Raw genomic sequence first — 72,089 nt, 5'->3', positions numbered from 1 at the left:
ATTTAAGGAAATGAGTTTATTCTTGTGATCTTTGTTCTCATCTCTGAGGGACCACAAGCACTCTTTTCTGTCCTAGAACTTTGAGTAGGTTCTCTGCTCCCTTGTGGCACAAAGCTCTGGTGCTATACTTCTCTTCCTGTTCTTTGGCCCAGGACTGTGACTGGATTCTGAAAATGGGCAAAACAATTGAGTCCTACAAAGTTTTTCCAAATAGCAAAAAAGAGCCTGGTAATCTCCTTCAGACCTTCCTGACTGTGGGTTGAGAGCTCTCAGAACAACCACTGATGATATTTTGTTACTCCCAAGGCCTATTTCTGGTTTGTTGGAATAGGGGCTAAATGGATTTACCTGAGCTTTACTGGGCTTCCCTCTTCCCCAGAAGAGACAGACATTTCCTGCTTATGTTCTAAGTTGTCTTTAGTGAGAATGGGCTGAGAAATCTGGACAATGCCATTGTTGACAATTTCAGATGCCCCTGCTGCTTGTTCCTGTTGGATTGGTCTTGTCTGAGCTGTATTGTGCTCCTCTCACACACTGTTGCAATAGAATAGACCCTTTGTGCTGACATTCTGAATTCCCTTAGGCTGAAAAAAGAATTTTACTTCCTCTTTTTGTGCATTGTTACTCCAAAATTTATTTAGTGATTATTTAAAGATATTTGTAGGGATTTAGGGGAATTGCTTGGGTGAGTCCTTGTTTTTCCTCTGTCTTCCCTCTGTCATCTTGGCTCTGCCCACTACGAAAACAATGCTGAAGCTTTTCTTTAAAAAAAAAATAAGGGACGGCTAGGTGGCACAGTGGATAGAGCACCGGCCCTGGAGTCAGGAGTACCTGGGTTCAAATCCAGTCTCAGACACTTAATAATTACCTAGCTGTGTGGCGTTGGGCAAGCCATTTAACCCCATTTGCCTTGCAAAAACCCCCCTAAAAAATAAGAAATATACCTTTAAATTTCAGAACCTGATATTTCATAGAAATTAATGGGTCCGATCATATCATTCATAAAAGAAAAATATCATGTGACATAAATTGGAAAGACTTTTATCTATTAAAAATTATAATTGCACTAAAATATTTTTCCTTGTTTTGCCCCTCCTTCCCTTGTGTCTACTCTGCCTCCTAGCAAATATGCTTTGCAGTATACTGCCAGGGTTCATTTTCCTCCATTAAGCATATTCTCTGGTTTTCTAGAACTAAATTCATTTCCCAAGAAGTAGGTGAGGATGGAAGGGAGATACCAAAAGAATAGTTCATATAGGCTATGAGATTGAGAAAAACAAAATTAAATTAAAAATATTTTGTTTCTGACTATGAGGTAAGAATTACCTGTGAGAATTTGAGAAGAGGAAAACTGGAGAAATAAACTCATTAATTTTCAATTAATATTCCATCTTCTTCAAGAATAAATTATTAAAAAGGGACAATTTGAAACAAAAACATGTACCGTCTTGGTACTTACCTGGGGTTAAGTGGCTTGCCCAAGGTCACACAGGTTGGTAATTATTAAGTGTCTGAGCCTGGATTTGAACTCAGGTACTCCTAACTCCAGGGCTGGTGCTCTATCCACTGTGCCACCTAGCTGCCCAAAGTTTTTTCTTGCATACCATAACTGTGATGGTGACTTTTATAATTAAATGCTTTATGCTTGCTATGTTGTTTATTTCTGCTTTTGAATTTTTCAAGATTCTGAATAAGGTATGACAGTGACTGAAAGCAACAATATAGTCTGACTTGATTTGTTCTGACGAATGCCAAATGAATTTCCTGTTCATATACAACTGTTGCTCACAACCAGATTTTAAAAGTTCTTAACATTTATTTTTGTTTCGTTGTGATAGAATAATGGAAGGAAAATTGGGATGAAGATCAAGCAACTTGTGTTTTAATTTGTCTTTTGTTATTAACTAGCTTTGTGAATTGGTACAACCCAAATGAAGTTTCAGAGACCTTGTTTTACTTTACTTATGAGATGGAAGCCTGATTGGATTATATTAAGAAGAAAATTATGCTCCGAGTGTTTAAGAGAATTATCTAAGTTCATTCAAGCTAATATTTTTTCCTCATCAAGACATTTCTTACTGAGGTGGAATTTTATTATTTATTTACAGAAAGTCAGTTTACTTCATTAAATATGTCCAACTTACATTTTAAATGATATTTTATTTTTCCAGATACATATTATGAAAGTTTTTCAACATTCATATATATGATATGCATATTTTTAAGTTGCAACATTTTCTTTTACCTTCCCTTCTCACCCACCCCCAGGAGTGAACAATCAGGTGATTATTGCACATATGAATTTGTGTTAAATGTTTACAATTTAGTCATTACCTCCCAAGATGATGGAGAGAAACCATGCAGTGTTTTAAATTCTCCTGGCTTTCACTAAGAATTAATATGAACAAGTCTCTTAACAGATTTTGAATCCACAGAACTTGAAGAAGAACATAAGAGAACATCACCGAGCAAGATCTGTGACAAGGAAATGTGGGCAAGCTGGGAGGTTGGAGGGTTGGGTCTCACCTGAAAACAGTGATGGAAGACTTTGTTTTATATGTGGCAACTGGGAGAGCTCCAGTGATGCAGCCTAAACATCTATTTGATCAGCTCAGCTAATCTGGAAGACCTGGGCTCCAGGCACCATGTTTTTATCTGATTACCATTGTTTCCAGCTGTACTCCCCCACCCCCAATTCTGGTAGAATTTTCTCCAGAACAAACACAGAAACAGACACCAGGTGTTTACATCTTACCCCAAGGCTCAGGTGTGGGCTACAGATCTTCCCCAGTTCTGATTGCAGATTAAGTTGATTACCTATCTAGCCCAGGGTCCAGTCCACATTTTCCAAAGACAGCCCAGATCTTGGTCTCCCTACCTCATCCCCCAGGCCTAGGAGAGTGCTTCACTGACCAATATCACAGACAGTCCAGAGAAAAGTTCTGGCATTCATTATGGGACTACTCACTGTGTAATCTCCTCTAGTAGACAAGACCTCTACAGACTCTCAACACCCAAGCACCTTCTCAAGACAATACCCGAGGAAAGCAGCCCAAAATGAAGAAAGAGAAGTATAAAGCAGGAACCACTTAATGTTACCTTGAGGCAAGGTTCCTAAATCAAAGAGGACTAGTTTCAGAGGAAAATATAAATTGCTCTCCAGTTCAGAAAGACTTCTTAGAAGAGATCAGAAAGGAGTTTAAAAATCAAATGGAAAAATTGGGGAAAGAAATGCATAAGAAAATTGACTCCTTAAAGCAAGAAAACAAATCTTTTGAAAATAAAATTGGAGAAGTGTAAAAAGAAAATAATTATCTCAAAAACACAGCTGAAAAATAGAAAAATACAATTCCCTCAAAAATAAATTGCCCAATTGGAAAAGGAGGTGTAAAAAAGTAAATGAAGAAAACCCTTCCCATAAAAAAAGATTATAATCTGTGACTTCATGACACAACAAGAATCTGTTAAACAAAAGTTTTTGTAAAAATGAAAAATTAGAAGAAAATGTTAAATATATCAGTAACAAAACAACAGACCCATAAAATAGATCCAGGGAAGACATTTTAAGAATCACAGGGCTTCCTGAACAACTTGAAAGGAAAAAAAGAAAGAAATCCATACTTCACAATATAATAATGGAGAATTGTCCTGATATCTTGGAAACAAAATATTTGTTGAAATAATACATCAAGGGGCTGTTAGGTGGTGCAGTGGAAATAGCACTGACCCTGGAGTCAGGAGTACCTGGGTTCAAATCTGGTCTCAGACACTAAATAATTACCTAGCTGTGTGGCCCTGGGCAAGCCACTTAATCCCATTTGCCCTCCAAAAACCTAAAAAAAAAAGAACACATAGAGCTCCTCATGAAAGGGATCCTAAAATATAAACACCAAAGAATATTGGGGCCAAACTCTAAAACTATGAGATCAATGAGAAAATCCTGAAATCAGCCAAAAACAAACAAGTCAAATACCAAGGAACCACAATCAGGATTACATAAGACATGACTGCATCAACAAGGATCAAAGGTCCTGGAATAGGATATTACACAGAACAAAGGAACTTAGAATTCCCTATCCAGAAAAACTGAGCCTTCTCATCCACAGGAAAAGATGGACATTAAAAAAAATAGGAAACTTTGAACTTGGCCTGATGAAAAGACCAGAGTTAAACAGAAAATTCAGACTTCAAACAGGAGACTCAAGACTTACATAAAAAGGTAAAAAGTGGGAAAGAAAATAAACTCTTATCCAATGAGATGAAACTGGCTACATCCCCAAATGGAAGAAATATTCTCATAACTCATGAGAATTGTAACTAGTAGAGGGAATATACTTAGCCATAAGTGATGGACACTCATGATTTGTCTGTGATTCTGATGGAATGATTTAAAAATAAAATATCTTTAAAAAGGGGGAATAATAAAAAAGAAGGGATGAAGAATGAGATTAAATGAGTGAAATTGCATCATGTGAAGAAGTACAAAGCAATTATGGAAATAGAGGGGGTAAAAGGGAGGATGTGAGAACTGCATGAAATTTACTGGTTCAAAAGATTACTGATTCACACTTGGTTCAAAGAGGGATTAAAACAAACATACTCAGTTGAATTTAGAAACTTATCTTACCTTTCAGGTATTAAGAGGAAAGGGGGAAGGGTAGATGAAAAAAGGAAGTTGCAGAAAGAAGAAGCAGCAAAGGGAAAGGGGAAAGAATGAGGTGGGGGATTTGATAGAAGGAGATAAACAAGGAAGGTGATGGTATTTAGAAGTAAAATACTGCTGAATGGGGATATGATGAAAACAAGATGAAATATACAAACATAGGAAAGATAGCAAGGAAGTAACAGAATTCTCACTCTTTGCAGATGACATGATGGTATACCTAGAGAATCCTCCCAAAATCATTTAAACAACTGCTGGAAACAATTAGCAATTTTTCAAAGTTACAGGACATAAAATTAAATCACATAAATCTTCAACATTTTATATATTGTTAAAAAGATACAAGAGTAAGAGTCAGAAAGAGAAATGCCATTTTAAATAACTTCAGATAGCACAAAATATCTGGGAGTCCACCTGCCAAGGCAGACTCAGATATTCTTTAAAAACAGCCATAAAACTTTTTTCACATAAATAAAATCAGATCTTAAGAACTGGGAATATATCAATTGTTCATGGATAGACCAAGTTAAAATAATAAAAATTATGATACTCCCTACATTAAACTGCTTATTTAGTGTCATACCAATCAAATATCAAAAAAATTACTTTAGTGACCTAGAAAAAATTGTAACTAAATTCATATAGAAAAAACAAAAAGTCAAGAATATGAAGTTATATAATGAAAAAACATAAAAGAAAGCAACTTAGTCATGCCAGTTCTAAAATTATATTATCAAACATCAATCATGGTGCTTGATCCTGACTTTGAATGAACAAAGAAATAAAGTTGTGGATCAGTGGAATAGATTAGGTGTCAAAGAGACAGCAGGAAATTATTATAGTAATCTGCTTTTTTTTTAACCCAAAGAGTCCATCTTCTGTGATAAGAGCTCACTCTTTGATAAGAAAACAAAATACTGCTTGGAAAACTGGAAGATAACAGCAGAAACTAGGATCAGATCAACATCTCACACTCCATAGGGATGCAGGATTTAGACATAAAATGTATAGTACAAGGAAACTAGGAGAAGAAGAAATACTTTGCCTGTAAAAGATGGCAGGAGTTTATGATCAAAGAAGAGATATAGAACATTATAAAAAAAATCAGGTAATTTTTATTACATTACTTTAAAAAGTTTTTGCAGAAACAAAGCCATTCTCCCCAAGATCAGAAGAAATGCAGTAAATTGGGAAATAATTTTTACTACTAGCATTTCTGACAAAAGACTAATTTCTAAAGTATACAGAGTACTGAATCAATTTTACGTAATGAAACATGTAATTTCCCCAATTGACAAAGGATCCAAAGATATACAAAGATAATTTTCAGCTGAAGAAATTAAATCAATATCTAATCATATGAAAAATTGCTCAAAAATCATTATTGTTTACAGTAATGCAAATTAAAACCACCTCACACTTCTCAGACCAATATGAACAGAATGGATGCTGATTACTGTTGGAAGGTATGTGGGAAATCTGGGTAACTAATGCAATGTTGGTGGACCTGTGAAAGGATCCACTTTTCCTAGAGAGCAATTTGTAATAGTGCCCAAAGGGCAATAAAAATGTGTAAACACTCTGAACCAACAATACCATTACTGGGTCTATATCTGAAAGAAATGATGAAAAAGGTTAAAAGACCCACATTTGCAAAAATATTCATAGCAGTTCTGTTTGTAGTCACAATGAATTGGAAATGGAGGAGGTTTCCATCAGTTGACTGAACAAATTATGGAATATGTATGTGAAAGAACACTATTCAGTTAGAAATCAGATAGGATAGTTTTTCAGAAAAGCTTCCATGGATTGATGCTGAGTAAGATAAGCAGAACTAGAGCAACATGGTACCAAAATGGGGTGATGATCAACCTTGATAGTCATGCTCCCCCCATCAGTGCAATGGTCAGGGACAATTTTAGGGTATTTTTGACAGTGAGTGCCTTCTGTATCCAGAGAAGTAACCATGAAGCTTGAATGAAGACCAAAGATTTTTATGTTCAACTTTTAAAAAGTTGTCTTATGTACTACATAATTTTAATCAATACATATACAAATAAATGTAAAGGCTATATCAAATTGCCTTCTGTTTGGGGGAGGGGAGGGGGGAAGGAAAAAAGTAATTTCAAAATCTTGAAAAGATGATTGATAGAAACTACTATTTTATATAATTGGAAAAGAAACAAAATAATTACATATTTAATAAAATTTAGTCATTTTGGCATGAGAAATTAGTATAAAGGGAAAAGAAAGAAAAACCATGGGATAGGAAAGATATGTATAAAAGAATTTTTTTAAGTTAATATAATGTTCATCAAATTCTGAAGGGTTTTTTAAATTTTGTTGTATTTTGTTCTGTTTTGTTGTTTCCTCTGGACTGAGATAGCATTGTTCATAGACTGCATAAGAGGATTTTCTTAGTTCTCTGAACTGCTGAGAGGATCTGCTTTCATCAAGGTTGTTCATCTCATAATTTTGTTGTTGATGTATACATTGTTTTCATGGTTCTACTCCCTACATTCAGCATCAGATCCTGTGTGTTATTCCATGCTTCTCTAGATTCCCACCATTTATGGTTTCTTATAGAACAATAGCATTCCATAGTATTCGTGTACCACAACTTGTTTAGCCCTTCTCCAATTGAAGGCCATTCTCTAAATTTTCTATTCTTTTCCACTACTGAAAGAACTGCTATGGATAATTTGGAATATGTGGGACTTTTCACACATGTGGACATGTGTGATATTTTCTGGATATAGGCCTTGTGTTGATATTGCTGGCCAAATTGTGGGATAAGTTTTATTGCTCTTTGGACATAGTTCCATATTGGTCTTCAAAATGTTTGGATCAGGTCACTACTCTACAAGCAATGCTTCCAACTCCCCCCCAACATCTCCAGCACTGATCCTTTTCCCTTTTTATCATCTTGGCCAATCTGATAGGTGTGGGTGATAATATTTTGGTTTTTTTAAGATTTATTTATTTACTTTCATCCATTTGAACATGCTTATTTGAAAGTCACAGTTTCCCTCCACCCTAGGGTTGATATATCTTACCTCCCTCTCCTCAGCAGGGAACAGTCAACTCAGCATTTTACATACATATTTTGTTAAACATATTTACTAATTAGTAATTTTTGGCATGAGGAATTAAGATTGCGCTCAAGAGATAATTTTTATAAAGAGTTCATCAGATTGGGAATGGTTGTTTCTTTTTTTCTGTGTTTTTTTATTATGTTTTTCTTCCTCTGGTTGGGGAAAATATTGTCCATACCCAGTCAAATACAGTTGTCCTAGCTCTCTGGACTGTCGAGAGAAGCTGCTTTCATCAAGGTTGTTCATCTCATAATGTTGTTCATATGTATATTGTTCTCTTGGTTTTATTCCTTTTGGTCAGCATTAGCTCATAGTTATTTTTATTTGAATGTCTCTTATCAGTAATGTTTTGGAGCATATTTTCCATGATTTTATATATATAGCTTTATTTTCTTCATTTGAAAAATCTTTGGTCATTTATTAATTGGGAAGTGACTTACTTCCTTACAAATTCGATGTGATTGTGTATAAATTTTAGAAATGAAACTTTTATCACATTCCCTAGTTGAGAAAATTATTTCCTTCTTTCTATTTTCCTTCTAATTTTGATAGAATTAATTTTATTTGTGCAAAAACTTTTTTATTTCATATAGTAAAATTAATTCATTTTAAATTTATAATGTACTCTATTTAATAATTGGTGATAAATTTCTCTTCTTTCCATAGATCTTACTGTTAAGTGATCTATGATGTTATACTTTATTTCTAAATCCAGGATCCATTTTGATCTTATTTTGTTATAGAGTGCGAGATGTTGGTCTATACCTAGTTTTCACCATACTATTTTCCAGTTTTCCCCAAATTATTGTCAAATAGTTAGTTCTTTCCCTAGAAGCTCATGTCTTTTGGTTTGTCAAACAGCAGATTACTATAATGATTTACTACTGTTCCTTTTGAACTTATAGTGATCTACTTATTCATTACTTTATTTTTAACCAGTACCAGGCAGTTTTGATGACTGCCATTTCATAGCATATTGGTAGATCTGATAGAGTCAGTAGAACATCCTTTAAATTTTTTTCATCAGTTCCCTTGCTATTCTTGCCCTTTTGTTTCTCTAGATAAATTTTATTGCTAAGTTTTCTGGCTCATTAAAATAATTCTTTGGTACTTTGATTGTTATGGCACTGAATAAACAATTAAATGTGTGTATATTTTTCATTTTTATTATATTAATTCTGCCTAACCCTGAGCAACTGACATTTTCTAATTGTTTATATCTGATTTTATTTGTGTAAGAACTGCTTTGTTTTTTTGTTGCTACAGTATCTAGGTTTTCCTTGGGAGGCAGATTCATAAGAATTTTATTTTGTCTGTAGTTACTTTACATAGAGTTTCACTTTCCATCTCTTGGGCTTTGTTTTTCACAAATAGAAATTCTGCTGATTAATGTGAGTTTATTTTACATCCAGTTATTTGACTGAATTTGGTAATTTATTCAAGACAATTTCAATACTAAATATGTGTACACCAAGAGGTATAGCATACAAATTCATAAAGGAGAAACCAAATGAGATAGAGAAAGATATAGAAAGTAAAACTCTACTGGTAGGAGACCTAAACTTCCCTCTCTCAGAACTTGATAAATCTAACCATAAAATAAACAGGATGAAAATCAAAGAGGAGAATAGAATGTTAGAAAATCTAGATATGATAGAAACTGGAGAGAATTGAATATGGTTTTTTCTACTGAAAATGAAAACTACAGAAAAATTGACCATGTATTAGGGCACAAAAAACTCATAATCAAATGCATAAAGACAAATATTGAGTGCATTCATTTCAGACCATAATGCCATGAAATTCACATGCAATGAGTCATAGACATATAGACCAAAAATAATCGGAAATCAAATAACTTCATTATAAAGTATAAGGGGCTCAAACAACAATTCAAAAAAGGATTAATGATTTCATCCAAGATGCTGATAATATCAAGAAAACATAACATATATATAAATATATATATATATATATATATATGTTGTATATATATATATACATATATATATATATATGTATATATATATATATATATACATAACAAATACAATGTGATATAACCAAAGGAATTCTTAGGGTGTATATTATGCCTCTAAACACTTCCATGAATAAAACTGAGCATATACCTTAAAAGGTTAGAGAAAGAACAAATTAAAAATCCATAATTACATATCAAAATAGAAATTCTCAAAACAATGAAAAATTAATAAAATTAAAAGAAAAACCTATTAAAGTAATGAATAAAACCAAAATTTTGTTTTTATAAAAAAGTATTAAAATAGTTATTTTGGTTAATTTGAATAAAAAAGAGGGAAGAATAAAACCAAATTATGAAAATTAAAAAAGCTGAAATCACTGTCAATGAGGATGAAATTGAAATAATAACCTGGAAATATTTTGCCTAACTGTATGCCAATAAATTCAATAATTTAAATGAAGTGAATTAATATTTGCAAAACATATAAATTTCCAAAGTTCAATGGAGAGATAATTTTTAGGTCTCTTTTTTATATTTATTAAATTTATATATTTATTTTTATCCATATGCACATGTATATTTTTGAGTTACAAAATTTCCTTCCACCCTCCTGTCTTCCCATCCCCTCAGTGGTAAACAGTCAGTTTAGCATTGTATGAATATATTTTGATAAACATGCTTACAGATTAATAATTTTCAGTATGAGCAATTAGGATTAAGGGTAAGAGATAATTTTTATAGTTTTCATGATGTTTTGTTGGATTGTTTTCTGTGTGTGTGTGTGTGTGTGTGTGTGTGTGTGTTCTATTTTATTTTTTCCTTCCTCTGGATGGGGATCATATAGTCCATAGCCAGTCTAATACAATTGTCCTAGCTCTCTGGACTGCTGAGAGGAGCTGCTTCCATCAAGGTTCTTCATCTCACAGTGTTGTTATGGATGTGTACATTGTTTTCTTGGTTCTGCTGCCTTTACTCATCATTTCATCATTAGCTCCTGTATGTTATTCCATGAAATGCTAGATTCCCACCATTTATAGTTTCTTATACAACAATAGAATTCCATAATATTCATATACTGTAACTTGTTTAACCATTCCCCACTTGAAAGACATTCCCTCAATTTCCAATTTTTCCCACAACAAAAACAGAGCTCCTCTGAATATTTTGGAGCATGTAGAACATTTCCCCTTTTTTATAATTTCTTCAGGGTATAGACCTAAAATTGGAATTGCTGGGTCAAAGGCTATGAATAGCTTTATTGCTTTTCAGGCATAGTTCCATATTCCTCTTCAGAAAACTTGAATCCATTAACAACTCCACTAGCTATACATCAATGTCCCTATTCTCCCATATTCTCACCAACAATGATCATTTTCACTTTTTCTCATCCTGGACAAACCAAAAGATGTGAGATGATAACTAATTGTTGTTTTAATTTGCATTTCTTCAATCAATAATAATGTGGATCATTTTTTCATATGATTATATAGAATTTAATTTCTTCTTTTGAAAACAGTCTTCACATCCTTTGTTCATTTATCAATTGGTGAATTACATGTAATCTTATAAAGTTGATGCAGTGCTCTATATATTTTAGAAATGAAACCTATATTAGCACTGCTAGTTCTGAATATTATTTCCCAGCTTGTGGCGTTCCTTCTAATTTTGGCAGTTTTGATTTAATTAATGCAAAAACTTCTTAATTTAATAGAGCAAAAATCATCCATTTTGCAATTTATAATGTTTTTATTTCTTGTTTGGTCATTAATTTATCACCTTTCTATAGATCTGATAAATAGAATATTCCTTGGTCTATTAAATTTATTCATGGTATCATTCTTTATGTCTATCCTTTACCCATTTTGACCTTATTTTGGTATAAGATCTAAGATGTGGTGTAAGATGTGGTTCTATGCCTAGTTTTTGCCATACTAATTTCCAGTTTTCATAGTAATTTTTGTCAAATAGTGAGTTCTTATCACCAAAATTGCTACCTTTGGGTTTGTCAAATAGTAGATTACTGTAGTCTTTTAATACAATTTCTTTTGAACCCGTCCTAATGCACTGATCAATGTAACAAGTAACAGGCAGCTTTGATGACTGCCACTTTATATTATACTTTTAGATATTGAAAATTAGGCAACCTCCTTTTATATTTTTTCATCACTTCCCTTGCTATTCTTGCACTTTTGTTACTCCAGATGAATTTTGTTAAAATGTATTCTAGTTCAGTAAAGTAGTAATTTGGTAGTTTGATTGGTATGGCACCAAATAAGTAATTTAATTTCAATAGAATCGACATTTTTATTATATTAGTTTGATCTAACCATTATCATTGGACATTTTCCCAATTATTTAGATTTTATATTTTTGGGTGAGAAGTGTTTTAGAATTATGTTCATACAGTTTCTGGGTTTCTCATGGGAAGTAGATTCTGAAGTATTTAATGCTGTCTTTAGTTATTTTAAATGGAATTTCTCTATCTCTAGCTTATGGGTTTGTTTATATATAGAAATGTTGATAATTCATGTGAGTTTATTATATATCCTGCAACTTTGCTGAATTTTTTAATTGTTTCAAGGACTTTTTAAAATGATTTTCTTGGGGTTCTCTAGCTATACCATTTCATCATCTGCAAAGAATGAAAGTTTTGATTCTTTTTTACCAATTTTGATTCCTTCAATTTCTTTTTCTTCTCTTATAGCTACTGCTTGTATTTCAAATAATATATTGAATAGTAATGGTGACAATGGGCATCCTTAGTTCACCCCTGAGTTTATTGGAAGTACTCTGAGTTTATCACCCTTACATATAATATTTGTTGATGGTTTTAGACAGATACTATACATTATTTTAAGGAAAAGTTCATTTATTCCTAAACTTTGTAGTATTTTTAAAAGGAATGAATGTCTTATTCTTTCAAAGGCTTTTTTCAGCATCCAATGAGATAATCATATGATTTCTGTTTGTTTTGCCATTAATATGTTTAACTATGTTGAGTGTTTTCCTAATGTTGAACCATCCCTGTCTACCTGGTATATATCCTAATAGTTCATGGTGTATTATCCTAGTAATAACTTGCTGTAGTCCCATTGTTAATATTTTATTTAAGATTTTTGCATCAATATTCATCATGGAGATTGGTATATAATTTACTTTGTCTGTTTTGGTTCTTCCTGATTAAGGAATCAGCACCATGCTGATGTCAGAAAAAGAGTTTGGCAGAGGGCCTTCCTTTCCTATTTCCTAAGATAGTTTATATAGAATAACAATGAATTATTCCTAAAATGTTTGGAAGAAATTGCTTGTATATCCATCTGGACCTGTATATTTTTTCCTTAGAGAATTTATTAGCAGTTTCTTCAATTTTTTTTCATGAAATAAGTTTATTGATGTAATCAATTTCCTCTTCTGCTAATTGGGGTGGTTTGTATATTTGTAAATATTCAACTATTTCACTTGGGTTTTTAAATATACTGGCATACAGTTTGGCAAAGTAGCTCTGAATGACCTCTTTAATTTCCTTCTCATTGATGGTTAATTCATCCATTTCATTTTTAAAACTGGTAATTTGGATATCTTTTTTCTTTTTCTTAATCATATTTTCCAAAGGTGTATCTATTTTATTGACTTTTCCTTTAAAAATTCAGTTTTATATATGAGATCAATGATTTTCTTGCTTTCAATTTTTTAATGTCTTCCTTGATTTTCTTTTATTTTTAAAAGAAGGATTTTATTTATTTTGAGTTTTACAATTTTCTCCCATTCTTGCTTCCTCCCCCCCCCCCCTCCTAAGCCTACAGAAGGCATTCTCTTAGTCTGCACATTGGTTCCATGTTATACATTAATCTTACTTGAATGTGATGACAGAGAAATAATATTCACAAGGAAGAAAAAAGTATGAAATAGTAAAATTACATAATAATACAATGCTTTGTTTTTTCTAATTGGGTGGTAATAGTCTTTGGTCTTTGTTTGAAGTCCATAAGTTTTTCTCTGTATACAGATGGTACTGTCCATTGGAGATAGCCCAAAATTGTCCCTGGTTGTTGCACTGAAGGAATGAGCAATTCCATCAAGGTTGATCATAACCCCCATATTGCTGTTACAGTGTGCAATGTTTTTCTGGTTCTGCTCATCTCACTCAGCATCACTTCATGCAAATCATTCCAGGTGTCCCTGAATTCCCATCCATACTGGTTTCTAATAGAAAAATAGTATTCCATGACATACATATTCCCCAGTTTGTTAAGCCATTCTCCAATTGAAGAACATTCACTTAATTTCCAATTTTTTGCCACCACAAACATGATTGCTATAAATATTTTTGGACAAGTGATGTTTTTACCCTTTTTCATCAGCTCTTCAGGGTATAGACCCACTAGTGGTATTGCTTGATCAAATGGTATGCACATTTTTGTTGCCTTTTGGGCATATTTCCTAATTGCTCTCCAGAAAGCCTGGATGAGTTCACAGTTCCACCAACAATGTATCATTGTCTCAGATTTTCCAAATTCTTTCCAATAGTGATCATTATCCTTTGTGATTATATTGGTCAGTCTGAAAGGTGTGAGGTGGTATCTCAGAGATGCTTTAATTTGCATTTCTCTAATATGTAATGATTTGGAGCAATCTTTCATATGACTATGGATTACTTTGATTTCCTCAGCTGTAAATGGCCTTTACATATCCTTTGACCATTTGTGAATTGGTGAATTGCTTGCTGTTTTTTTAAAATTTGACTCCGTTAACTTACATTTTAGAAATGAGTCCCTTGTCAGAAACACTAGGTGCAAAAATTGTTTCCCAATTTACTACATTTCTTATGATCTTGGTTACAGTGATTTTGTCTTTGCAAAAGTTTTTTAATTTAATGTAATCAAAAATACACAGTTTGTTTTGAATGATATTATATATCTCTTCCTTGCATATTATAAACTGTTTCCATTTCCATAGATCTGACAGGTAAACTATTCCTTGATCTTTGAGTTTGCTTTTAATATTGCTTTTTACGTCTAAATCCTGTATCTATTTGCATCTCATCTTGGTATAGGATTTGAAGTATTGGTCTAATCTAAGTTTCTTCAATACTAGCTTCTAATTTTCCCAACAGTTTTGATGGAAGAGAGAGTTTTTTAACCCAATAGATGGAAATATTGGGTTTATCAAAGAAGAGGTTACTATAATCATTTCCTGCTGTTACACCTAGTCTAGTCCACTGATCCAACACTCTATGTCTTAGCCAATGCCAGACAATTTTGATGACTGATGCTTTATAATATAATTTTGGATCTGATAAAGATAAGCCACCTTCTTTTGCACTTTTTCTCATTGAATTCCTGGAAATTCTTCTTTATCTTTTTTTTAGGTTTCTTTTTTTTGCAAGACAAATGAGGTTAAGTGGCTTGCCCAAGGCCACACAGCTAGGTAATTATTAAGTGTCTGAGGCTGGATTTGAACTCATGTTTTTCTGACTCCAGGGCCAGTGCTTTGGAAATTCTTGACTTTTAATTTCTCCATATAAATTTACTTACAACTTTTTCTATGTCATTAAAGTAATTTTTTGGTATTTTGATAGGGAGGGCACTAAACAAGTAGTTTAGTTATGGATGAATTGTCACTTTTATTATATTAGCTCAAGCTATCCATGAAAAGTTGATGTTTACCCAGGTATTTAAATCTGATTTTATTTGCATGAGAAGAGTTTTGTAATTTTTTTCAAAAAGTTTTTGAGTATGCCTTGGCACGTAGACTCCCAGGTATTTTATATAGTTTGAGGTTACTTTGAATGGGATTTCTTTTTCTTGCTCTTTCTGCTGTACCTTGCTAGACATATATAGAAATTTTGAGGATTCATGAGGGTTTATTTTATATCCTGTTACTTTGCAAAAGTTGCTAATTATTTCTAGTAATTTTTAGATGACTTTTTTGCATTCTTTAGGTATAATATCATGTCTTCTACAAAAAGTGAGAGTTTTATCACCTTCTTCCCTATTCAAGTACCTTCAATTCCTTTTTCTTCTCTTATTGCTCAGGCTAACATTTCTAATACGATATTGAATATTAGTGGTGATAATGGGCATCCTTGATCCACCTCTGATTTAATTGGCAATGCCTCAAACCTCATATAATGCATATAATGCTTCTCGATGGTATCAGATAGATACTGCTTATTATCCTAAGAAATGAACCATTTATTGCTATACTCTCTGGTGTTTTTAGTAGGAATGGGTGCTGTATTTTGTCAAAAGCTCATTCAGCATCTATTGATATTATCATATGATTTCTGATAGTTATGTTATTGATATAATTAATTATACTAACAGTTTTCCTAATATTGAACCAAGCCTGAATTCTTGGTTAAATCCTAACTGATCATAATCTATTATCCTAGTGACAACTTTGTGTAATCATTTTGCTAAGATTTTATTAAATATTTTTTCATCTTTATTCATCAGGGAAATAGGTCTCTAAATTTCTTTCTCTGTTTAAACTCTTCCTGGCTTAGGTATCAGCATCATATTGATGTCATAGAAAGAGCTAGGCAGAGTTCCATCTTCACCTATTTTTCAAAAGAGTTTTTATAGAATTGGAACCAATTGTTCCTTAAATGTTTGGTAGTATTCATGTGGTCCTGGAACTTTTTCCTTAGGAAGTTCAATAACGGCTTGTTGAATTTCTTTTTCTGAAATTGGACTATTTAGGATTTTAATTTCCTCTTCATTTAATATGGGCAACTAATATTTTTTGTAAATATTGGTCCATTTCACTTAGATTGTCACATTTATTGGCATTGAGTTGGGCAAAATAATTCTAAATTATTTCTTTAATTTCCTCCTCACTGGTGGTGAGTTCACCTTTTTCATTTATGATACTAGCAATTTGATTTTCTTTCTTTTTATAATCAAATGGACCAGAGGTTTCTTAATTTTTTTTTCTAAAACCAACTCTTGGTCTTATTCATTACCTCAATAGATTTCTTGTTTTCAATTTTATTAATTTCTCCTTTTATTTTTTAGAGTTTCTAATTTGGTATTTAATTGGGGGTTTTTAATTTGTTCCTTATTTAATATTTTAGTTGCATTAGTTCATTGCTTTCTTCTTTCTCTAATTTATTAAGCATTTAAAGATATAACATATCCCCTGACAGCCACCTTGAGTGTACCCAACAGTTTTTGGTATGTTGTATCATTATTGTCATTATCTAGTATGAAATAATTGCTTTTTTCCATAATTTGTTGCTTGATACACTCATTCTTTAAAATGGGATTATTTAGATTCCAATTAGTTTTGGGTCTATATCTCCCTAGTCCAATAATGTAAATGATTTTTATTGCACTATGATCTCAGAAAAATGTATTCAGTTTTTCTTCCTTTCTACAATTGATTATTAGGTTTTTATGTCCTATTACATGGTCATTTTTGTGCAAGTGCCAGGTACTATAGAAAAAAAAAAAAGTAAATACCTTTCTATCCCCATTCAATTTCCTCCATAGGTCTAGTATATATAGGATTTCTAACAATCTATTTAACTCCTTGACTTCATTCTTCTTTACTTTATGATTTGATTTATCTGAGTCTGAGATCAGGAGGTTGAGGTCTCCCACTTGTAGAATTTTGTTGTCTTTGTCTTTCTGTAGCTCTTTCAACTTCTCCGCTAAGAATTTTGATGCTGTCCCATTGGCTGCCTACATATTTAGTATTGAAATTACTTTACTGTCTATGGTGCCTTTTAGGGGGATATAGTTTCCTTCCTTATCTCTTTTAAGGCTATCTATTTTTGCAGCTGCTTTGTTTGAGATAAGTATTGCTACCCCTCCTTTTTTCCCTTCTGCTGAAGCAAAATATATTTTTATCCAACCTTTTACTTTAGTCTATATGTATCTCTTTGCTTCAAATGAGTTTCTTATAAGCAGCATATTTTAGGATTCCGGTTTTTAATCCACTCTGCTATCAGCTTAAGTTTTATGTAAGAGTTCTTCACATTCACATTAAAGTTATAATTCATAACTCTTTATTGCTCTCCATGGTATCTTCGCTCTGTTTGTTATTTTCCCCCTTTTTTCACTTTTTCCCTATTTTCCAGGATTTTGCTTCCTTCGGTGTGTTTTCCCTCTTATATCAACCCCCACCCCTTTTATCCCCTTTCCATTTTCCCCTTCTTCCCTTCCTTCTGTTAGTTCCCCTATTTCCCCTTCTCCCGGTCCGCCCTCCCATTTTCCCCCTTTTAATGCTTGAAAGGTAAGATAAGTTTCTTAACTTCATTAAGCGTCTAAGTTAACTTTAAGCCAAGTCTGATGAGATGAAATTTCAGGTGGTTCTCACCTCTTCCCTTCTTTCCTTCAATTACAATAGGTCTTTTGTACCTCTTCATGTAATGAGATTTAGCTCATTCAGTCTCCCACCAACATCCCTTTTCCTTACTGCCCCCCTTTTTAAGGAGATATTGTTTTTAAATCATTCTATCTGAGTCACAAAAAAGTTATGATTGTCCATCACTTGTGGCTATTATATCCCTCTAATAGAGTTACAATACTCAAGAGTTATTAGCCTCAAGTGGGTATATAGCCAGTTTTATCTTATTGAATAGCAGTTTTTATTTTTACTTTTTCATGTGTCTCTTGAGTCTCTTGTTTGATGTCCAAATTTTCTATTTAGCTCTGGTCTTTTCATCATGAAATCTAGAAGACTCCCATTTCATTAAATGTCCATATTTTTCCCTGGAAGAGAAGGCTCAACTTTGCCAGGTAGTGGATTCTGGGCTGCATCCCAAGCTCCTTTGCACTTCAGAATATCTTGTTCCAGGCCCTTTGATCCCAAGTAAGCCTTACAGTGGCTCCTTGTTATTTGATTTTTTTTTTATGTCTGTCCTCATTTTTTCTTTTTTCTGATAGTCCTGGAATTTGGCCACAGCATTCCTTGGTGTTTTCATTTTAGAATTTCTTTCTGGAGCAGATCGATGTATTCTTTCAATCACTATTTTGCCCTCTGATTCCATGATATGAGGGCAATTTTCCATCATCCAATCCTGTAATATTAAGTCCATGATTTTTTCTCTGCAATCTTTTCAGAAAGGCTGAAAATTCTCAGATTCTCCCTTCTCCAATGGTTCTCGAGGTCAGTGGTTTTGCTGATGACATCTTTTAAAGTTTTTTCTATTTTTTTGATCTTTTGGTTTTGTTTAACACAATTTGTTGTCTCATGAAATCATGAGTTTCTGCTGATTCCATTCTTTTTCTTGAGAGATTTTGCTTCCTTTATTTTTTTGTTTAGTTTTGGGTTTTTTTAGGTTTTTGCAAGGCAAACAGGGTTAAGTGGCTTGCCCAAGACCACACAGCTAGGTAATTATTAAGTGTCTGAGCCCAGATTTGAACCCAGGTACTCCTGACTCCAAGGCTGATGCTTCATCCACTATGCCACCCAGCCGCCCCTCTTCCTTTATTTTTACAACTTCTTTTCCAGTTGGTCCATTCTATTTTGGAAGGACTTTTCTATCTGCCCAAATACAGTTTTCAGAGAATCATTTTATTTTTGCATTTGCCCAATTGAGGAATTGAAATAATCATTTTCTTTTTTCACTTGCACAACTTAAGATCTGAGAGAATTATTCTCATTTTCTATTTGTCCAATTCTATTTTCCAAGGATTTGTTTTCTTGTTGCATGATGATAATTTTCTCTTGCCATGTGTTAGTTTTCTCTTGAGTTTCTTTTCCCAATTTTTTCAATTGATTTTTAAACTCTTCCCTGATTTCATCAAGGAAGTTTTTCTGGATTGTAAACCAATTCATACTCTCCTCAGCAGTGCTAGATCTCTCTGGGTTAGAATCTGTCTCTTTTAACTTATTTTTTTATTCTCATTTTGTACAAATGTTTTTTTTTACATTAATAAAATATACATGTTTACAAGTAAACAAAATACCCCTCCCCCCATGAATATAGGTAGACTTGCTTGGGCGAAAAAGTAAAGGGGAGAGAAAAAAAATTAAAATTAAAAAGAATAATAGTGATAATTGTAGGTATGGCCAGGTGGTGCAATGGACGAAGCACCAGCTCTGGAGCCACGAGCATCCGAGTCCATATCCAGCCTCATAAACCCAATAATCACCCAGCCATGTGACATGCAAGCCACCAGATCCCCACTGCCCTATAAAAACAAAAGGAAGAAAAAAAAAAGACCTGAAAAAAAAATACTAATAATAGTAGGGGTATCAGAGAGAGCATTGGCCCTTGAGCCAGGAGCACCTGGGTCCGCATCTGGCCCCAGACACCCAAAGATCACCTTGCTATGTGGCCCCAGGTAGGCCACCCAGCCCCACTTGCCCTACACACTCCGCAAATAATAATAACAAAAAATGTGCTTCAGTCTTTGTTCCAACACCATCAACTCTGTCATGGGTGGATCATATTCTTTATGATAAGTCCATCAAAAAAGTTACTTCCATATTTTTCCAACGTTGCCATTGCTGATCACAACTCCCTCCTTTCTTATTTCTCCTCTACCATGTACTATATTTTCTCTCTCCTTTCACTCTGACTCTGCTGTAGGGTCGCTGAGTGGCACAGCAGACAGATCCCTGGTCCTGGGGCCAAGAAGCCCTGAGTCCCCATACCACCCCTTAGGCCCAGGATCCACCTGACCCTATGGTCCCGGACAGGCCTTCTAATCCTAGCCCCTTGCAAGAAGTAAAAATGAAAATGTGTTATATCTGACCACTGTCCCCCCATGGTCTATCCTCTCCTCCTTTATTCACATCCCCACCCCTTCCCCCTCCTCCCCCCTCCTTCTTACTCCAGTTGTCTATATCCCATTGAGTATTTTTGCTGTTTCCTCTCCTAGCCATCTCTGATGAGAGCAAAGATTCCCTCATTCCCCCTTGACTCCCCCATTCCATATCATTGCAATAGCTCATTGTAATAAAAAAAACCTTATTATGTGAAATATCTTGAATTATTCCCCCTCTCCTTTTTATTTCTCCCATTCCTTTCCCTTTTTTTCCTATTGACTCCATTTTTACACCATATTTTATCTTCGAATTCAGCTTTCTCCTGTGCTTCAACTATAAAAGCTCCCTCTACCTGCTCTATTAACTGAGATGTTTCATATGAATATTATCAGTATCATTTTTCTATGCATGCAGTTCATCTTCATTAAGTCCCTCATATTCCCCCACTCTCCTCCATTCTCCATGCTTCACCTGAGTCCTGTATCTGAAGATCAAACCTTCTGTTCAGCTCTGGCCATTCCAAAAGGAACCTTTGAAATGCCCCTGATTCATTGAAAGTCCATCTTTTTCCCTGGAAGAGGACATTCAGCCTTGCTGGGTAGTTCATTCTTGGCTGCATTCTATGCTCTCTTGCCTTCTGGTATATTGTATTCCAAGCCCTATGAGCTTCTAATGTAGCTGCTGTTAAGTCCTGTGTGATCCTGGCTGCAGCTCCATGATATTTGAACTGTGTCCTTCTGACTGCTTGTAATATTTTCTCTTTGACTTGGGAGTTCTGGAACTTGGCTATAATATTCCTGGGGGTTGGTTTTTTGGAATCTCTTTCTCAGGGGGATTGGTGGATTCTCTCCATTTCTATTTTGCCCTCTGCTTCTAGAATATCAGGGCAATTTTCCTGTATTAATGCTTTGAAAATGATGTCAAGGCTCTTTTCCTGATCATGACTTTCCCGCATTCCAATAATTTTCAAATTATCTTTCCTAAGTCTGTTTTCCACATCAGTTGTTTTTTCAATGAGATATTTCACATTTTCTTCTAATTTTTCATTTTTTTGGTTTTAAAGTATTGCTTCCTGATTTCTGGTAAATTCATCAATCTCCCTGAATTCTATCCTTTGTCTGAAGGATTTGTTCTCCTCAGAGAGTTTTCTTATCTCTTTTTCCATCTGGCCAATTTTGTTTTTTAAAGCATTCTTCTCCTCAAGAACTTTTTGAACCATTTTGTCCATTTGACCTAAGCTGGTTTTTAGCATGCTATTTTCTTCAGCATTTTTTTGGATTTCCTTGACTAAGCTGCTGACTTCATTTTCATGTTTTTCCTGCACCTCTCTACTTTCATTTCCCAATTTTTCTTCCAACTCCCTCATTTGATTTTCAAAGTCTTTTTTGAGCTCTATCATAGCCTGAGCCCAATTTCTGTTTTTCTTGAAGTCTTTAGATGCAGGAGCTTGTGCTTCCTCATTTTCAGACTGAGCATTTTGATCCTTCTTGGGCTCATTTGCAAAATATTTCTCAATGGTCTTCCTCTTGTTTCTTTGCTTGTTCATTTTCCCAGCCTCAGCCTGCTTTTTGGGGGTGCTTCCTGAGCTTTTGGGACACTCCCACAAGGGTCTCAGTGTGTGAGGTTCTGTCCTCCCTCCTGGTCTGTGAATGACCATGAGCCCCCTCTCTGCCATGGGGCTGAGGTGGGGGGGCTGTTGTTCTATGAGGGGGCCTAGGCTGGGATTAGGAGCTGAATGTGGTCAGAGCCCCAGACTTCTGTTCCAGGGGCAGAGGATAGAGCTCTGCAGTCTCTCTTCACTCCCCTCCCTCAGCTCAATGGGCTCATGCCCTGGGGGCTCCTGTTTACAGGCTCCACCTGCTTCTGATTAGGGGTCTAGGCTGCTGAAAGACCAAGCTGCTTGCTGCGTGCCCTGAGGGCTGGGCTCCATGTGCTAGCTCTGGCAGAGGTCCCTGCTGTTCTCCCACTTTGTGCCCGGTGCTCCCCTGGGGTGCAGCTCAGGAGACTCCCCCACTGCTGCTGTGAGCTGAGGCTCCCAGTGCCCTGGGGCTGCCTCCAGGAGGCTGAAGTTATTTTGCTCTGGCGGGCCACCCCTCTGGCGGGCTGCCCCTCCGACTCTGGGGAGCAGAGCCTTTCTGCTCTTTTCCAGGTTACCTTGAGTAAGAGAACTGCCTCACTGGGTCCCTTTGTGGGTTCTGTCTCTTGAAAGTTTAGTTAGAGTCCTTAGCTGATGAATTTTATCAGAGAGCTCCTAAGACTCGATCCCAATCCCTTCATGTCACCATCTTGGCTCTGCCCCCAGAATCTGTCTCTTCTAAGTATTTTTCCAGGTACTCCCCTTTTCTCTGGCCTTTTTTCATTTTGTGTGCCTGTGTATGTGTGCGCACGCGTGCACACACAGAGCAGCTCTCAGAACTTTGCTTTTGAAGATCCTAGAGGATTTGTTCACTTGATTAGTAATTCCAAGGGCCAGCCAGTAGGGAGGACTGGTTGCTTTCTCTGGAATGAGATCCTCAGCTCCAGGGTCTGATTTGACCTTGAACACTGGGCTGGGCCCTGGGGGAGGGAGTTAATCTCTTTCTGTTGAATGAACTCTGTTGCCTTGAGGGGGTGTTGGTGTTGTTGGTTGAGGTGGTGGGGTTGGTGGTGGTTTATTGCTTGTTCTGATCAAAGGGCTTTGCTGAAAGTAGGGAGCTCAGATCCCAGGCCCAGCTGGTTGTTCTCTAGACATGCTCTGAGACTCTGTGCTGGAACTCACCCACCTGTAGCTCCCTTCACTCTGCCAAAGACTCCACAGTTAAAGTTGGGTTTCACACCCACCACTCACTGAAGTCTCTAAGGCTGAGGCTGGCCCTCTGGCTTCCTCTAGCTGTTGTTCCTTCCCTGCTGATCCTCTGCTCTCATCTCCCAGTTCACCCATGGTCCCCTGAGACAAATCTTCTTGGTAGGTATTCTTCTCCTAGCACCTCTTTCTGGGTTTTGTTGATCGAATTTCTGTTTAGAGGTTTCTCTCATGTTATTTCTATGGGGAAAGAGAGAGCACTTATCACAACTCCTGTCTTCTCTCTGCCACCTTAGCTAGAAATCTTCCTTGATTTTCAAAATTTCTAATTTCATATTTAATTGGGGATCTTTAATTTCTTCTTTATTTAGCTATTTTAGTTGCATACCCAATTCATTGATCTCCTTGTTTTATTGATCTCCCTATTTTATTCATATAGTCATTTAGTGTTATAAAGCTTCCTCTCAAAAATGTCTTGGTTGCATCTCATAAATTTTGGTATGATGTCTCATTATTATCATTTTATTGAATTAATTATTGATTATATTTTTGCTATCTGATCAACCCATTATTTAAGATAAATCTCTTTAATTCATTGTTAGTTCTTGATTTGTCTTTCCAGGACTCTTTAGTACATGTAATTTTTATTGCATCATGATCTGAGAAGTGTGTCTTTATTATTTTTACCTTTCTGCATTTGATTATAAGGTTTTTGTGCCCTGGTGCATGGTCAATTTTGGTGTAGGTACCATGTACTGAGAAGAAAAAAATAAATTCTTCTATAAACTCATTAATTTTACTCCAGTGGTCATCATCTCTGAATTTTCCAAGATTTCATTTACCTACTTTACTTCTTTCTTGCTTATTTTCATGTTAGACTTATCTATTTATGAGAGAGGGAGATTGAGGTCTCCTATTATTAAACTTTTCCTATCTATGTCTCCTTGTAATTCACTCAGTTTTTCCTCTAGGAATCTGGATACATTGGCACTAGTTGCATACAGATTTAGTAATGATATGGCTTCTTTACCAATAGTGCCTTTTAAGAAAGCTGACTAAGGACCAGGCAGTTTATTATACCCTCATTAGACAAGGTGCTAAGAATGGTACAATTTAAGTAGGTGAAGGATAATGAGATACTTAAGATTAATGTTAACAACTCTTGCTTCTGCAATTAGCTTCTGTGTTTCCCTTTTTCAGTTAGTTATTTTTACTTAAAATGGAGTTGATTTCTTTGGTCAATTTTTCATAATTTTCCTGCATAACTTCCATTTATTTTTTCCATTTTTCTTCTTCATTTTGTTGTAGATTTTAAATGATTTTTAAGCTCTTCTGCGAGCTTTTTATTTGATTCCAACTTGTAGATTGTTTTGATAGTTCCCTTGTGAGTGATTTTTTCACTAATTTCTACTTTCAGATATGGCATTGTTATCATCTTTGTCTATAAAGGAGTTTTCTACAGTGAATGTTCTTTTAGCTTTTTTTCTCATCTTTGTTGTTTCAGTTCTGCTCCTATGGTATAGGGATTATTGATCCAAGTTTTTAGTTTGTTGGCTTGTTTGTTTTGCTGAGGATGAGGTCTGATCCTTGGCTTGCTGTTGGTCAAGATGTTGCCTATGCAGTCCAGCACTTCCCTTGGCAGAAATTTTTTTGCTCCTTTATGTCTGGGTTCTGCCTATGCATTTGTTTGTTCCCAATCCATTCCTGTCTTTTACCCTAGGTTCAGACTGTATTTGGGATTGGGGTCTTCCCTGCTGGTTTGCTATCTAGCTGCCAGGATGTCTGCTGTTGTTAAATTGTCAGAACTTGGATTGCACTATGGCCAATAGCCCCTGGCTGGCTTTCCCAGTCTGCTGTTCCTGAGCTTTACTTCCCATTTCTCCCAAGAGACAGACCTTCACTGAAGATCCTTCACACTGTCAGCAGTCAGAAATTTCTTTGAATCCTCTCTTTTTCTTGGTAGGATGTGTAGTTTGAATATCAGAATGGAGGCTTCATTTATCTTTGGTAGAGAAAAACTCCAGGAGTATGTTATCTTCAGATTGCCATCTCGGTTCTGCCCTGGAAGTCTCCAAGAGCAAATTAAATATTTAAATAATCCTGTCTATAAAAAGAAATCCAAGTAAACATCAGTGAACTCTCTAGGAAAGTAATCTCCAGGACCAGATGAATTCAGTAGTTGAATTCCATTGAACATTCAAGGACCCATTGGTTCCAATTCTATATAAACTATTTGAAAATAAAGATGAAGATAGAATTCTGCCTAATTTCTTCTATGACAAAAATATAGTGCCAATACTAAAACCAGGAAGAATCAGAACTGTAGATCAATTTTTCTAATGATTACGGATGCAAAAATGTTAAATAACGTATTAGCAATGCTAATAAAGCAAGTTATCACTAGTAAAATACACTATCACTAAGAAGTATTTATTCCAAAAATGAAGGGTTGGTCTAATATTAGGAAAATTATCAGCATACTTGACTATAACAATAAAAAACATAACAGAAATAAAATGATTATCTCAATAGATGCTGAAGTTTTGTCAAATACAGCACCCACTCCTACTTAAAACACTAGAGAATATAGAAGTAAATGGGTTTTTCCTCCAAATGATAAGCAATATCAGTCTGAAACCTTGAAGAAGCATTTTATGCAATGGGAATAAGCTAAAAGCATTCTGAAAAAGATCAGGGGTGAAACAAGGATGGCCATTATCATCACTATTTTTTCAATTTTATATTAGGAATGTTAGCTTTAGCAATAAGAGAAGAAATAAATAAAAGTAATTATAAGTGATAATGAAAAAATAAAATTCACACTTTTTGCAGATGACATAATTTTATAGGTAAAGAAACCTAGTAATTCAGCTACAAAAACTCCTGGAAGCAATTAGCCATATTAGCAAAGTCAATCGTCATAAAATAAACCCACATAAACCCTCAGCATTTCTATATATTACTAAAAAGATGCAACAAGACAGAAAGAGAAATCCCATTTAAAATAACTTCAGACAATACAAAATACATGCCAGTCAGTCTGCCAAGGCAGACTTAGTAAATTCATTAAAACAACTATAGAACACTTTTCACATAAATAAAATCAGACCTCAATTACTGGAAAAATATGAATTCTCATGGGAAAGTAGAGCCAATGTAAGGAAAATGACAATTCTTCCTAAATTTAACTGCTTATTTAGTAACATATTATTCAAACTTCCAAAAAAATACTTTAGAGAGCTGAAAAAATAGGAACTAATTCATACAGAGTAGTAAAAGTTCAAGAATATCAAGGGATAATAAAAATAGAAAAGAAGGCAGCCTAACCATACCAGATCTAAAATTATATTATAAAGCATCAATTATCAAAACAAATAAATTGGTAGATCATTGGGACAGAGTAGGTGAAAAAGAGACAGCAACAGATGATTATAGCAATCTACTGTTTGATAACCCCAAAGAGACAAGCTTTGGGGGATAAGAATTCAATCTTCTATAAAAATTGCTGAGAAAATTAGAAGCTAGGTTTGGTCCAACATCTCATATGTTATACCAAAGTAAGGTCAAAATGAATGCAGGATTTAGACATAAAACGCAATGTTATAAGCAATTTAGTTGGACAAAGAATAGTTTATCTGTCATATCAATGGAAAGGGGAGCAATTTATGACCAAAGAAGAGATAGAGAAAATTACAAAAAGCAATCTAGATAATTTTGACTTCAATAAATTAAACTGTTTTTGCACAAACAAAACCAATGTAACCAAGATAGAGAGGAATGCAGTAAATTGAGAAACATGTTTTACAGCTAATGTTTCTGACAAAGGAATCATGTCTAAAGTATATAGAGAACTGAGTCAAATTTCTAAAAAAACAAAAAAGCAAAAAAAAAAAAACCCAGCCAACTCATTCCCTAATTGACAAATGGTCAAGGATATGCAAAAGGCAATTCTCTGAAGAAGAAATCAAATTTATATACAGTCATACGAGAGATTGCTGTAAATCATTATTAATTAGATAAATGAAAATTAAAATATCTCCAATATACCATCTCTTATTTCTCAGATTGGCCAATATGTCCAAAAAAGGGTAATGATCAACATTGGAGAGAATGTGGAAAATCTGGTACAATATAATTCATTGCTGGTGGAGTTGTGAACTAATTCAAACTTTCTGGAGAACAATGTGGAATTACGTCCAAAGAGCAAAAAAATGTATAGACCCTTTAATTCAGTTATACCAGTAATCGGCCTATATCCTGAAGTGAACACAATAAAGTATTAGCAGCTCTGTTTGTTGTCACAAAGATTGAAAATAAAGGGTATGCCCATCAATTGGGTAACAGCTGAACAAATTATGGTAAATGATTGTGAGGGAACACTTGTTTTAGAAAAAAAGTCAGGAGGGGCAGGATTTTAGAAAAGCCTGGAAAGATTTGCATCAATTTTTCTTGAGTGTGATGAGCAGAATCAGAAGAACACTATGCACACTAACAATAAAGGGACTGATGATTAAACATGATATGCCTGTTCAATTCATCAGTAGAAGAATCAAAGATAATTTTGTGGGATTTGTGATGGAGATTATCATGTACATCCAGAGAAGAAATTGTGGAGTTTTAATGAAGACTAAAGCTTATTATCTTCAACTTTTAGAAATTTTCTTATGTAGTATGTAATTTTGCTGTCTCTACTGTTTTCTTTCTTCCTTTTGGATCTCATTCTTCTCTCACAACATATTCAATTTTGATCTCTGCTTATCATGTATGCAAATGTAAAGCCTATATCAGATTGTCTTCTGATGGGAGGAAAGGGAAGGGAATGGAGGAAATGATAAAAAAAAATAGAAAAATTCAATACATTTCAAAAAAATGTTTGGTAGAAATTCCATTTTATGTAATTGGAAAACCAATAAAATCTTTATAAAATAAAGAAGAATGTCACTTTGTAAAAAACTGGAAGATGGAGTGGCAGAAATTAAGCTTAGACCAAAATCTCACAGCCTATAACAAAATATAATCAAAAAGGCTATAGAATTTAGAGATAAAAAGTAATATAAGGAGTAAATAGGAAAACAAAGTATAATTGTCCTGTCAGATCTAAGGAAAGGGAACTTGTTTATGACCAAAGAAGAGATAAGGAACATTATAAAAATAAAACTGAACAATTTTGATTATCATTAATAGATTTTGTGCAATAAAGTCCAAGATAAAAAGGAATATAGTAAGTTTGGAAACAATTTTTACACTGCTGTTTCTGACTACATATATATATATATATATGGAGAGAGAGAGAGAGAGAGAGAGAGAGAGAGAGAGAGAGAGAGAGAGAACTTAATCATACTTGTTGAAAAAAAGTAAAAACAGCATTCCCCAATTGATAAATGGTCAAAGGATATGGAAAGCCAATTCTCAGAAGAAGAAATCAAAGCTGTCTATTGTCATATGAAAAATTGCTCTAAATCATTATTCATTAGAGAAATACAAATTACAACAACTCTGAGGGACTTCATGCCTCTCAGATTTGTCAATATGACTAGAAAGGTAAATTTTAAATGTTGGTGAGACCATGGGAAAACTGGTTCCTATACTGATTGTGGAGTTGTGAACTGATTCATCCTTTCTGAAGAGCAATTTGGAATTATGCCCAAAGGTCAATAAAAATGTGGGTCTCTATCCTGAAGAGATCATGAAACAACGTAATAATTTCACAAGTACAAAATAATTCCTAGCAGCTCTTTTTGTAGTGGTAAAGAACTGAAATTAAATGAATGCCCATCATTTGGGGAATGGCTGAACAAGTTGTGGTATAGCTATGTGTTGGAATACTATTGTTCAATAAGATATTTCATGAGGGATGGGATTTCAGGAAAACGTAGAAAACTTGCATGAATTGATCCTGAGTGAAATGGGCAGAACCATGTGACTATTATACACACTAACAGCAACAAGGGTGATGATTAACCATGATGAGCTTGTTCATTACAGCCAAACAATAATCAAAGACAATTTGAAAAGACTTGCCATGGACAATGACATCTATATGCAGAGAAGAAATTGTGGAGTTTAAATGAAGACCAAAGTTTATTATTTACATTTTGTAAAAGTTGTCATATATTATGTATTTTTTTCTCTCTCTAGTGTTTTCTCTCTTCTGTTTGGATCTGCTTCTCTCACATAATCAATATGGATGAATGTTTAGCATGGTTATAAATATAGAGCTTATATCAGATTGCTTTCTGTCAGGTGAAGGTGGAAGGGAAGGAAAGGAGGGAGAAAAATATAAACTCAAGAACTTTCAAAACAGATTGCAAAATATTAACATAAATTACCAAATATTACCATAAATTACCAAAATATTACCAGTTGGAAAAATAAATAAGTAAAATGTCAAAGAAGAAAGAATGCCTATTAACATGTTCCTACTCCATCTTTCTGGTATGATTTTTTTATAAAAAAGATAATCCCCATATAAAGATAAAATAGATAAACATAAATGAAATTCTCATATAAGTTAATTATTGCACACACACACACACAAACACACATTGGAAGAATCATCTTTGTCTGAATGTAATCTTCATTTTCACCGTGTAACAAATGGTTAGGATTTAGGGAATGAGTTATATAACCTTATATGGTTGAAATACCACTACCTGTATATTTTGCCTTGGTGCATTATTAGTTAAAGACAACATGTCTCAATGTTCACTTTGAAAAATAACTACTGATACAATGGAGAAAAGAAACCAAGGAATTCCCTAAGTTCTTCCCATCTGCCCTCAGAAATAACAATAAATAAATTTCTAAACAGTTTCTGGAGAGACAGAATTCACAAAAGGAGTAAGAGGAAAAGATTTCTAGCTTATGATATCTTGGAAGTATTTCAAGAAAGATCCCTCTTTTATGTGGAGGGGGAATGCAACCTAGCATAAGTAAAGTGCAGATAATCTAGTGGAAAAATCTTAACCTCAACAAAGATGAGTACCTGATGCCCTTTGGTCCTGGCTCAGCCAGCACAGCAGCACAGCAACAAACTGTGAAGGCCACAGCACCAGTGCAAAAGGACAATTGTAATCTCCAGATCTCCTGAGCAACAGTTAAAAAACCCCAGCTCCATAGGCAAGCTAGCACCCGCGAACTTATTGCAAAAAGTCAGTGAGCAGACACTTGATCCCCAGCATAAGCAGTTTAAAATAGTGTTCTCTGTAACCCAAGAGAAAAACTCAACTTTTAAAACCAAAAATTTATATAATAATGAATAAAAAATAGAAAAAATTGTACTGACCTTAGAAAGCTACTATGGTAACATGGAAAATCAGAACTAAGTCAGAAGTGAAAAAGTCTCTTGGAAAAAGGTATACATGGAAGCCCCAGAGAAAAAGTTAAATGGTCTTAAGTCAAACTTGTTCTCCTGCAAGACCTCTAAAAGGATTTTACAAAATCAAGTAATAGGGGTAAGAAGAAAAAATGGGAAAAGAAATGAAAAGAATGCAAGAGAGTAAATAGTTTGGAAAAGGAAGAACACTAATTGATTGAAGAAAACAACTCTGTAAAAAATACAGTTGGTCAAATGGAAAAAGAAAACAAGTTTTTAATAATAGAATTGGCCTAATTGGAAAGAAATTCACTTGAAAAAAACAACTACAAAAAAGTATAAAATGAGATGGAGCAAAATACACGGTAATTATAACTGTGAATGTGAATGGGATTAACTCTCCCAAAAAAGAAAAAGTGAATAGAAGAGTAGATTAAAAAGAAAAAAAAACAGATTTCTGCAATATACTGTTTGCAAGAAAAACATTTGAAGCAGAGAGATATAGACAGAGTGAAGGGGAAGAAACTGAACCAGAATATATTATGTTCCAAAAAGAGAAAAAAGCAGAGGTAGCATTCCAGTTATTAAAGGAAAAAAATAATTAAAAGAGATAAGGAAGCAAACTACATCTTGCTAAAAGGTATCATAGAAAGTTATCAGTACTACTAAACATGAAAGACATTAAGAAAAATAATAGAAATTTAGATAAGCTAGCTAGGATAGATATCTAAGAAAAACTAAATGGAAAGAGAAAGGAAAATACCATTTTCTCAGTGAGAAATGGTTATCTATCCAAAAAATTGTGACCAATTCTTAGGGCACAATTACTTCACAACTAAATTCATAAAGGTAAAAATATTAAAGACATCCTTATAGATCATGAATCAATAAAAATTAAAAGCTATAAAATGCCATGGAAAGAGTGAGTAAAAGCTAATTGGGAATTAGAGACCCAATTTTAAAGAATAAGTGGGTAAAATAACAAATCATAGAAGTAATCAATAATTTCACTCAAGAGAATAGCAATAATAAGACAATCTAATAAAATTTATGGGACACAGTCAAAACACTTCCTAGGGAAAGTTTATAAATCTTTTAATGCTTACATTAATAAAATAAAGATAGATGAAATTAATAAATTAGGCATGCAAATAAAAAACATAAAAAATACCAAATTAAGTACCCGAAATTAATACAAAATTAAAAATCCAGAAATCAAAGAAGATATTAACAAAATTTAAAGTGAGTAAATTATTGAATTAATTTAAAAAAAACCAAGTAGTAAGTTTTAGGGGAAAAAAAAGATAAACTTCATTAATACATTTTAAAAAGAAGAAAATCAACTTACCAGAATCAAAAATGAAAAGGATGAGCTCACACTTAATAAAGAGGAAATTAAAGTTATAATTTAGAGTTATTTTATAACACTGAACATCAAAAACCTGAATATAAGAGTGAAATGAATGAATATTTACAAAAATATAAATTGCCCAGATTAATTAGGAAAAAATATTTAAATAATCCTATTTTTGAAAAAAATTGAATAAGTTTTTCATTTTAGTACCTAAGAAATGTATGCAAGTAAAGAACTATATACATGTGGATTTTATCAAATATTTAAAGAACAATTAATTCCAATTATATATAAACTATTTGACAAAAAAATAGATTGAGTCCTGCCAAATTATATTCATTACATAAGTTTGCAATTGATACCTAAACCAGGAAGAGTCATTAGAAGGAAAGAAAATTATAGATCATTTTTTCTAATGTATATAGATGGAAAACTTTAAATAAAATATTACTAAAGAGATTACAGCAGATTAAGTGCAGAATATTAAACTCTACCCAGGTTGTATTTATACAGGGAATACAGGCTTGTTTCAATATTAGGACATTAAGCAGAAAAATTGACCTTATCCACATCAAAAGTAACAAAAAAACCAACTTGGGATAATTGGAAGTTAGTATGGAAGAAACTTGGATTAGACCAACATCTCATAGCTTATACCGAGATAAGATCCAAATGGAAACAGGATTTAGACATAAAAACAGTTTATAAGCAAACTGAGAAATCAAGGAAGCATTTACCTGCCATATTTATGGAAAGTGAAGTAGTTTATGAACACAGAAGAGATGGATAACATCATTAAAAACAAATTAGACAATTTGGATTACAGTAAATTAAAAAGATTTTGCACAGACAAAACCACTATAATCAAGATCAAAAGAAATGTAGTAAATTGTGAAATAATTTTAGAACTAGTATTTCTGACAAAGGACTCATAAAATATACAGAGGACTGAGTCAAATTTTCAAAAAAACAAGCCATTCCACAATTGACAAATGGGCAAAGGATATGCAAAAGTAATTTACATATAAGGAAATCAAAGTGATCCATAGTCATACAAAAAATTGCTCTCAATCATTACTTATTAGAGAAACACAAATAAAAGTATCTCTGAGGTACCACTTCAGACCTCTCAGACTGGTCAATATGAACAGAAAGTACAATGATCAATGTTAGAAGGGTTGTGGGAAATCTGGGACACTAATACATTGTTGGTGGAGCTGTGAACTCATCCAATCTTTCTGGAGAGCAATTTGGAATTACTCCCACAGGGCAATGAAAATGTGCATACCCTTTGATCCAGCAATACCACTAGTGGGTCTGTACCCTGAAGAGATTATGAAAAAGGGCAAAAATATCACTTGTACAAAAATATTCAAAGCATCTCTGGTTGTGGTGGTAAAGAATTGGAAATTAAGTGAATGTCCTTCAAATGGTGAATGGCTTAACAAACTGTGGAATAAAGATGTGATGGAACACTATTGTTCTATTAGAAATCATTAGGGATGGGACTTCAGGGAAACCTGGAAGGATTTGCATGAACTGATAGTGAGAGAGATAAGCAGAAACAGAAGAACATTATACACCCTAACATGAGGGAGAGGATCAAACTTAATGGACTTGCTCATTCCATCAGTGCAAAAATCAGGCACAATTTAGAGCTATATGTTATTGATAATACCATTTGTATCCAGAGAAAGAATTGTGGACTTTGAAAAAAGATGAAAGACTATTACCTTTAATTCAGAAAAAAACACCATTATATTATTATGTCACTTTTCTATCTGTTATACTTTATTTTTCTTCCTTAAGAATATGACTTCTCTATCATCACATTCAACTTTAATATATATATGTATATATATACATATATATATATATATATATATATCATGAAAACAATATAAAGAAAAACAAACTGCCTTCTGGGGGGGAGGGAAGCAAGAATAGGGGAAAAAATTGTAAAACTCAATATAAACAAAAACTTTCTTCAATAAAAAAATAACAAAATTGTATGATTACCTAAAATATGAAGAAATGCATTTGACAAAATACAACACCATTTCCTATTAATAGCATTAGAGAACTTGGAAATTAAGAGTTTACCTTAAAATAATATATAACATCGATCTAAAACCATCATCAAGCATCACATATAATGGGGATAAGTTAGTAGCATTCCCAATAAGATCTAATGTAAAGCAAGGATGCCAGTTATCATCACTATTATACAGTATCATACTAGAAATGTTGACTTCAATAATGAGAAGAAAAAGCAACTGAAGAAATTAGAATAGGAAATTAGGAAATAAAAGTCTTACTCTTTCCAGAAGATGTAATGTTAAGCTTAGAGAATACATAACTCTACATTGTCAGCAAAGTAAAGTGGTGAGAGATACAAGGAAAAATTCCATTTAAAGCAATGTTAGACAGCATAAAATAATTGGAAGTTTCCATCCCAAAACAAATCGAGGGTCTATATGTACAAAAACACTTTTAATACAAATTAAGTAAGAGCCAAACGACTGAAAAATATCTACATGAGTAAAGTGAGATAATATAATAATCTACCTAATCTAATCTATTCATTCTCTGTCATACCAAAACTACTATTAGAGAGTTAGACAATATTCATTTAGATGAACTAAATGATAAGAATATCAAGGTAATTAATTAATAAATGCTTAGGGGAAGTGATCTAACCATACCAGATCTAAAACTATATTACAAAGTGACAGTCATCAAAATTACCTGATTCTAAGAAATAGAGTGGAGTATCAGTGGAATAGATTAGGTGCAAAAGAAACAGTAGTAAATAACAACAGTTATCTACTGCTTGCTAAACCAAAAGATTCCAGCCTCTTGGATAAGAACTCATTATAGAAAAAATCTTCTGGGAAAACTCGAAAATGATATGACAGAAACCAGGCATAGACACATCTCATACCCTATCCCAAGATAAGGTCAAAATGTGAACAGGATTTAGACATAAAGATTGACACATTAACCCAACTGGGAAACCAAGAATTATTTTATCTGTCATATCTATGGAAAGCGAGTAGTTTATAACCAAAAAAGAGACAGAGAACAATGAAGAATTCTTAATCATTTTGATTACATTAAATTAAAAAGTTGCTGCACAAAAATTGTATATACCATTATAAGAAATATAGAAAGCTGGGAAACAATTTTCATAGCTAGGGTTGCTAATAAAGGACTCATTTCTAAAATATAATGAGAAATTAGTAAAATATATAAGAATACAAATCATTTTTTCAATTGTTATGTAGTCAAAGTATATGACTTGGCAGATCTCAGTTGAAGAAATTAAAGCTATCTATGGCCATATGAAAAAATGCTCTAAATTATCATTGATTAGAGAAATGAAAACTAAAATAACTCTTGAGATACCACTTCACATTTATCAGAATTGTTAAAATCACACACACACACACACACACACAAACACACACACACACACAAATCAATGTTGGAGTGGATGTAAGAAAACTGGGACACTAATGCATTGTTGATGGATTTGTAAATTGAACCAACCTTTCTGGAAAGAAATTTGGATCTATGGCTAAAGGACAATAAAACTTTATATACCCTTTGTTCCAACAATAGCACTACTGGTTCTATATCCCAAAGTTATAAGAAAGCAGAAATGACCCATATCAATTAAAACATTTATAAAAGCTCTTTTTTGAAATGTCAAAGAATTGGAAATAGAGGTGTTTCTGTCAAGTGTGGAATGAGTGAGCAAGTTGTGGTATATGAATGTGATAAAATACTATCGGGTAGATTATTCAGAAAAAAAAATGAATGATTGACATGAAATGATGCTGAGTGAAGTGAGCAGAATGAAGAGAACATTATACACAATAATGACAACTTTGTGTGATTTTCCCTTATGATAGGCTTAGCTCTCCTCAACAATACAGTAATCAGAGATAATTCCAAAAGACTCATGGTGGAAAATGCTATTCATATCCAGAGAATGATTTTATGGAGTCTGATTTTAGATCAAAAATGTGTTTCTTTCATATTTTAATTTTTTTCTTTTTTGTTCTCTTTCATCTTATACAGTGTGACTAATATGGAAATAGGTTTTATATGATTCTACATATCTAAACTATATTAGATTGATTGCTGTCCTGGAAAAGGGAAAGGGAAGGGAGGAAGAGAAAAAAACTTTGCAACTCAAAATCTTAAAACAATGAATGTTTAAATCTATCTTTACATTTAATTGAAAAAAAATACAATTTTAAAAAACATTCCTAACATGGAATTTGGGTATATTGATAGCATCAGGGATGAACCACAAGAGGGCTCTTATAAATTTCATATAAAATCACGGAAGATTGTTTTAGTCTGCTTTTCCTTTCATATGATGATGATGATGATGATGATGATGATGATGATGATGCTTGTCTTTCATTCTCAAAGAAGACCATGACATCACAAAGGTAATACTATGACATGCAGGTGAATTGGATTTGAGTGAAGAGCTTTTGTGTAAAGTCATCAATATCTCTTTCTCTCTGGAACCATCTGGGTTCAATGGCCAGATACAGATCAACATGAATGGTTATGACCTGGAATGAGAGGCACTCAAGTTTAACTGACTTGCCCAAGATCATAAATCTAGTCAAGAGGTCCTATTTGATCTCAGGTCATTCTGACATTAAGACTGGTGCACTACCCACCACACAACCTTGCTGCTTGCTGAACTGTACCTCAGCTGATTTTTATGCTATTGGAAATTATCTCTCAATGCAAACTTGTGTGGACTTTATCATACACAGAAAATATCAGACTCAAATAAAGATAGTTTTTAATACTATCAGTAATTGGGGTAGAGGCACATTCAGTTGTCCTTAATATTAGATCAATGCTTGATTCAAGAATTATTTTTCAGATTACTAAATAATGCTAAGAATGTGAATAGGATGTCTATTCTCTAGTTTTCCAAATAAAATTGATTTTATTCAAAATGACTTGTTCTTTAAATGTCTATTTACTTGCCATGACTCCTCAAATTGTTTAGTGATCCTAACACCCTCCCCAAACTATAGTTTTCACAAAGGAATCTATTTGGTTAAATTAATTTGTCTAGGGAATCATAAACATCTCTCATCACTAGGTGATAATGTTATTGTATATTTCTCCATCTGCTATGACTTTTCCATTCTATAATTGGAGGGCTTTCAAAGTTGTTATAGCTACTCCATATGACAGGGTTTCACACTGCACACTATGAACTGGAAGAATATTCTTATTTGTAGTTAATATCACTTAAACCTAATGATTTGAGCTTCCAATTCTGAGCCACTTTACTATCCATCTGCAGTCAGTCTGTATAGAATCAGAAAAACTTAATCCTCTATAAACTCTATATAAACTCTAAACTTCATCATGGCTATTTTATCCTAATTAATAGAGCTTTATTTGATTACCATCTTCATTTATTGCAGGTTGTACTCTAAATTTTGTTGGAAAGACTCTTGGAAGAAGCTAAGTGCCTACAGACAAAATCTATAGGTAGGATATTTTCAGAATTTTTAAAAATTTAGTTATTTATTTTTATCCATATGCAGACATATATTTTTAAATTACAAAATTTCCTTTCATCCCCCCTTCCCACTCCACTCTCTCTAATGGCAAGCTGTCAGGTAAGCATTGTACATACATGTTTTGGAAAACATGTTTACTTACATATTAGTCATTTTCATTATCAGGAATTGATACTAAGGGAAAGTGATATGTAAGAGATAATTTTTTATAGCTTTCATCAATCTGAAGGGTTGATTTTTCTTTTTTTTTATTTTATTTTTCTTCCTCTAGTTGGGGATAATATTGTCCATAGCCAGTCTAATACAATTGTCCTAGCTCTCTGAACTGCTGAGAGCAGCAGTTTCCATTAAGGATATTATCAGAATTTTAAACAAGGTAAAGAAACCAGAGCTTCATCCCTCCTCACAAAAAGGATATTAAAGCAATCAAATAGTTCCCAAGTTTAATTTTATTTTTTATCAAATATAGTTCCTTTTTATTTGTGCAAATAAAATGAATTCTTATAAATATAAAAAAATGAGGAAAACAAAGAACTACAAAATCTTTCTCTGAATCTGAAGAATGAAGAAAACAAAGGTAACTTTTGTTTTTGCTTTTTTAAAGGTTTTTGCAAGGCAAATGGTGTTAAGTGGCTTGCCCAAGGCCACACAGTTCGGTAATTATTAAGTGTCTGAGGTGGCATTGGAATTCAGGTACTCCAGACTCCAGGGCCTGTGCACTACCTAGAAGCCCCAACAAAGGTAATTTGGGTTCTTTGACAATGCACCTGACATATATCTGCTGAGTTTGAAAAAGGAATGAAATGGTACTTTATTTCTAAGCTATTCTTTCTTCATTTAACCTTGCTTCTGAGTCTGGAGAGCATAGAACATACTTTAAAATCACACATTAAAATTATAAAGTTATTGAGGTGGCACAAAAATCAAAACATCTCAAATGACACATGAAGAAACTAAAAGTTGAAATAATTAACCACCTTCCTCAAGAGTACAGAAGTCATAAATAGGCAGAGCTGGGATTTGAACATAGTTACCATGGAGGCAGACTGATTTGGTGGTGGATGCAGTGTCTGGTTTCTGAAATATTTGAGAGTCAGGAAGACTCATCTCTTTCAGTTCAAATCCAGTCTCATACTAGCTGTGAGACCCTGAGCTTACCACTAAAAAGTTTGCCTAGCTTTCACAGTTGCATAATGATCTTGAGAATTAAATGACCAAATACTTTAGTATTTTTGCCAAGGAAACCTCAAATGGTATTATGAGTAATCATCCAGGACTGAAACGACAATAGCAAGAAAGAAAATCAATAAGCCTAAAGAAAAAGTGCTTATTCAAATGTGTGATGTTAACTCTCATGAGGGAAAAAAATAGGAATTTAATGCATATTTTTCGACAAAATGTAAAAAGATAGGCAATATGGCCTTCAAGATGACTTATAATCAGTACTTTATAATATACAAGGCATTTTTTCTCACTATAACACTGGGAGGTAGATAATACAAGTATAGTAATCTTCAGTTTAAGCTGGGGAAGTAAGGTTCAATCAGCTGAATTTACCTGTTTAAGATCTTCCATATAGTAGATACAAGCAGAAGTTTAAGCAACGGTCTGTTGATATCAGGTTTAGTTCTTTCCTTTATGTTGCACTCCTGTTCCTTATAATATAATAGCATATATATATACATATATACTTATATGTATATAATACAGCTATTTATTATATATATATATATCTTTATGCACAGAAAAATCTGACCTCACACATATCTACACATCCATACATATATAATATATACGAATTTACATACATATAAGCATATGTTTGTATGTACACACATATATATTATCTAGTGCTTTTACTTTTATAATGTAGTTCATAAATATTATTTTGTATGATCCTTATAGTTTCCCTATAAGTTGTCATTCATTGATTAACCCATTTCATAGATGCAGAAGCTCAATGGTTGGTGAAATAATATAATTACCTGGTATTTCCTGGCATATCATAATGAGAAAGCATATATATACACAGGTGAACTGATTTCAAGATACCCTTACTGGTGATTAGGATTTCCATTAAATTTGAATCAGGATATCCTCTATGCTGTATCATAATTTTGTTTTCCCCATAATACAATGTATTCTCTTCCATGAATCAAAGTCTGCTCTCTTGGTCTTTAGGTGTATCTAGAGGAAAGCATTTCCAAGCTTCTCTGATTAAGTGAATGGTAGATTGATTTAATTATAACAGAGGAGGGAGGTGCAGTTTCAGTCACATCACTGAGTCTCTCTCTTCATGAAAAACTGATGATTTGGAGCCAATTGATTATTTCTTGTGTCTTGCCAGTGCTGCAAGGCCATCATTCATCTTATTAAAATATGCATAAAATAATGCTAGACGTGATTGAGTGCCACTCATTCCAATCCCATTGATCACAGCAGCACCTATTGGGCCCAGGTTTAATTTTTCAAGATGAGGCAAGATAGTTTAAAGATTGTGGCAGGGAAGCTGAGGCATTTTGTGGTTCTTAATGACAGAACCTGCTTCTTTATTTTATTACAGATGCTGCTGCTGTGTGTAATTACTGACTGTCTCTAGGTTTATTAACACTGTTTGGCTTTTAAGCATATTGGGCATCCTGGGAAGTAGAGTATGATGATACCCAAAGTTGGAGGCATTTTCAACAACCACAGATGTTGTGATAATGCAGCATGAGATTTACATTTCCATCTACTTTTGTAAATACTTAGTCCTGTTTCTGGAATAACAAAATTGTTTAATAAGTGCTTCTTCCCTCCTACCCCATCTGAAGATACGTGTGTTTGTGTTTCTGTGTGTGTGTGTGTGTGTGTGTGTGTGTGTGTGTGTGTGTGTGTGTGTGCGTGTGTGTGTGAATGTGTTCCTGTTCTGGAAGAGGATGCTCTGATCTACACAAAATATGGAAAAGTACACAAGTACTTCTATCTATGTATCTGCCTAATTCTTTATTTATCCTCAAGCACATTTCAAAGTTATTCTTGATAACTAGCACCACACCATGCTAATTTTGAAAGAGGCATATTTAGAAAAGCTTCAGCCACAAAGAGGGTGGTCTAAGGGGAACTTGAATGCCACGATCAAGGACTTGGAAGGATAATAACAGGGTCAATGATTATAGAACATTAATATTCACTGGAAGGAAGCTGATTCCTTTCTTAGGTTTCTGATGATATTGAGGCAGATGATTTTTCTTTGAATTCGCTTCGAAAGTCAGAGAGGAAGAGGAAAAATTATCTGTATAAAAGAGATGATTTGGGGGACCAATGAATTCTGAATGTCTTAAAAACTTCTTAAATATCTGTTACTGAGGCACATTGTGAAACTCTTGTGTAGATGGAATGAGAATCCTTTAATTTTAAGAGAGGATCTTTAGGAATTGAGCTTGAAATTGGGATTTGAACACTTTGGTCTTAAAGACTTATACAGGAATAGTCATGCTGCCTTCAAATAAAGTGACTGACCCCTATTACATTCTTAGGCTGTCAAGTACTATCTGTACCTGGCATACGATTTGTATTTCAGCATTTTCAGAATAAATAAAGCTCTTGAGGTATCTTAAATGGTTATCTCTTTTTTAGGGAAGGGCAAATAACATTATTGTTTATGTATTTCCAGTTCCTAACATAATACCTTGCAAACAGTGGATAATTAATGATTTCTGTTGATTGATTAGAATGTATGAAATCATTTATTCATTTATCACTATAGCACACATTTCCACTTTCTTTGTTATCATTCTAGGTACCATATGGGATAAGAAAGGAGCCAGAGTGGTTTTGTTTGATTTTTTTTGCTTGTAATGAGTCATTGTTAATTCATCTATTCAGAAACAGTGAGATAAATACATATGTAATTATAGATATGAATATATACATACATACATATATAGATACATACATGTATGTGTAAATGTGTATACAATCTGAGTAAAGACTTTGATTATACTTCAGCAAGTGTCAAATGAATCTTCCACTGAAAGCAAATTGATTGAGGGAGTTTTTCCTTAAATCTTTCCTTATCACAATCCATCCTCCACACAGCTGCCAGAATTATTTTCTCAAACACATTCCCATTCATCTCTTGATTATTCAAATACATATGGCTCTATTTGACCTTTGACATTCTTCCTAAACTTACTGCAATCCACTTTTAAAACTATTATGCATTTCTCCCCTTCACACATTATTAGATCTAGTCAAAGTGTCCTTCTTGTTGTTCCTTATGCATGAGATACTATATTTCTTCTCCATCCTTTTGAATGGCTGACCCCAATGCCTGGAATGCTTCTACCTCTTAGGTTTCTTTTTAAAGTTCACTTTAATTACTTCTGTCTACATGCAAACTTTCCTGAACCACCCAGTCACTAATGCCTTCTCTATTTCATCAAATACCTTATATATATGTTGTTTATTCATAAAACCCATTGACTGCTCCCATAAAATGTGATCTCTTTTTTAGGGAAGGGCAAATAACATTATTGTTTATGTATTTCCAGTTCCTAACATAACACCTGGCAAACAGTGGATAATTAATGATTTCTGTTGATTGATTAGAATGTATGCAATCATTTATTCATTTATCACTATAGCACAAATTTCCACTTTCTTTGTTATCATTCTAGGTACCATATGGGATAAGAAAGGAACCAGAGTTGTTTTGTTTGATTTTTTTGCCTGTAATGAGTCATGGGTTACATAGAATTAAAAAAGAGGGATCAACACAATTATTTTTCCTCATTTTCCACAAACTCTAATGCATTTGGACTTCTTTGGAATTCTCCATCATGTCCCCATTTTAGTTAATTTCTCTACCCTGTCCCTTTTCAATTTTTCTTTCTCATACAGTCTGCAATTCTGCCCAATTAGCCTACTTGCAATTCTGTGTATTCAACTTTTCAGTTTCTCACACTATGCCTTCTGTTTCTAAATAGGCCTCTAGTTTGAAGTACAGTTCCATAAAGAAAACATTGCAGACATTAACAACATTGTGAGTTGATCAACCTTGATAGATGCAGCTCCTCTCAGCAGTTCAGAGAGCTAGAACAGTTCTAAGAGATCAGCTATGAAGAATGTTATCTGCATCCAGAGGAAGAAAAACAAAACACAACAAAAGAAAACCAAAAAAACAACCCCTACACAATCTGAATGAACAATGCATTCTCTTTTTAAAAATTTCTCTTATATAATTCTTACCTAGCTCATGGTTTTCCTTCTTTTTCCTTAATCCTAATTCCTCAAAGAGAAAATAACTAATCTGTAAATATGTTAAACGCAATTATGTATGAACAATGTTCACCAGATTGTTCATTACTAAGAGGAGAAGGGTGGTAACGGAAGGATGGAAGTAAATTCTCTAACTTAAAGTATGCATATGCATGTGGATGAATGTTGAAAAGCTTTCATAACAGATAACTGGAAAAAGAAAATAAAATCACAATTAAAAAAAGAAATGCAATTCCAAATCGTAGTGGTCACCTACTACCATTTGTCCTTTTTATATTTCCCATGTATATGCTGTCCAATTATTTTTTCATATATCATTTTCTGTAAAATGTATGCTTATTGAGAACAAATTTTTTTATTCTTTTCTTAATAATCCTAATGTATTGAATAGTAGCTTACATGTAACAGAAACACAGTTTCTAATTTGATCAAATTTAATTGATTTGAATTGGATTCAATCACACCAGATTTACTTATGGCATGCTTTCTGGCACAATTGACTCCTTCAAATGTAAGGATCCCTATAGTAATCTAGTGAATTCATGACCCCCCCCCCCTTTATATCAAATAACACACATAAAGTTAAAAAGGAAGTGAATCTTATTTAATGCAAAATAATGCACATAGAGTTTAAAAGGAAATGAATCTGATGAATTTCAATCTTTAGCATTTAAAAATATAATAATACAAATTCTTGATTTTCCTGCAGGCCATTAGTGATCCTCTCCCAAATATTTTTCTCCCCATAGCAGGTTAAGAGAAGCAATAAAAAATCTCATGATGTAATGTAACGGGTAAATGATTATCAAAACTTTGATAACCATTTGATGTAAAGCTCCCTCATTAGCTAACTTCATAAATTTGAGTATGTCACTTAATTTCTGTGTGATTCTCTTTATTTATTTGATAGATGTTGGGATCATATGTCTAGGACCCTTTCCAGTACCATCATTTTGTGAATGCTGATATTTTAAAATAATAATAAAATAATAAATATTATCTAACATTAATACAGAGTGTGTCAAGCTCTGTGCTAAGTATTTTACAATTATTATCTCATTTGAACCTCACAATAACCCTGAATGGTAGATACTATTATTATCCACGTTTTACCATTAAGGAAACTAAGGTAAACAAATTTTAAGTAATTTTTCCAGGGTCACATTGCTATTAGGTTTAATTTGAACTTAGGTCTTCTTGATTCTAAGGCTTGGAATTGAAACAATTCTTTTGCATTAGGATATCTCAGGTTAGTTCCTCTTTCTGTGCGCTTGCAGTGTGTGTTGGCATAATTCACTTCTTTCCTTTGATTGAATACTATCTAATTCAACCATTTCCTGTTTTCATTACAGAGTCTATTGATTAATTTTTAATTTTATGTTTGGTGTTGCAGAAAATACATCAGTTTCTGTTTGTAAAGTCACTACCTTCTTCATATTTCAGTCGTGAAGTTTCTGTAGCTCCTGTTCATGAGTAGTCTCAAGGGCAAGCTCATTAAGTCCACATTTCATCTGTGCTGTGAAGAACTAGAAATTCTCTTGGAATGTCACTGAGGTTTATGAAGCACTAGCTGCCTACATTTTAGCTAATTACAGAATGATTTTATTTGTGGTACAGCACCCCCCCCAAAAAAGGTGAATTGATATTACATAATACTTCCATTCAGTACATGTCAGTATTCTCTAATATATTCCATTCAGTACATGTCAGTGAGGTTTTGGTTTGCATCCTTTTGTCAGAAGTGGCTGTGGTGAATGCTGGGTGACTGGAGATTTGTTTATTTCAGAGTGGATAACTCCCATGAGTAACTTTACTCCACTGTTACAGATCAGTAACTTTTATTACACAGCCAACACACATCATATCATAATCCTGAAATTAATTATGCAATATATTTGCCAGATTGTTAACACAAACACACAACTCATTAGGAATGTCTAGCATAGAGGATTTTATGAAGAGACAATGAAGGAAATCATTATGTCAGGAAGCACAGGAAAAGAATTCAAAGGATACTGAGAGCTCAAGTGATTGTCTACATGTTTAGCATACATGTAAACTCAGCTTGAAACCAGGTTTTCCTGACTTCAATGTCATCCACAATCCATTGAGATACCCTGTCTCTTAGCAATACTACTATAAAATTACAATTGAGCTTCTTTGTGATCTGTTATATAACCAAAGTTCTTTTGTGGGTCCCAAGTTTCATGAGTATTAGTTGAATTCTCACAACATCCATGAGAGGAAGGTAACAGCTCTAAGTTCTATTTTATGAATCAAAGTTTAGTGGATTTTTCAATGTGGAAATAAATGGGAATGGAATTAACTTTGAAATAATCAAGATCATTATTTTCTTGACAATATATATTACATTATATTGAGTCAATAATTAGATCGAGAATTAGAAGAAATCTCATTTATCACTTGGGCTAATACACACAACTCTCTGTAGATAGAGATATAGCTGTATAGATATATGGAAATTGAAAACAAAAAGATAAAGTTATTTGAACCTAAGTCTTCTGACATAAAGATATGTCTTTCTTCCTATAGGACCATGTTTCTTTATTTAAATTTCATTGCAGAACTCTTCCCTTTCTCTTTGCCAAGGATAAAAACATAGAGAAATAATTCGGACCAAATTAATTTGCTCAGTCTTTCTTGATACGACATTTGTATTCTGCTCTCTTCTCTCTTCATAACTTAGAGTGTCCTTAATATTTGTGGGGAGTTCCTCAAGCTCTAGTAATATATCATGACCCAGATAAAATCTTACTTTCTTCATTAAACTTTCCCTAACCATGTTAACTAAAGATGTTCTCCTCCATTGTTGACAGCAATAAAAACAAAACAAAACAAAAAAGAACGGTAGAGTCTTAACATTGTGAAGGACCTTAGAAATCATATAAAGCCCTTGAAAGCAGAAACATCTGCATATTTCTAGTGTCTTGAACAAAGATGGTGCTGCCTAAGTGTATTTTACATTCACTGAATGGATCAAATATAAAATATCCATGACAAACAGTCAATGATTATCAGCATGAACATTTATAGAAACAGGGAGCTCACTGCTTTTCCAGATATTCATTACCTTTTTTGACAGCTCTAATTATTAAAAAAAAATTCTTCATTAAAACAGGACTCTTTCTCCTTGATTAAGTTCATTGTACTCATTTCTCATAGTTTCCCACTCTGGAACACCAGAGAATGGCTGTTTCTTCTTCCACATGATAGACAAACCTTTAAAAAATTTAGCACTACTATCACAACCCCAGAACTGTCTATTCTCCAGGTTAATAACCAACATCTCCTTTAGGTGTTTTTCTAATAATACGACTTCATGCCTTTCGGTGTATTAATATCCCACCTCTGGAGGGAAGTCTAGCTTATCAATCTTTCTCTTTAAATGCTATTTCTAAAATTGCTTCAATGGTCTAATTGTATAAAAATGTATTTCCCTAAATCTAAATCAGCTTAATTGTACTTTTAAGCATATATCACGAATTTATAATGTGCAAAACACTTTTACAATTACAAAGGTCTGGGGATACAAATAGAAAAGTAGAACAGTCTCTACTCTAAATGTAATGCCATTCTAATAGAGAGAGATTAAACCTTGGAGGTTTGCAGTGGTAAATCAGATGATCTTTGGAATGCAAGTGGCTAAGCAAATGACTATGTACCTTCTTGAATGTTATTTCCTATTAAAAAAAAATACTGATTCTTATTTTGAAGCATTTGACAATTCCCAAGATATTGATGAAACTTTCTTCACGCTCCCCCTCCCAAGTCTTTAGTGGCTGAGACTGATGAGATATGGGTGCAGTATTCAGTTACAGCAGAAGTTACCAGATCACATTTTTATAAAAGTCTCTTCCAAAGATTATAGCTATAGGGGCAAGGGTAAAAGCAGGACTGTTGGTATGGAAGAAGATTCTGAGCATCTGGACTTCTGCACTTAAGTTTATAAAGCAAGGACGAGTTCTTTTATATTATACCCACTCTTGACAGAGTAATGAGAAATTTTTTTCTAGCATACACAATTTATTAACATTATATGTATTTAATGACATGCAATTCTCTTTTTTCCTCTTAAATGATTTTATACTTTTATTCTTTCCAATTACATTCAAACATAATTGTCAACACTCATCTTTTTGTGAATTTTTGAGTTCCTAATTTTTCTAGCTCCCTCTGATGACAGCAATTTGTTATACATTGGTTATACATGTACAATCATGTTTAATATATTTTTATATTAATTGTTTTGTGAAAGAAAAGTCAGACTTACAAGAAGAAAATTCATAGGAAAGGAAAAAACACAAAATAAATTTTAAAAAGTAAAAATGGAATGCTTTGATGTACATTCAGTCTCCATAGATTTTCCCCCCTCTGGATATGGATGGTATTTTACATCTCAAGTTTTTTGGAATTGTCCTTGATTACTATACTTTTGATAGGAACTAGTTCATCATAGTTGATAATTACACAATATTGCTAATAATGTCTACAGTATTTTTCTGGTTCAACTCATTTCACTGAGCATCAATACATACAAGCCATTCCAGGCTTTTTCTGAAGTCTGTCCATTTATGATTTCTTACAAAACAATAGTATTCTATCACATTCATATGCAATAATTTGTTAAGTCATTCACTAATTGCTGGGTATCCCTTTAATTTCTGCCTCCTTGTAATCACAAAAAGAGCTGATATAAATATTCCTGCACATGTCTTTTTTCCTTCCTTTTTGTGATTTCTTTGGGATACAAACCTAAAAGTATTATTATTGGATCAATGAGTACAGAGTTTTAATGGCCTTTAGGCATGATTTCAAATTGTCTCCCAGAATGGTTGGAGAACCACTGTCTATCAACAATGCATTAGTGTCCCAGTTTTCCCACACCCTCTCCAACATTGATCATTTCCTCTTTTATCAATTTGTCAATCTGATAGATGTGTGGTGATACTTCAGACTTAAGTTGCATTTCTCTAATCAGTGATCATTTAAAACATTTTTTTCAAATAAGGATGGATAACTATAAGTTCTTCAGCTGAAAACAACCTAGTCATATACTATGATCATTTATCAATTGGAGAATGACTAGTATTCTTATAAATTTGATGCAATCCTCTATATATTTAAGAAATCTACCACTTTTCAGGAACACTAGTTGTGGCAATTGTTTCTCAGCTTTCTGTATTCCCTTTAATCTTAATTATGTGGGTTTTTATTTGTGCTAAACATTTAAATATAATATAATATAATATGATATAACCAGATTTATCCATTCAGCATTTTATAATGTTCTCTGTCCTTGTTTGGTCATAAATTCCTCCTTTCTCCATATCTGACAGATACATTATTCCTTGTTCTCCTAATTGACTTATGCTATCATGCTTTATCTAATTATTCTACCCATTCAACCCTAGCTTGGTAGAGAGTATGAGTTGTGGATCTAAGTCTAGCTTTTGCCATTTTTCAATTTCCCTAGCAGTTTTTATCACATAGTGATTACTTATCAAAGAACCAGGTACCTTTGGAATTCTCAAAGAACAGAGTGCCATAGTCAATTACTATAGTTTCTTTTAGTACCTAATCTACTCCAGTGATCCATCACTATTTCTTACCCAGTACCAGACAGTTTTGATGAGTGTCACTATAATATGGATTTAGATCTAGTATGGGGAGGCTAACTTCCTTTGCATTTTTTTCATTAATTCCCTTGACATTCTTGAAATTTTATTCCTCCAGATACATTTTGTTATTATTTTTTCTAGCTGTATAACATAATTTTGGGGAATTTTATTGGGATGGAAGGGAATAAGTACATTATTTTAGGTAGAATTATCATTTTATTATATTAGTTCCACCTACTCATAAACAACTGACATTTTTCCATTTGTTTAGATCTGATTTTATTTATATGAAGTATTTTGTAATTGTGTTCATATAGTTTCTGGTTTTGTCTTGTTAGGTAGACTCACAAGTATTTTATGTTGCCTACAATTACTTTAAATAGATTTCTGCTTTTTATTTCTTGCTGCTAGGTTATATTGGTAAAATAAAGAAATGCTGGCAGGGGCAGCTAGGTGGCGTAGTGCATAAAGCACTGGCCTTGGAGTCAGGAGTACCTGGGTTCAAATCTGGTCTCAGACACTTAATAATTACCTAGCTGTGTGGCCTTGGGCAAGCCACTTAACCCTGTTTGCCTTGCAAAAACCTAAAAAAAAAAGAAATGTTGGTGATTTATTTTGCTCTTGCTTATTTGAGAAAGATGTTAATTATTCAAGTACTTTTTAGGTGAACTTCTATGATTCTCTAAGCATAACAAAGTATTATCTGTAAAATATAAGAGCTTTATGTGCTCATTGCCTATTCTAATTTCTTCAAATTATTTTTCTTCCCTTATTGCTAAAGATTAGATTTTTATACAATATCAAATAATAGTGATGATAATGGCCTTTGTTTCACCCTTGATCTTATTTGGAATGCTGCTAGTTTATTGCCATCATATATGTTTGTTTATAGTTTTAAATTGATTTCACTTATCATTTTAGGAAACATCCATTTATTCCTATGCTCTCTAGTACTTTTAATAGGAATGGGCATTATTTTGTCAAAAAAAGCTTTTTTTCAGCGTTTTTGAGATAATTATAAGATTGATATTAGTTTTCTTATTAATACAGTCAGTTATGCTAATTATTTTTCTAACATTCAAAACCTCCCTGAATTGGTGATAGAAATTTTCATGATTTTAGTTTATTATCCTAGTGATAATTTACTGTAATCTCTGTTAATATTTTATTGTGTTTTTGCTCATTCCACTTTTAATAATTCATAACAATGATAACAATAACAACAATTTTGTTCGATCATCTTTGTGACCCCATTTGGGATGTTCTTGGGAAAGATATTTAAGTGGTTTGCTGTTTTCTTCTCCAGCTCTTTTGACAGATGAGGAAACCAATCCACCCACATTAAGTGACTTTCCCAGTATCTCCTAGCCAGTAAGTGACTGCCCTATGTATTTTACCACCTACGTGGTAGCTGCTGTTTTTTGACAGTTTTCATTATCAGAAAGTTTTTCCTGACATCAAAGCTATCATGGACACATTGTCACTTCCACCTACTACTTCTAGTACCTTAGAGGGTCAAACAGATCATCCTTTCTTTGCATGCTAGCTCTTCAAATATTGGAAGTATACAGTCATGTCACACTTGAATCTTCTCCCCTTCAGGCTAATCATCCACAATTCTTTTAACTAATCTTCACATAACATAAACTTAAGAACCTTCATCATCCTTCTTGAGTGGTGCCATCTTTAGGAAACTATTCATGTCTTTAAATCATGGTGCCTAGAATGAAACAGTTGAGATGCCACAAAGTCTCAGGGCAGTTGATCTATTGCCTCCTTCTTACTGAAAGCTCTGCACCTAGTTTTTCTTTTTTTAATTTAATTTAATTACACATTACTAAATTATTCTTGTTTAAGAGTAAACATAATATCCCTTTCCCAACAAAAATATAAAACCTAATGAGAAATAAAGAAAAGGAAACAAAAAAATGTGCTTCAGACTGGGTTCTGATACCATCAACTCTGTCTAGGATGGATCACTTTCTTTATCATAAGTCCACCATAGAATTTACTTTCATTTTTTTCCTTACTTTGCTGTCATTGATTGCAATTCTCTCCATCCTTTCCTCCCCACATCCATATATTATATTTTCTCTCTCCTTTCACTCTGTCCCTGTTCAGAAATGTACTATGAGGCAGCCAAGTGGTTCAGCGCCCAGAGCACATGCCCTTGGGCCAAGAGACCCCAAGCTCACATCCCATCCAAGACACCCAGCAACCACCTGGTCCTGTGGTCCCAGGCAGACCTCCCAATCCCGGCACCTTGACAAAGTAAAAAAACAAAATGATTTATATCTAACTATTCTCTCCTGTAATCTATCCTCTCCTCTATCACCCAAATATCTCCTCCCCTCCCCCTGTTCCCTTTCTTTCATTTTTCTTCTAGATGTCTATACCCTATTGAATGTGTATACTGTTTCCTCTCTGAGCCATTTTAGATGAGAAGGAAGACTCCCTCATTCACTTTCACTTTCCCACCTTCCATACCATTGTAAAAGCTATGTGAAATAACTTATCCTACTCTGCCTCTCCTTCTCTTACTCCTATTGTATTTCCCTTTCACCCATTGACTCCATTTTTACAATATATCTTCAAATTCAGCTCTCTCTGTGCCTCATCCATAAAAGCTCATTTTACCTGCTCTATTAAATAAGAATGTTCATATGAGTATTATCAGTATCACCTTTTCATGCAGGAATACACGCAGTTCATCATCATTATGTCCCTTATAATTTACCCTTCTTGTCTCCTCTCTCTATGGTTCACCTGAATCCTGTACTTGAAGATGAACTTTCTCTTCATATCTAGTCATTTCAATGGGAACATTTGAAATTCCACTGTTTCATTGATAATTCATTTTTTCCTTTAGAAGGAGATGTTCAGTTTTGCTTGGCAGTTGATTCTCAGTTGTATTCCAAGCTCTTTTGCCTTCTGGAATATTATATTCCTAGCGTATGAGACCTTAATGTAGTTGCTGCTAAGTCCTGTGTGATCCTGATGGCAGTAGCATGATATTTGAATTATGTACTTCTGGCCACTTGTAATATTTTCTCTTTCACTTGGGAGTTCTTGAACTTGGCTATAATATTCTGGGGGGTTCTTTTTTGAATCTCTTTCTGGGGGAGAATAGTGGATTCCGCTCAATATCTACTTTATCCTCTGCTTCTAAGATTTCAGGGCACTTTTCCTGTAGAAATTCTTTAAAAAGTAAGTCAAGGGTCTTTTCCTGATCATGACTTTCAGGTAGCCCAATAATTTTTGAATTTTCTTTCTCGAACTGTTTTCCAGATCAGTTGTTTTTTCAATGAGATATTTCACATTTTCTTCTAATTTTTTATTCTTTTGGTGTTGAATTATTGGGTCTTCAGTTCTCGTAAAGTCATCAGCTCCCTTTAGTTCCATTCTAAATCTGAAGGATTTGATTTCCTCAGAGAGCTTTCTTATCTCCTTTTCTATCTGGCTTATTCTGCTTTATAAAGCATTCTTCTCCTCAGTAACTTTTGAACTGTTTTATCCATTTGACCTAAGCTGTTTTTTAACATGTTATTTTTTTCAACATTTTTTTGGATCTCCTTGACTAAGCTGCTGACTTTGTTTTCATGTTTCTCCTGCATGTCTCTCATTTCTTTCCCCAATTTTCTTCTATCTCCCTTATTTGATTTTTAAAATCTTTTGTTGAGCTCTATCATAGCCTGGGCCAAACCTCTTTATTTCATGCAGTGTTGGGATGGAGAAGTTTGAACTTTCTCATTTTCTGTTTGTGTGGTTTGGTCTTCCATGAGACCAAAGTAATTATCTATGGTCAAGTTCCTTTATTTTCTATTTCCTCCTTTCCCCAGCCTTTGCCTGGTTTTTATAGTGCTTCCTGAGCTTGTGAGTTTTATTGGAGTACCCACCACACAAATAAGGACCTCAGTGTGTGAGGTTCTGACTGCACTGCTGGTCTGTTGAATGACCACAGACTCATCCATCCTGGGGCCCCAGACTGTGACCAAGGTCTGAATATGGTCAAAGACCTAGAGTCCTGTCCCAGGGACAGAATATATACATCATCCGTCTCCCTCCACTCTCATGCCTTCTGTGTACTGAGCACTCAGGGCACAGCTGCCCAAAGGCTCCTGCTGAGTGACTCCATGTACCTGCTTCTGTTTCTTGGGTTCTGGGCTGCACTGAGGGCCATGGGTCTGCTGATGGCCTGGCCTTCATGCTCATTCTGGCAGAGGTCTGCCTGTTGATCTTCCAAGTTGCACTTGTGTTCCCTGGGATGCAGGTTGGGAAACTTCTGCAGCTAGGAGCTGGCACTCCCAGGTGCCCTAGGACCACAGGAGGCTGAACTTCTTTCACTCCATATGGTGTCTCCCCTCCAACCCATGGAACAGAGTCTTCCAACTATTTTCTGGATTGTCTTGGGCTGGAGAATTGCCTCACTGGTTCTTTCTGTGGGGTCTGTCTCTTGATAATTCAGTTAGAGTCATAATTCTAAGGTTTTTGAAATATTTTGGATGGAGAATCTAAACAAGGTTGTATTCCTGCCACCATCTTAATTCCAACCCTAATATTTTATTGTTAATTATATTTTTGAATTCCCATTTAATGTTGTAGGATATATTTAATGCAATTTGGTTAGTAACTAATACCTGCCATTGTATGAGTATCTTTTTCACATGAATTCCTTTTGAAGGGGATGTCAATGATCTGAAATTGAGCCTTAATGCTTCAACAGGGTGGTAGAGTAAGTAGAACATTAGCTATGGATTCAGAAGCACTTTAGTTCAAATTTGCCCTTAGATATTTGACACTTGCCAGTTGTATGACCCAGGGAAAGTCATTTAATCTTGATTGCCTTGCTTGTTTGACCATCCCTTGTCATCCTGATTAATATTTGGCCACTGGTTGCAGAAAGCTTTGGAGGAGAAAGTGAGGCTTGTGACTTAGCACAGCCACCCTTCACACAAATCCAATCCACATTCATATCTTGGCATTAACCTCCTTAATGTTTTGGTCTACTCCAAGAATAAAGGGCAAACAGAAGCAACAACTTCAACAATTTAGACTAATGGATGTCAAATTAAAATGGAATTTCATATTTTTTGTTGAAATTCCTCCATTTTACTTGAAGGGTCCATAGTACTTAGCCATTTCACCATTTCACACTTGGTGACTGATTTTCTATCATAACCTAGGTGCTTTTTATGTCATTTTAAACATACTAGTTGGATTTAGAGGACCTGAGATGAATGTCATTTACTATGTCAACTTTACTTAATCATTTCAGTTTTTTCTTCTATATAATGAAAGAGTAGAATGAACAATTTCTAAAACTCTTGAGTTCTAAATCTTTTATCTTCTGTCTTCATATTTACATTTCAGTATTTCAATGATTCAGGAATTCATCTGTGTATCTGGTTCTTTGTTGTCCCTTATGATTAAAAAAAGAGGAAAATGACATCATTCTGTCAGGGGCAAGTGTGACTGATAGCCTACTAAAAGACACTCAGAAAACTGTTCCACAATTTGAATATTTGGAGTGGAGATACCTTTATAATTGCAAATATCATGTTCCTTTTTACCTATTGCAATTATGATTTGTTCATATAACACAGATCCTTTTCTGTGGCAAGCACACCATACATGAAAGTCCTGGGCTAATATCTCCATGTCTCACTGCTGATTACAAAGCTCTTCAGAAAACTTTGACCATATCCTTGTATCACTTTTTGTGACCTCCATAAAAAGTACTTGCTATGTGTGAATGTTCTGAGTTTGTAGCTTGACTATTCATTTTGAGAAATAACTTTAGTGACCCATGGTTTATCTTGTCATATGATGTTCAACATTTTTCAAAGAGAATTTAAATGGTAGGAATTCAATTTCCTGGCATCATAGTTGGTACTTATATTACCCAAGCAGATGTTTTCTTGTATGGTATAATAAGTTGATTGAAATATCATCATCATCATCATCATCATCATCATCATCATTATCATTATTGAACAGAGGTTCATCATTCTAAATGGGACTATTTTTCCCCATCCAATGAGATAAGAAACATCAGAGTTTGTGTCATTACCAAAAAATAAACCTTTGGAATTTATGTCTTAAAACTTCCAGGTCACTTTTAAGTAGTAATGACATACCAGAATAGGATTTTAGTAGTGTCTTTACATTTATACCTGTTCAAATTGCAGTTTATTTTTCTTGTTTTTTCATGTTTAGCAAAAAAAAAATTATTCAGGTAATTTTAGTATTATCTCTGCAATAGTATTATACTGCAAGTATTATCCTATAACCTTTTGAGTAGATCTGTTTAGTAATTACAAAAATTTAATAATTCTCCTAAGTAATTACTAAAAGAGCACTTCAGATATTTTCAATCCTTTCCTCTTATTTCTCTATAATTTTCCAGTTTTCTTATGTTCCAGTCCTTTGAGAAATTCCCATCTTTAGAAAAATGGAAAGTAATTCAATCCTGGATCATCCTTTTCCTTCTGAGATTTCCTTTCCACCATAATTCATCATAAAGTTACTTAAGCCTTCAGATATAACTAACAGACCCATCATCAGCTCTGTTTATCCTTTTAGTTGAAACCTACAGGCTAAGAGGATTAACTGATACAGAGGATAATGTTAAAGGTGATTGGTCACTTAAGATTTAAGATTAGTTATATGGCAGGTGGAGGTGGTTAACTCACATTTGGGGATGCAAGAGGGAATTTTTAGAAAAATTTCTGCATTTCAGGAGAGTTGTTTCAGTTATTTTTAGTTATTCAGAGGACTACCAAACAAAGCTATATGAAGACAATATACTCTAGTCTGGGAAAATGTTTTCAAATACTCACATTTTTCTGGTTATAGTACATAAGATTATACTCAGAGAGGACAACAAAGCAGATATGTTTTGAAGGAAAGTTGCATAGTGCCTATTTCTAATGTTTTAATATAGGACCAATAAAATAAGAACAATATAGTTGAGGAGGTCATCCTCACCTCAATATTTCATTAGATATTGAAATGCATTGATGTATAGGAAGTTATTTGAACTCCTTATAGAAAAAAAATTATGATATACATTTCAGAAAATATCCTTAAGAATGATGATGTAGACTTCTGGCCAAGATGACAGAGAGAAGACAGGCACTGTGCTAAGGCCTCCTGATCTTCCATTATATAACATGAAATAAACCTCTTAACAGAAATTAGATAGACAAAACCCAGAAAAGGAAACTAGGACGAGCACATCTACCTCAACGTCTGTCTTGGAGGTTCATGGGTAAGTTAGGCAGAGAGAGCAGAGAGCCTACTGGGAGGAGTGAGAGCCAACCTAGCCTAGGATCAGCTATGGAGGTGATGACTTCGGCAGACAAGGTCCAAGAACCAACTGGGGTGTGGATGATTTGGCTGTGGGACTGATGGACTGGGGGTTGAGTTCCAAAACAGAGAGTTGCAGACATCGATCTGCTGGGCTCCTCTGATATGGAGAACCTTAGACTCCATGATTTCACTTCAGTGGAGTCTTTTTCCCAGAACAAACACAGTAAAAGTCCCCATCCCTCAGGCATGGGCAGCAGAACTTCCTCAGCTGAATAAGGAGAGTAATTACCCTGCCATATGGGATAGCCCACATTGTTCAAGGATAAAATCAGCTCCACCAACCCTTTCCAGGCCAAGGGAGACAACTACAAATCATCGTCACAGATCCTCCAGAGAAAGCAATCACCACCCCATACACGTGGGTCTACTTGGAGTTATTAAAGTCGGGGGAGGGAGGGAGCAGAGCCAAGATGATGAAAGGAGAGGACCATCTGTTAGCTGCTTTCAAACAAAAGTTATAAGCTAAGGAGACAGAACCCACAGAGGGATCCAGTGAGGCAGTTCTTCAACCCAAGGTAACCTGTAAAAGAGTGGAAATGCTCAGCTCCATGGCATCAGAGGGGTGGCCCACCAGAAGGGCACACACCAGAGCAAAGCAACTTCAGCCTCCCAGAGGCAGCCCCAGGGAGCTGGGAACAGCTCACAGAAGCAAGGATAGTTTCCTGACTTACACCCCAGGGAGCACTAGGCACAACTTGGGGGATCAGCGGGGGACCTCTGCCAGAACATGCATGTGAAGCCCAGCCCTCAGGGCACACAGCTAGCAGTGTATCCCTGGCAGCCCAGATCCAGGAACCCGAAGCAGAAGCTGGTAGAAAGAGTCCCCCAGGACATGAGTGCTGAGCCTAGGGAGGGAAGTGGAAAGGGATTGCCCAGCTCTGTCCCTGGAACAGGACTCTGGGGGTCTGAACACATTTAGTTCTGATCACAGTCCAGGCCCCCCCACAGAACAGCAGGACACCCCCACCTCAGTCTTGTGGCAGAGGGGTGTGCTTGCGGTCACTCACAGACCAGGAGGGAAAACAGAACCTCACACATGGAGATCCTTGTGCAAGGTATGTCCAAATAATACTCAAAAGCTCAGGAAGCCCCCCCCCAAAACAGGCACAGACTGGAGAGATGAGTAAGCAGAGGAAAAAAAGGAGTTATTAAACTCAGTGAGTAAAGCCTTTAGGGATCTCAACACCAAAATTCTGTTAACCAGTCTCATCTCCAACACAAGCTCTCAGGAAAATGAAGAAAGGCTAGTGGAAAAGGGGGTTCATAGAAAGCTACCTCAAAGAAAAATACCCTAACAAAGAGAGATCTAGAACCTCTGAGGAGAAAAAGATTAACCCTTCCCATCAGAAAGAAAAAAACAGGAAGGAGTTTAAAAAAACAAGTGGAAAATTTGGGAGAGAAAATTAGCACCTTGATACAAGAAAACAAATCCTTGGAAAATACAATTGGACAAATGCAAAAAAAATAATTTTCTTAAAACCTCAATTGATCAAATGGAAAATTCTTTCAAAAATAGAAGTGACCAATTGGAAAAAGACTTGCAAAAGGTAAATGGAAATTCTTCTATAAAAAAATGAATGGAGTTTGTGGAAACTTATGACTTCATAAGACAACAAGAATCAGTTAAACAAAATAAAAAAATTGAAAAAATAGAAGAAAATATAAAATACCTCATCAGCAAAATGATTGACCTTGAGAATACATAGAGAAGGGACAACCTGAGAATTATGAGCCTTCCTGAAAGCACTGAAGAGGAGAAAAAGGATGGACTTAATATTACAGGATTTAGTGGTAAAAAATTATACTGACATAATGGAACCAGAGGGCAAAATAGTTATTGAAAGAATACATCAATTCCTTCTGTAAAGGGATCCCAATATAAAAACTCCAAGAAATATTGTGGTCAAATTCCAGAATTATTAGATAAAAGAGAAAATCATGCAAACAGCCAGAAAGAAACAATTTAGATATCAAGTGGTTACAGTAAGGATTACACAGGACATGGCTGCATCAACATTAAAGTATCAAAGGGACTGGAATGTGACATTCCAAAAATCAAAAGAGCTTGGAATGCAGCTAAGAATTCACTACTGAGACTTCTCTTTTAGAGGAAAAGATGGATATTTAATGAAACTGGAGATTTCAAACTTTTCCTGATGAAAAGACCAGAGGTTAATAGAAAATTTGGACATCAAACAGGAGACCCAAGAGACACATGAGAAGGTTAAAAAAAAGGAAAAAAGGGGGTAAATAAAAAAATGCTATCCAATAAGATGAAACTGGCTGTATACCTAGCTGGGAGAAAGATTCTTAATAACTTACAAGAATTGTAATGCTATTAGAGAGAATATACATAACCAGAAATGATGTACACTCATGACATTTCTGGGATTCACATAGAAAGGGTTAAAATCAATGCCTCCTTAAAAATGGGGGACATTTAAGAGATGGGAGGATGGAGGGGACTGAATAAGGTAAATCTCATTACATTAAGAGGTACAGAGAGCCTGTTGTAATAGAGGGGAAGAAGGGAGAAGGTGAGACCCATGTCAATCTTAATTATATCAGATTTGGCTTAGAGTTAGCAACATCCACCCTGTTACGTTAAAAAAAAACTTATCTTACCTTTCAAGTTTTAAAAGGGGGGGAAAAGGGGAGGGGGGAGTAAAAGGGGAAATAAAAGAAGCAAGAGGGGGATAAAGGGAAAGGGGAAAGAAAACAGGTAAGTTGGATATAGGGGGACAAAGACATTGAAGGTGGTAGTATTCAAAAACAAAATAGTGGGGAATATGATAAAGTTTAAAAAGGGGAAAAACAAAATCAGAAGGAAGACAGCATGGGGGGGCAATAGTTAGTAATAATAACTATCATGTGAATGGGATAAACTCTCCCTTAAAATATAAGCAAATAACAGAGTAGATTAAAAATGAGAAACCTATAATATGCTGCTTACAAGAACCTCATTTGAAGCAGAGAGATATAGACAGAGTAAAAGTAAACAGTTTCAGTAAAATAAATTTTGCTTCAGCTGAAGTGAAAAAAGCAGGAATAGTGATACTTAATATACAAAGTTGTTGCAAAGATAGATAATATTAAAAGACATAAGGGAGGATACTAAATCCTCCTAAAAGTTACCCTAGACAAAAAAGTAATTTCAATATTACATGTGCACCAAATGATATAGCATCCAAATTTTTAGAGGAGAAGTTGAAGGATTTGCAGTAAGACAGAGACAGTAAATTTCTACTGGTGAGTGATCTGAACCTCCCGCTCTCTGATTTAGATAAATCTAACCAATTTTTTTTTAAATGAACTTAAAAAGATAAATAGATTGCAGAAAAATTTAGGCATGATAGACCTATGGAGTAAATTGAATGGGGACAGATAGGAATGCACTTTTCTGCAGTACATGGCACTTACACAAAAATTGACCATGTACTAGGGCATAAAAACCTAATAATCAATTGAAGAAAGGCAGAAATAGCAAATGTGTCTTTGTCAGGAGATAATGCAATTAAACATCATATGCAATATTGGGCGAGGGAGATATAGATGCAAAACCAATTGGAAACTAAATAAACTCATTTGAAAGAATGAGTGGCTCAAACAACAAATTATAGGCAAAATTAATTATTTCATCCTAGATAATGACAATAATATAACAACATACCAAAACCTATGGGATATCCTCAAGGTGGCTTAAATTAAAGAAATAATTCAGAATTATTTTTCCCATATGTACCAATAAATTTGATAGTCTAAGTGAAATGGATGAATATTTACAAAAATATAAGTTGTCCAGGATAAATGAAGAGGAAATTAAATACCTAAATAACCCTATCTCAGAAAAAAGAAATTCAACAAACCATTATTGAAATGCCTAAGTAAAAATTCCCAGGGCCAGATGGACTCACAAATGAATTCTACCAAACATTTAAGGAACAATTGGTTCCAATTCTAAATTCTGTGGAAATATAGGTGAAGACGGAACTCATTCTAACTCTTTTATGACACCGATATGGTGCTAATACCTAAACAAGGAAGAGTTAAAATAGAAAAAGAAAATTATAGACCTATCTCTATGATGGATATGAATGCAAAAATATTAAGTAAAATTATAGCAAAACATTTACAATAAGTTATCACTGGAATAATACATTATGATAGAGTAGGATTTAACCCAAGAAAGCAGAGCTGGTTCAATATTAGAAAAACTCTCAATATAATTAATTATATCATTAACAAACCTATCAGAAATCTTATATCAATAAACGCTGAAAAATCTTTTGAACAAAATATAGCACCCATTCTTTTTTTTTTTTTTTGGCAAGGCAAATGGGGTTAAGTGGCTTGCCCAAGGCCACACAGCTAGGTAATTATTAAGTGTCTGAGACCAGATTTGAACCCAGGTACTCCTGACTCAAAGGCCGGTGCTTTATCCACTATGCCACCTAGCTGCCCCTATAGCAACCATTCTTAATTAAAAAAAAAAACAAAACTAGAAAACCTAGGAATAAATGGATTTTTCCTTAGAATGATAAGCAGTATCTATCTGAAACCATCAACAGGCATTATGTGCAACTGAGATAAGCTAGAGCCATTTCTTGATAAAATCAGGAGTGAAACAAGGATGTCTGTTATCACCATTACTATTCAATATTGTAATAGAACTGTTAGCTTCAGCAATAAAAGAAAAAAAAGGAATTGAAGAAATTTGAACAGGGAAGGAATAGATAAAACTCTCACTCTTTGCAGATGACATGATGGTATACCTAGAGAATCTCAAGAAATTATCTTAAAAAACTAAAGTAGCAGTTAGGGATACAGTGTATAGAACACTGGCCCTAGAGTCAGGAGGACATGAATTCAAAGTCAGCCTCAGAAATTTAATAATTACCTAGCTGTATGACCTTGGGAAAGTCACTTAACCCCATTGCCTTGCAAAAAAAACCTACTAGAAATAATTAGCTACTTTAGCAAAGTCACAGGATGTAAAATAAACCCTCATAAATCATCAACATTTCTAAATAGTGCCAGCAAGATGAAGCAGAAAGAGTAAGAAAAAGAAATCCCATTCAAAATAACTTCAGACAACATAAACGTCTTTGGAGTCTACCTGCCAAGGAAGACTCAGAAACTTTTTGAAAACAATTATAAAACACTTTTTAGACAAAGAAAATCAGATTTAAATAACTGCGAATATAACAACTGCTCGTGGATAGGCCAAGATAATATAATAAAAAAGGACAATTCTACTGAAATTAAACTATTTATTTTGTACCCCACCAAGAAAAATTCCAAAACAATTGCCTTAATGAGTTAGAAAAAATTGTAATTAAATTCATATGGATAAATAAAAAGTCAAGAATTTTCAGGGACAATGGAAAAAAGTGCAAATTAAGGTGGCTTAGTCCTATAAGATCTAAAATTATATTCTAAAACATCAGTCATCAAAACAATTTTGTATTGACCAAGAAATAGATTGGTAGATCAATGGAATAGACTAGGTACAATAGTAGGAAATGAATATAGTAATCTCTTGTTAGATAAAAGAGTCCATCAATTGGGATAAATAATCTCTTTGATAAAAAGTGTTGAGAAAATTGGAAGTTAGTATGGCAGAAACTTTGATAAGACCAACACCTCACACCTTATCCCAAGATAAGATCCAAATGGATACAGGATTTAGACATGGAAAGCAATATTGTAAGCAAACTAGAAGATTGAGGAGTAGTTTACCTATTAGATCTATGGAAAGGGAAGTATTTTATGACCAAGCAAGATACAGAAAATTATTAAAAACAAACTAGATAATTTCAATTACATTAAATTAAAAAGCTTTTGAACAGATGAAACCACTTTAATGAAGATCAAAAGAAATATAATAAATAGGGAAACAATATTTACAACTAGTATTTCTGACACAGGATTCATTTCTAAAATATACCCAGAACTGGGTCATTAAAAAAAAAAAAAAGCAAGCCATTCTCCAACTGACAAATGGTCAAAGGATCTTCAAAGGCAATTTACAAATGAGGAAATCAAAGGCATCCATAGTCATGAAAAATTGCAGTAAATCACTACTTATTACATAAATGCAAATTCAAGTATCACTGAGGTACCACCTCAGATCTCTCAAACTGTCCAATATGACCAGAAAGGACAATGATCAATGTTCAAAGGGATGTGGAAAATCTGGTACAGTAATACATTTTTGGAAGAGTTGTGAACTCATTCAACCTTTCTAGAGAGCAATTTGGAATTAATCCCAAAGGACAACAAAAATGCGCAGACCCTTTGATGCAGCAATACCATGACTGAGTCTATACCCTGAAAAGATTATGAAAATGGGTAAAAAAAAAACACTTGTACAAAACTATTCATAGCAGCCCTATTTGTGGTAGCAAAGAATTTGAAATTGAATGAATGTTCATCAATTGGGGAATGGCTTCATATACACACATACACACACACACACACACACACACACATGTGCATGCCCGTGCGCGCCTGAGCACGCACGTGTCTGTGTGTGTGTGTGTGTGTGTGTGTGTGTGTGTGTGTGTGTGTGATGGAATACTATTGTTCTATTAAAAACCAAGAAGGATGGAAATTCAGGGAAGTCTGGAAAGATTTCCATGAACTGATGCTGGGTAAGATGAGCAGAAACGGAAGAACGTTGTACACCCTAACAGAAACACGGGGGTGATGATCAGACTTAATGGACTTTCCCATTCCATTAGTGCAACAATCAGATACATTTTTCAGATATCTGTGAGAGAGAATACCATCTGTATCCAGAGAAAGAATTGTGTAGTTTGAACAGTGACCAAAACTGTTACTTTTAATTAAATTTAAAAAAAAATTCTTTTATGGAATTTTGCTATCTCTTATTCTTTATTTTTTTCATAAGGATATGATCTCTCTCATCACATTCAACTTAGATCAGTGTATACTATGGAAACAATGTAAAGACTAACAGACTGCCCTCTGGCAGCAGGGGAGGTAAGTGAGATTGGGGGAAAAATGTAAAATTCAAAATAAATAAATAAATTTTAAAAGGAGAATGATGACTTAAAAGAAAAAAAATTGATACCTCTATGTTACAGTTAGGAAATTCTCTTATCAATTTGATGAGTTTATTCATTGTTAAGCAAACTTTAGGTTGCATTACCATCCCTTTTTCTATTGAGAATATCATTCGTACTTTGCTATGAGTATGCAATATTTAAGGGAGACATTGGTGACATGAAGTCTAACTTGAAATGTAGATGGAAGCAGAAATAAGAGCTGACAACTGATTATAACTGTTGATTAAATAAAGCAAGGAATCATAGATGTCTCTGAGTTTGCGAGCCTATATGTCTACAAGTATGATGTTGATATTTACAAGAGATCCAATAAAAAAAAAAAAAAAACTTAGGGAAGATTGCCAGATCATAGAAAAGTTCTTGAATTAAGCATATACAGGAAGAGTTTCTTTATATTAATATGTTCAGTGGCAATAAAAACTGACCAAGTTATTCTAAATAATTTTGTCTTATAGAGGACAGAAAAGGTCTTATTTATATAGTTTCAGAGGAGAATATGAATTGTCTGCAATCCAGAAAGATGACAGAAGAGATTATAAATGAGTTTAAAAAATAAATTTGAAAAATTGACAAAATTAATGCAAGAGCAATTAACATCTTACAACAAAAAAGTGACAGAAGAAAACAAATCTTTTCAAAATACAATTGGATAAAAGCAAAAAGAAAATAATTCTACCAAAAATGGGGGAAAATGTACCAATTTCTCTAAAAGTAGAATTGACTAAATGGAAAATGAAATGCAAACTCAAAATGGAGACAATACTTCCCTGAAAAAATGATTGGGCTTATTGGAAGCTAATGACTTCATGAGACACCAAATATCTAGAAAACAAAATAACAAGAAAGGAAAATGTAAAATACCTCATTGGCAAAGCAACTGAACTAGAAAACAGATTCGGGGAGACAATTTAAGACTGAAAGCCTTGATAAAAAAAAAGCCTTTATAAAAATTGAAGAGTGTCACCACATCAAAAGAAAATAATCAAGAGCATACAAGAAGACTTGTTTTATGTTCATATGTTCAGAGGCAATATGAAACATACCAAGTGTACTAATTCTTCAGGATATATAACTTCCATGATTTCCTGAAACAACTGGGAATAAGAATCTTTGAAAAAATTCATTCCTCTCATAAATGAGATCCCACAAAAAAAAACACCAAGAAATATTGTGGACAAACTCAAGAATTATCAGATCAAGGAGAAAATTCTGCAAGCATACAATTAGAAACAATTCAAATATCATGGAATCACAGGCAGGATTACATGAGAACATTAAAGGATCAAAGAGCTTGGCATATGATGTTCCAGATAGCAAGGAAGCTTGGATTAAAACAAAGAATAAACAATCCAGCAAAAGTGAACCTTCTCTTTCAGGTGAAAACATGGATATTTAACAAAATAGATGACTTTCAAACTTTCCTTATGAAAAAGCCCACAGCTGAACAAAAAATTTGATCTTCAAATAAGAGACTCAAGATATACATGAAAAGGTAAACAGGAGAAAATTTAAAAAAAATGCTATCCAATAAGATTAAATTGATTTCATCCATTGCTGTGAGGAAGATTCTCATAAATCTTCAGAATTTTAAATCTATTAAGAGGGAATTATTTTAGGCTGAAGGTATAGACATTCATGTTATGTCCATGATTTTGATGGGATTTATAAAAATATTTCATTAAAAAGTAGTAGGGGGGGCTGTGAAGAGATGGGACTTAAGGGGAGGTTGAATGTGGTAAATTATTTACCATGAAGAGGTGTAAAGGAAAAAATTGCAATAGAGACAAAGAAAGAAGGAGGTAAGAACTGCCTGAAAGCTACTTTCATAGAATTTGATTCTAAGCAGGATTAACACAAGCTTTTGGTTAAGTTTAGAAAGTTTCATAACTTGTCAAATGTTATGAGAGGAAAGAGGATGGAGGGAAGGAGAAATTGAAGACAGGAGGATAGAATGAAGGGGGAAAGATAAATGAGAAAGAAAAAAGTGGGTGATTGATAGAGGAGGGGAAACACGTAGAGAGAGGCACTATTTAGAAGCAAAATATTGGGGAGAGAGATAAGGTGAAAGAAGGGGGGGAAATGCAAACAGAGGGGAGATAGCATGAAGGGCAATGAAGAGTTAGTAATTATAACTGAATATGAGATGAGGATGAATTCTCCCATAAAACAAAAACAGAGTGGATTAAAAATCAGATGCCTGCAATATGCTGATTATAAGATATACATTTGAAGCACAGATATATATATACAAAGTAAAGTTGAAAGACTAAAGCAAAATCTAATATGCTACAATTAATGTGAAAAGGCAGGGGTAACAATCCTTATCTCAGAAAAAGGTGTTGCAAAAATATCATACTGAAATAAATAAGAAGAGAAACCAAATCCTCCTAAAAGATAACATAGACAGTGAAGTAATTTAAATACTAAATGTATATGCACCAAGTGGTATAGCATCCAAATTCTTAGAGGAAAACATAGATGCAAAACTCAACTAGTGGGAGACCTCAACCTCCCTTTCTCAGAATTAGATAAGTCTAACCATATTAAAAAAAGAAGAAGAAAGAGAATGAAGTGTGAAGAATGGTAGAAAACTTAGATATGATAGACCTCTAAAAATAATTGAATGGGGATAGAAAGTAGTTTCTTTTTTTCTGCAGTTCATGGGACTTACATAAAAATTGACCATGTTTTAGGGCATACCAATCTCATAGTCAAATGAGGAAAGACAAAAGTATTGAATGCATTCTTTTCAGATCACAATGTAATGAAAATCATGTGCAATGAAGGGCATGTAAAGATACACCTAAAACTAATTGGAAATTAAATAAAATCCCTTTAAAAATGAGTAGATCAAAAAAAAATAATTAATGATTTCATCTAAGACAAAGACAAAAAGATTCCAAAACTTATGGGATACAGTCAAAACAGTTATTGGTGGAAATATTACATCTCTAAATGCTTACATGAATAAATTAAAGAAAAAGGAGATCAATTAATTGAGCATACAACTAAGAAAACTAGGGAAAGAAGAAATTCTGAAAATTTAAGTTAAAATTAATAAAACCTAAATCAAGAAAATTATTGAGCTAATAATTAAAACCAAGGGTTGCTTTTTATGAAAAAAACAATAAAATAGGCAAATCTTTGACTAATTTAATTAACAAAAGTCAGAAGAAATCCAATTTAGTAGCTTCAGAAATGAAAATGGTGAACTCTTCAATGATGAGGAAGAAATTTGAAAAATGAGAACTATTTTTCCCAACTGTGTTCCAATAAATTTGACAAGCTAAGTGAAATGGGTGAATATTTTCTTTTTTAAAATAGCTTTTTATTTATTTATTTACTCATTCATAAAATAGTCTTGTTCGTAAGAGTAAACATAATCCCCTTCCCCTCCTCCCCCAAATAGTAAGATTTTATGAAAATAAAGTGAGAGAAAAAGAAAAAAAAATGTACTTCAATCTACTTTCAGACTCCATCAGCTCTGTCTCTGGGGTGGATTGGATTCTTTATCATAAATCCATCAGAGAAATGGCTTCCATATTTTTTCCCATGGTTGATATTGTTAATTGTATTTCCCTCCATCCAATCTTCCCCATTCCCATTTTATCTATTTTCTCTCTCTCCTTTCATGTTGACCCTCCTCAAAGGTATGTTATGTGGTAGATAAGTAGCACAGAGGACAGAGCACTGGCCCTGAGGCCAGGAGGCAAAGTCCCTTCCCAGACACTACAATCACCCATTCATCTGGTGCTGGACAGACCACCCAACTCCACCACCTTGCAGAAAACAAAAAAAAGTGCACTGTATCTGATTACCCTCTCCCATGTTATTCCCACTCCACTATCATCCATTAACCCCCTTCTCCTGCCCTTCCCATACCCTTTCTCTCCTTTTTCCTCTGGGGTAAGATAAAGTTCTATACCCTATTAAATGTTTATGTTGCTTCCTCTCTGATCTCTGAATCATTTCTAAATAAAATGAAGGCTCACACAATGCCCCTCATCTTCGCTCCTTCCACTCCATTGCAAAACCTTTTTCTTGATTTTTTGCATGAGATATATCAGCCCATTCTACCTGTCATTTGCCTTTCTACCAGTACATTACTTTTTCATTCATTGACTCCATCTTTATCTTATACCTCCATATTCAGCTCTCTCTCCAATATTTTATCTAGATATGTTCCATTTACAGCTCTATTAATAGAAATGGTACATCAGAATTATCAGTATCATCTTCCCATGCAGGAATACAAGCAATTCAACATCATTAAATCTCTCAAAATTTGATAAACTTAGACTTCCAGCCAAGATGACAGAGAGAATCTAGGCAGTGTGGTAAGATCTGCTGGCTTTCTCTCAGAATTAATATGAATTAAGACTCTCAACAGAATTCAAATCCACAAAATCCAGAAAAAGCAAAGGAGAAGACCATCTACCAACAAGGTTTGTCTTAGGGGAATGTGGGTGAGCCAGTGCAGAGAGCAGAGAACCAGTACAGGGGCAGTGAAGGGAGAACCAGGACTAACCTCAGAGTAGCCTTGGAAGACTTGTATGTTTGAGCAGGTAGAAGAGATGTGCAGTGAGCAGGAGAACTCCAGCATGGTGGCTAGACTGGCTCCGCTGGCCTGGAAGACTAGGGCTGCACATCCCATATTTTCAGCAGACTTCCCATGTTTCCAGTTAAGCTTCCCCCATCCCTGAGAGATCAAGGGAAACTTCCCAAAGCAAACAGTGTAACAACCTCCCCCCCCATCCCATTATCTTGCTCATGTGTGGGCAGCAGCCCTCTCTCAGTACTGAGATGAATTAAATAGGCTATGGACCCATCACACATTGTTCAAGGAAAATTCAGACCCTGTGGCTCCCACAATTCCACAGGCCTACAAATCAAGCTCACAGACACTCCAGATAAAGCCTCTAGTACTCCCTCCTGGCCAGTCCACTTGAATTTACTAATCCCTAGAAAAATGACAAAAGTCCAGTGGAAAGGGGGGCCCACTGAAAGCTACTTTGAAGTCAAAGGTCCTAACTCAGAAAGATATATAATTTCTGAGGAGAATATGAATTGATCTCCAATCCAGAAATATTTCTTATAAGAGATCACGAAGGAGTATAAAAATAAATTGGAACAATTGGGAAAACAAACTCAAGAGAAAATTAACACCACATAACAAGAAACACATCATTAGAAAATACAAGTGGACAAATGCAAAAAGAAAATAATTCTCTGAAATCCTAAATTGGGAAAATGGAAAATACTTCAAAAATAGAATTGACCAGTTGGAAAAGGAGTTGCAAATGGTAAATGAAGAAAATTCTTCTCTAAAAATATAATGGAGCCTGTGGAAACTAATGCCTTCATGAGACAACAAGAATCTGTTAAATAAAACAAAAAAATTGAAAAAAATAAAAGAAAATGTTAAATACCTCATCAGCAAAACCAGTGACCTAGAGCATGGATCTTGGAGACATGTTAAGAATAATTCAGGTTCCTGAATACATTGAGGAGAAAAAAAACCTGAACTCAATATTAAAAAATTTAGTGATAGAAAACTTCCCAGATATCATGGAACCTGAGGTCAAAATAGTTGTTGAAAGAATACATCGATCCCCTCCTGAAAGGGATCCCAAAATGAAAACACCAAGGAATGTAGTGGCCAAATTCCAGATTTATCAGATAAAAGAGAAAATCCCAGAAGCAGCCATAAAGAAAAATTTGTATACAAAGACACAACATTAAGGATTACAGGACATGCATCAATATTAAGGGATTGAAGGGCCTGGAATACAATATTCTGAAGACCAAGGTAGCTTTGAATGCAACCAAAAATCCACTATCTGGCAAAACTGACCCTTCTTTTCCAGGGGAAAAGATGAACTTTTAATGAAATAGGAGACTTCCAACTCTTCCTAATGAAAGGACCAGAGCTAAATAGAAAATTTGTCAAACAGGAGACTCAAGAAACAGATGATAAGGTGAAAAAAGGGAAAAGAAAAAACCTGCTATCACAATAAGATGAAACTGACTATATCCCCACCTTGAAGAAAGATTCTCATAACTTTTGAGAAATGTAAATCTGTTAGCAAGAAGATGCTTAGCCTGAAGAGATAGACACTCATGACTTATCTGTAAGAGTGATAGAATGATTTAAAAAATATCTCCTTAAAAAGTGGGGACAGAAAAGAGACTGGAGGATGGAGGAGATTGAATGAGGTTAATCACATTACATAATGAGGTAAACAGTGCCTATTGCAATAAAGCTGAAGAAGGGAGGAGATGAAAATCGTCTGACTCTCACTTTCAACAAATTTGGCTTAAAGTAAACAAGCATACATTCAGTTAATTTAAGAAACTTATGTTTCAAGTATTAAAAGGGAAAAGGGGGATGGGCGAGGAAAGGATGAACTAACACAAGGAAAGGAAGGAAGAATGGGAAAAGGGAAAGAAGAAAGAAAGAAAGGGGAGGAGGGTTAGATATAAGTGAACAAACAAACTGAAGGTGGCAATATTCAGGAGTAAAATACTGGGGATATGGATAAAGTTAAAAAAGGGGAAAGTACAAAAGAGGGAAGATAGCATGGAGGGCAATAAAAAGTTAGTAATTGTAACTTTGAATGAGAATGGGATGAAATCTCCCATATAATGTAAGTGAATAGCAGTCTGGATTGAAAACCAAAATCTTACAATATGCTGCTGAAATAGTCAGGATGGCCCTCAGTGTAGCTGCATCCAACAGCATAATCGGGGCCCTCAGTAAAGCCCAGATCCTAGGGGAAAAAAAAAGCAGGCACAATGAGCTTCCTGGTAGCTGCTGCCAGAAAGCTCAGTCCATTGAAGGTAAGGGGGTTGGGGGAGACTGTCAATGTGTATCCTCTGGCCCTGGAACAGGATTCAAGTGCTTTGATTATATTCAAACCCTAGTCACAATCTGGGGGCCCACTATGGCCATCCATAGAGAGGAAAGCAGTCAGCGCCTCACATACTGAGGTCCTTGTGGGGGTATACCAACTAAACTCCAAAGCTCAGGAAGCACTGCAAACCAGGCACAAGCTGGGGAAATGAGTAAACAGGAAAAAAAAGGAACTTGATCATAAACAATGACTTTGATCCCATGGAGCACCAAAACACAATCAGAAGATGAGAAAGTTCCAGCTTCTGAATCTAAAGACTTCAAGAAATATATAAGTTGTTCTCAAGCTATTTCAGATCCCAGAAACGATTTTGAGGGTTGGCTAGATGGCACAGTGCACAATCCCTGGAGTCAGGTGTACCTGTGTTCAAATCTGGCATCAGATATTTAATAATTACCTAGCTGTGTGGCCTTGGGCAAGTCACCTAATCCCATTGCCTTGCAAAAATAAAAAAAAAAAGATTTTGAAAATCAAGGAAGGAAGATAGAGGGAAAAAATGGGAAGACAAATGAGGGAGATGCAAGAATAACATGATAACATGAAAACCAACTCAACAGCTTAGTCAAGGAGATGCAAAAAAATACTGAAGAAAATAACATGCTAAAAACCATCGTAGGTCGAATGGATAAAACAGTTCAAAAAGTTATTGAGGATAAGAATGCTTTAAAAAAAGCAGAATTGGCCAGATAGAAAATGAGATAAGAAAACTCTCTGTGGAAAACAAATTCTTCAGCTGTAGAATGGAGCTAAAGGATGCTTATGATTTTGTGAGAACTCAAGACACAATACTTCAGCATTAAAAAAATGAAAAATTAGAAGAAATTGTGAAATGTCTTGTTGAAAAAACAACTGATGTGGAAAACAGATACAGGAAGGATTATTGAAAAATTAGTGGTCTACATGAAAGTCATGATCAGAAAAGACCCTTGACTTAATTTTTAAAGATTTTCTACAGGAAAATTGCTCTGATCACCTTAAAGTAGATGATAAAATAGAAATTGAGAGAATCCACCAATATCCCCTGGAAAGAGATACAAAAAACTACCCCCAGGAATATTATAACCAAGTTCCAGAACTACCAAATGAAAAAGAAAAATATTACAAGCAACCAGAAGGACACAATTCAAATATAGTGGAGCTGCCATAAGGATAACACAGGACTTAGCTGCAACAACATTAAGGGTTCATAGGGTTAAGAATATAATATTCTAGAAGACAAAAGAGCATGGATTGCAACTGAGAATCAACTACCAAGAAAAAGTAACACCCTTTTCCAAGGGAAAAGATGGATTTTCATTGAAACTGGTGAATTTAAAATGTTTCTGTTGAAATGGCCAGAGCTGAATGGATATTCTTCAAACTCAGAACTCATGTGAAGTGTAGAGAGAGTGGATGAGAAGGATAAATAATGTAGGATTTAATGATGATAAACTGCATGTATTCCTGCATGGGAAGATGACACAGATAAGACTCATATGAACCTTCTCATTTATTAGAGAACATAAATGGAGCTTTTATAATTGAAGCACAGGAGAGAGTCAAATTTGAAGGTATAATATATTTTAAAAATGGAAGCAATGGGTGAAAGGGAAATATACTGGAAGAAAGGAAAGGAGAGGTAGACTAGAATCAGATATTTCATGGAAAAGAATCAAGAAATAGCTTTTGCAATGGTATTGAAGGGGGAAGTTGAGGAGGAATGCAGGAGCTTCATTCTCATCAGAAATGACTCAAAGGAAATTACATATATATATATACATATGTATATATATGCATATATATACATACATACTTAACAGGGCATAGAAATCAAGAAGAAAAAGGAAAGAAAGGGGATAGGAGAAAGGGGATGGGGGGAAGGGAGGAGGGAAGTAGGGGATAGAGGAGAGAGTAATTTATGGGTAGTTTATTTCTCCCTGAGAAAGAGATCCAAAAAAAAAAAAAAACAACAACCCCCAGGAATATAATAGCCAAGTTCCAGAACTCCCAAGTCAGAGAGAAAATATTACAAGCAGCCAGGACACAATTCAAATATCATGGAGCTACAGTCAGCATCACACAGAACTTAGCAGCAACTACATTGAAAGCTCACAGGGCTTGGAATATAAGGAGCTCAGAATGCGACTGAGAATCAACTGCTCAGCAAAACTGAATGTTCTCAGGGCAGCTAGGTGTCACAGTAGATAGAGCACCATCCCTGGAGTCAGAAGTACCTGAGTTCAAATCTGGCCTCAGACACTTAATAATTACCTAGCTGTGGGGCTTTGGGCAAGCCACTTAACCCCATTGCCTTACCAAAAAAACAAAACAAAACAAAACAAAAA

This window comes from Macrotis lagotis, chromosome 1, assembly GCF_037893015.1.
Source record: "Macrotis lagotis isolate mMagLag1 chromosome 1, bilby.v1.9.chrom.fasta, whole genome shotgun sequence".
NCBI lineage: Eukaryota > Metazoa > Chordata > Mammalia > Peramelemorphia > Peramelidae > Macrotis > Macrotis lagotis.
The sequence above is the reverse complement of the archived record's forward strand: the minus strand, read 5'-3'. Positions refer to the sequence as shown.